This window comes from Ictidomys tridecemlineatus, unplaced genomic scaffold, assembly GCF_052094955.1.
Source record: "Ictidomys tridecemlineatus isolate mIctTri1 unplaced genomic scaffold, mIctTri1.hap1 Scaffold_70, whole genome shotgun sequence".
Classification (NCBI taxonomy): Eukaryota; Metazoa; Chordata; class Mammalia; order Rodentia; family Sciuridae; genus Ictidomys; species Ictidomys tridecemlineatus.
The window spans coordinates 1,232,062-1,304,150 of NW_027524982.1; the positions used below are offsets into that span (position 1 = coordinate 1,232,062).

Genomic DNA, 72,089 nt, shown 5'->3' on the forward strand with positions numbered 1-72,089 from the left:
AGGGTGCTGTTCATGATACATTTGCCTCTTAATGGTCAATATATCTTCTATGTGTGAACATTTAGTTGTTTTGCAATTGTTTCTGACGATTGATATTAAACTATCATTTCTTGGTCTGTGGTACCAAATGCAAACTTATCTTTCACATTGCTGACTTTAGACGTGCCTCTCTCCCTCCTGGGTCTGCCCTTAAGACACAGTAGTGTCTTACACAGCCTAGGGACAGCGTGAGAGATTCACACCATGCCCAGAGCTGACATAATGCCCTGAGTGATGGTGGCTGTCTCCTCAAACACTAGCAGGACCTCCGTGTATAGCAGCAGCAAACAATGACTCCCAACTCCACAGTACATCTTGTTCATCATCATTCATGTAAGCTGTTCTTCTACACTTGTTCTTTATTATAGGTGTTCACTGTGGACTCCCAAAGGGGATCCTGAAGGAAATTCAATTCTATGAGGAGTGTTTTTTTTCCTCCAGGGAAAGAAAAGAAAAAACTAGCAATTTTCTCCCATATAGTATATTATTGAACAAAACAAGGTTAAAAATTACTCAAAAGCGATCAGGCACTTATGAAAGAGAAAAGGAAACTATCTATCATAGCCCTATGTATGGAAGTGGCTTGCAACATACTCATTGGGAGATATCTGATTTTTGTATTCATAATGAACACACACACACACAGACACACAAATATATGTACACACATTTGTGTTTGGGCTATTGTAAACAATCTTTCATGATAATTTTTTCTAGCCTAACAGGGATTCTCAGATGGGAGTTCACTATCAAGTTTATTTAATAATAGTCTTTCACTTTCTGGTCTCACAAATGCAAAAGCTTGCTTATTTTTATTTTTTCTCTTTTTTTCCCATTTCAACTTTATTTAGGATTGAGGATAATGTGAATACCAAAGTACACAAGAGAAAAAGAGACAAGTGTGAAAACTGGTAGAATGTATGTTAGACTTTCAATCTAGTCTAATCTCTGGGGCTGATCTAACTCTCTGATGTGGAATTCTGTCCTATGAGATTATACTGACTTATTTTTAGATTATTGTAGCAAGTTATCTTCTATCTTTTATTTTGGAATTGACAACATTTGTGTATGGGAGGTATACACAATGATATTTAAATAACCAATTTATGAATACATGACCTGCAGTGTATTGTGAGGTATTCAAGATCAGAGACTATGTCTAAACCTCCATGTGTTCATCATTTCATTAGCTTGGTACCTGGAACATAGTAGAAATCTAATATCTTCTTTTACTTGAATTGTTTCTAGCTTCTAACAGTAGGGTGGAAAAGCAGCAAACAAAATACTGTACCATATATTACAAATAATTGGAAATAAAGTTTTGGATGGGGGTCAACTCATGCATTATGCTGGTTTGCAGGACAGGTAGATTTTAGAAACAATGCTATGGTGCCAGAGTTGTGGCTCAGTAGTACAACACTTGCCTAGCATGCGTGAGTCACTGGGTTAGATCCCAGGCACAACATAAAAATAAACAAATGAAATAAACATATTGTGTTCATCTACAACTTAAACAATATATATTCTTTAAGATATTATATATATAATCAATGTTTAAGTTCTGGACAGCTGAGACAAAAAGAAAGAAAGCCTCTAAATGATTCTAAGAAGCACATAATTAATTGGGAAATTATAAAGCCAGAGGTAATATACTCACCGAAGCCTGAGTGTATCAGTGGTCTGGAATCAAAGTTCAGTAGGTAAGGTCCAGACATACTCTGTTTGATTTCAAAGATTAGTTTAGGTACAACCAAATGATTTTTCTTTTCTAAGACAAGAAAAATAAAAACCTAAGAATAATCTATGTTATCTAGGGTGATGTGAAAGAGAAAATTTTTTAAGTTAATAAAAGCAAAATAAAGCACAGTATGCTTGGATTTGTTGGGATTTTTGTTTTCTCTTTTTATTCTTTTTTTTCATTTTTTAAACACACATCAAAAATTTCTTTGCAATTGTTTTAAATAAACTTTTAATTCCAGGTTTTATATATTTAAGAAATGACTAATCTTCAACCAGTTTATAGAGAAACAAAAGCTAAGTATCATACTTAATAATTGGGCTAGAAGATGATATGACAGCAAAATTCACTTGGTAAATTGTATATATGCCTGACTTTAAGAGAACCTGTATACATAAATTGAATTCGAACAGTGCTTACACAGTGTGAGGATTTCTGCTTTAAGAAAAGTAATAGACAAAATTTAAAACAACTGTTCCTTCATCAATAGTATGGCTGCTCACCTTCATGAAATCTCTTCAGACTCAAGGGGCACTTATTGCAATCCACAAAATGGTTACACATCAGTGTGAAAATCACCAGCCTTGTCTCTTAAATATGAAAGCTCAAATCTTTATCAAATGGTAAGCAGTTCTCAAGATGTGGGAATTAGCCACGTGACATATTTTAGAACATGCAAAGGTTGGAAGGATTCAGCATTCATTTGTCTATGTACTTGAAATGCTCTGTAGAATCATTACTTAATCACAGAATATCTGTTTACAACAGCAAAAGGCTATTGGAAACAACATTTAGATGAATAATGGTAATTTTTGCTAGTGTTTTATCATGGTATAATTTTTATACAGTAAAATGTCAAATCTCAAATACCACAATGACTTTTCTCCATCTGTATTCTTCCATAGAACTGTTCCCATGGAACTCTATTTAGAAACAGAACATTTTCACCCCCTTAGAAATAACTTTTATCTTACGCAGAACTGAAACTATTAAATGAAGTAGTAGGACATGTCCAAAATTGGAAAGAAAGCCAATGGGAAAACATAATTCAGCTTACAAATATTTGATTCCCACACAATTTCCACATCCTTCTAATTGCAGAATGATGCTTTCTCACATAGCTCAAAGGTACTTAACAACCATACTCACTATTATTTCATAAACTTTGCCTCAGGGATGTCTCCTTTGTTTCAAAGGAATGTTATTTGATGAAAGAACAGTTGTCCATTTTTGCTCAAAATGCCTGAATTTCTTCATCTGTTTGCTTCACTTCACATTCTTTTGGTGCAGATAATTGTAGTTGAGAGTATACTAGTGACACCGAGTGCTTAAGCACTAAAAATATCCTCATTTATGAGAACATTTATTTTCTCATGGTTGGCTACTGTTAATCAAGTTCTTGTTTATGTGTGTAAAGTGACAATGGTAATATAAGTGCTATTTCATGTTGTTAATGACTAAATGAATAACCTTCCAACATAACCTTGTAACATAATTAGAGCAAACAGATTTGACATTTACATTGTGCATTAAGAGAAAGAGCAGACAATGAGAGGATCACAGAATGAGAAGAAATATGATATTTTTAAAAAAATATTTATTTTTAGGTGTAGTTGGACACAAGACCTTTATTTTATTTATTTATTTTATGTGGCGCTGAAGATCCAGCCCAGGGCCCTGCATGTGCTAGATGAGCACTATACCACTGAGCCACAACGCCAGCCTGAGAAAGCATATGTTTGAATTGCATTTTTATTATTCATAAGCAATGTGAATGCCAAAAATTTGTGGCATTCTGCTGTATTCTAGTCATTAAAAACTAGTAGGTGACATGGGGGACAGTGGTAGTACCTCTGACCATAATGCAAACAGTCACAATCTTCATTTTTATTAATGAGTAGGTTATAACAATTTTCATGTCTTATGCCAGACTCTGAAATATAGTAGAACCCAAAAGGCAAAAAACAAGGAGAATACTGTCAGGCTTGCCACTTAAATTAATTATACAAGTCATAACACCTTTTGCCTTACCCAGTACAGGAAGGAAAAATCTCAGTGATCAGGATATAGAATAACCTTCATAGAATAATGGAAATATCTTGGTTTGTTGGCACCTCTCTACACCCAATCAAAATATCTTCCTTTCATTTCTATTATTCCTCTTAATCTTAAGAGATTCTACTTAATCTATCTAAACCTTGGTCTATATGTATAAACTACCACACCCAGGAAGAATAGGTCATTAATCACTGGCTAATGGCAATGCACCCAAAAGTGATTCTGGTAAAGGGAAGGATAATATTGAAGCAAGGAGAAGAAATGCAAAGTTAAAATAAACAAAAGATTATATTACGTGACTTTGTCAAAGATAGGTCATAAAATCATGTAGTCACATTCACTGTTAGAATTAGCATCATTAGCAGATATTATTAAACATTAAGTATGTCCAGGATACTGAGATGGGTATAAAACATTACAAATAAACTTGATTCCCTTTATTGGCAACTTCCACATCCCCAGGTTCAACCAACAACGTATTGAAAATATTTTTTAAAACAACATGCTTATTTTCTTTTGGTCATTAGTTCTAAATAATATAATTATTTATGTAAGATTTACATTGTCTTAGATAATGTAAGTAATCTAGTGCTATATCAAAGTGTACAAGAGTATGTGTGTAACTTATTATAAATACTGGGACATTTTCTATATGGTATTTGAGTATATGTTAATTTTGTTGCCTACAGAGGATACTAGAACCAATCCCTCTTGAATACTGAGGGAGAGTTGTGTGTGTGTGTTTGTGTGTGTGTGTGTGTGTGTGTGTGTGTTTATGTGTGTGTGTGAGAGAGAGAGAGAATAAAGAGAGAGAGAGAGAGAGAGAGAGAGAGAGAGAGAGAGAGAGAGAGAGAGAGTTATGACAATATATCAAAACTGAAAAGCACATATAGTATATATGCAATACAAATAGCATTTTTTTTGTACTAGGGATTGAACCCAGAAGTACGTAACCACTGAGCTTCATCCCCAGCCCTATTTATTATAACTATTTTTATTTTGAAACAGAGTCACTCTAAGTTGCTTAGGGTCTTGTTAAATTGCTGGGACTGGCTTTGAACTTGTGATCCTTCTGCGTTAGCTTTCCAAGCTGCTGGTATTACAGTTGTGTACCACCGTGCCCAGTTAAAATTACATTTGTAAAGTAAAACTCAAGGCTTCCAATAAGGGGTAGTATCCAGGCTTACTTTTGAATGTTACCTCTCATTGATCTGACTTCTTAATGAAATCTGTAGAAGTTATGCGCCCCAATCATAACCTGACGTTTTTCTTTTCCTTGAATTATTTAACAAGTATGTTTGTACAGCCCATGGTATGCTGTTTACTGTTCCACACACTGTCAAGTATCAAGTCATTTAAGGCTTACAGTATCACAGAAATGCACATGCCATCCATCATGCAGATGATGGTCTTGGGCTACAAGAAGATAGGTAGCTTCTCTAAGATTGTGTAGCTTATCAGAGCTCAGTTGTGTCTCTTGGCAGTCTCGTTTCAAATCTCTGATCTTGACCTCTACAGTATACTGGCTCTCTACCATACTGAGTTTTCTCATATCATCGACTCATGAATCCACATTCTTTGATCTATTTCACAAGCAGATTCTTTTCCAAAGACTGCCACACTCTCCTCATGCCTTGTCTTTGCATGCTCATGTAGCCTCTTCCTCCTTCTTCTCAGGATTCAACTGATACAGGTGATTTCTTGCCCCTCTGTTCTTATCTCTTTAAAGTCTCTCCCTTTGAGAGATATTTTTGCCTCTCTATCTAACACATTGATTTCATCATATGATCTTTTTTTTTCTGCTTCCTCACCATTCAATGTGCTGTGTCTTCTGGCTCCAAATTATTTTTGCCAACTCATCTTCTATCTTAGTTCTCCATTTTAAGTATTCTGCCTCAAACATGCCTTATAAACAAGGCTTCATAGTTGTTGCCCTGGTCTCTGGGTTCTGGCCTCTGTTTTGCTTGGTGTCCACTAACAAGCACTTTCACCCATGAAAATGTGAAGTACATCTCTAGGGAGAAGAAACAATCTCCAGGATGTCATTTCTGTGCCTATGGTGACCCCCTCCATCTCTTCCCTCCAGGTTTCTATAATTGCCTGCTACCTGCACTCCCTTGTTACCCTGGTAGTGTCTTGCAGTGGTTGAGGACAAGCTCAGAAATTAGGCTACTGGACGCTTAGTGCAGCCTCAAGGCATATTTGATTTGTAAACTACAACAATTTATTACATCTCAACAGTAACATAGGAATAATAATAGCTAACCCAAGAAATATATACCATGATGATTGAGTTAATTAATCTTTTGATTGATTGTCAAGTTAAGATTAGAAATGCCTATCATACTCAGTGGTTAAGTGCCCCGGGGTTCAATATCTGGTAAAAAAAATTAAATAAATTTAAAAAAAGAAAAGAAAAGAAATGCCTGTCATGTAGAATTTAGCACAGATTAACTATTATTATTACTCAGTTATGTATAGAAATGTGCAACATCTCTGGTGATGGCATTTAACTCCTATCAAGTTTCCTATCTCATTCATTTTCTATAGTCCACTCTCACCTTGTTCTTATTTATTTTATCTGAACCAGACCTGAAATTGAATCCAATGGATTGGACTGTTTTTCTGGATTTTCTGAGGTTGTCACTGTCCTATGTTCAAATCACTTCTGTTTTTCATTTTTTCCATTTGTTACAGTTTGAATCTTAAATGGTCCTAAATGACATGTGTTAGAAGCTTAGACCCCAGTCCATAATGCTACTGGGAAGTGGTTGGAGCCTTTAAGAGGTGACAATCTTTAGGTCAAAGGGGGCATGACTTCGAAAGAGATTCTGGATGCTTAGCACTTCCTTCCTCTCTCTTTTACTTTCCAGCCTTGAGGGAGGAGTTTTATTCTACCTCATACTCCTAATACAGTGTGTCACCACAGCCCTAAAGCGACAGGGTCAACTAATCATGGACTGGAATCTTCAAAACTGTAAATCCAAATAAAACTTTTTGTCTTTGTAAGTTCATTATCTCAGGTGTTTACTATAGTGAGGGGGAAGCTGACTAACATAGCATTGACTCAACAGATTCATTCTTGCTATTATACTCCAATGTTATGACCTTTGTAATCCCATCATATCATTTCCTTGAGTCTACTCAACTTGATTTTATGACTATTAAAAAAGAGAGGATGGAGTAGTGGTTCTGCAGTAGATCACTTGCCTAGTGCATGCAAGGCCCTTGTTTCCATCCTCAGCACCACATAAAAAATGAATAAATAAAACTAAGGTGCTGTGTCCAACTGCAACTAAAAAAACAAATATTTTTTTAAAGTTGAACTATTTTTTAAAAGGCTCTAAAATATTTATTCACTAAATTGATGACATAAATATAGAGATATTCATGGTTTGTTATTAGTCAGTTTCCAAGTAAAGACATTTTATATCAGTGAAATTTGATAGGCATCTGTGAAAGCTGGATTTCAGTGGGTTCAAAGAGTTATTCAGAACATTTTTTTGGTTATAAAAAATAACTGAGCATTTTTTCCTCTTACTAGCAATAACACTTAAAAGAAACCTTATTTCATTAATGGAGAGTGATCTCTTTGCTTATGGATCCTGGAAGACAGGAATTTAATATTTATTCTCAGGGAATTGGGAAATTGATTTGATCCATTTAGGAGTTTAACAATGAATTTGTAACTGTTCCCAAGGAGTCCAAAAAGAACAAGTGCATCAATTGATCAATAGTGCATTTAAGAAGAGAAGGGACTCACAATAAAGGAATGTAAAGACACTGCAGAAGAACATTTTATTCAGAGAATTAAATAATAAAATGTCACAGAAGGTTAAAAAAAAAACAAATAAGTTAGGAAGTGTTTCTTTAACTTAGTTGGAATCCTAAAGAGAGTTGTGGAGGGCTCCAAACTTTTTCCTGTCACTGGAAAATGAACATCCCCATCCCACTCAAAACATCTGGGTCATTGACAACATTTAATTTCATCCTTTGGTCAGTCCTTGATGTCAATTTGAAGCAATTTTGGCTTCCCACAAAGTATGTGCTCTTAGCCTTCTCTTGGGAACAATCAGATTCATAGATATAGAAATAAACCCGAGGGGGCCCTGATGCAAAAGGTTTGATTAGGCAGAGGCTGAGTGGCTCTTTACATTGAAGCCCACCCAGAAAAACAATGAGAAGTTTGTCATTTTTCTGATTACTTGTACAAAAAACACCAGCAACAAGGGGGGTGGGGGAATACCATCAGTTATTATCTGGAATCAGTTCTGTTAGATTCCAAGAAAATTCCAGGTTTAATGAGTTTGTTTCTGATGTTCCCAGCTCCATTGGCTTTCTACTCTTTGTCTAATTACTCTAGCTCCTGGGACACAGCCACTCTTGTGTCCTGTGACATGTATATCCATGTGCCTGGCAGTCCTACTTCTCTGAAAGTCATTGTCCCCCCACCCACAACACTTCCCCTGTGCCAATTGCTCTGATGCATAGAGCAAGATGGCTGAAACTCTAGGAGTATTTTCTGCATCAAATCACTGTGCACTTAGCAGACCAGTCCACTGCCTATGTGATCAGCTTTATACTGCCTCTCAAAACAGAGCTGGACTGGAAGAGGCATCACACTCTGCCACATCATGGTTCCAGTGGCTATGGATATCCATGCTGTACTGTAGCCCACTTTGTCATGATGCCCCGAAGTTGTATTTCAACTACTTCCTCACCAAGGGATACAAATTTTTTCCTTGGCCTTATTAAGAATAGGGTGACTTGAAGCATCAATCAGAGGGACAGATGCTTGCCTGAAAAAACAACATTCCTTACCTGTGGAATATTTCCCTCTCACAAACAAAACTAAACAATTTGGATTAAATATAGATACCAGGCCCAGAAACATGTCCCATATATTTTAATCCCATGTCCAGTACAGGGTTAAACATAGGCTTTCTGAGTATTAATTTCCTTTTTTGATCAATACCAAACTCTAAAGTTATTATGAGATTAATAAAGATCATCCTTTACACATTCCTCTTTCTCATAAATAATTAGTCAAGTGATATGTCTATATGCAGACCACAATGGGTAAGATAATCACCCTCCAAGTCAAATCTAATAACACCACAAAGAGGCATCTTTCCTGTCCAGCATGTGTGATTTTTGCAGGCAGATTTTTATAGAATGCCAACTTTTTTTAAAAAAAATCCAGAAGTAGGTCCATGTGCTCCCAATGCTTCATCATGGGGCTGGATCTTTTCCTTAGCTAGCTTACCCAGAAATACAATCACATGAAAATGATTCACACAAGTTGCTAACTTGGCCACAGTCCCTATAGTTCACATTCCCAACCAGCCAAAAAGGCCCCCTCAACTAGTTCTTCTGACATCATAGGATGATCTCCTTCTTGAGCTCCATGGTTCTGAAGCTTCAATAAATTTCCCATCCTTAAATGGGAAAAAAATCATACAGGTAATGGTATTAATACAGAGTTTCCCTATAGCATGACCACCATAGATGGTGGTAAGGAGTGGTTGATGGGGTTGTGGTGTAGCTATTGTTGCTGAAAGCCATACCTTCTTTCCAGGTGCTAGTCCAGAGAGTTAGCACACTGTTGTACATACCATGACTCTATGCCCATCATTGTGGAGATGCATCTATGACAATGTACCCTCTTGTTTCACAAAGCCTGTTTCCTAAATACATTTAGAGAAAAAGCCTCTGTATGTCCCACTAGAACATCTAATTGCCTGTTTGTGTCTCCACAGGCTCTGTAAAGTATTGTCCATGTTGTGCCCAAACACAACTAGAAACATAGTAACCACTGGAAAATAATATTTTATTTTATATATATGTGGGAAGCCAATCTTGAGCTATTTAGTGTCTTCACTCAGCCTAAGCCAAGGAGATTTTGGTTTGACGTTACAAGTCATTTTGTGGCTCCTCCTAGTTAATAGATTATGCAATGCACATGACCTCAGTCTTCACTGGGCTAGGAAGGCTGCTTTCCTAGTTCCCCTTGGCATGACCCATTGGGACTGGACAGGCAAAATCCTAGCTTATTAGCAGAAGAACATTCTGTGGAAAACTTTGAAGTTTTCTCCACATAAAATAAAGCAAACGTGGGCTCTTACTCTCTCTCATTCCAGTGTGGAAGCTTGACTCCTAAGGTTGTAGAGCCATCTTGCCTTTGCTTTTCAAAATTACTTTCTGTGTCCTGTGATTTTTTTGTCATCTTCTTCTCTTAGTTTTACTTTGCATCCAGCCTCATTTATGCAGAAGAAACACAAATTCCATCACCCATGTGGGATGTGAATGAGATTATATTATATATTACAATTATATATGCAACAATACAATTATATAATTATATACATATAATTATATACATGTATATGGAGAGAGAGAGAGAGAGAGAGAGAGAGAGAGAGAGAGAGAGGTGCTGGGTGCATTCTTGGTGTGTCTGTGAGGCTTTTCTAGGAATGATTGGCATATGAGTGAACAAACTGTATGCCACTATCTAATAGTCTGGAGTCCCATATGGAACAAAAAATGAAAGAGAGAGGAAGTGCAAATATAGGCTCAACAACCCTTCTTCTTCAAGTGCATTTTTTTTTCTGCCAGATTCTTCCACTTACATCAGTGACTCTCCAGGGACCTTTCAGGACTTCAGCCATGGACTGGGGTCACATCCCTGATCCCTCTTCTGAGGCATCCAATCCAGCCTTTTAGACTGAGCAGCTATTGATTTCCCAGCTCTCTAGCATATAAACAGCATTTGTGGGACTATCCATCTTCTTATCAGAAAGCCAAACCAATAAATACCCTCATGATATTGTGTATATTATTTATTGGTTTTGTTCTTCTGGAAGAGCTTAATAAATGTAGATAGATGACTGATTGAAAGATAAATTTATTCCAGGCCTCCTTATCCTAATTTTTATTTTTATTTGTTTGTTTGTTTGTTTATTTATTTATTTATTTATTTTTTGTGCTGGGGATCAAACCCAGGTGCTTGTGCATGCAAGGCAAGTACTCTACCAACTGAGCTTTATCCCCAGCCCAGCCCCTTCTCTTAATTAAATTGGCAACATTACCTTGTAGAAAGATATATTACATGAATATGATCATTACATAGATGCTTTTTAAAACAAAACAAAACACAACACAACAAATGAACAAACAAATCACTTTCCTCAGACATTTACAACCATATATTTTTCTTAGAAGACCAAAAGAACTGGTGTAGAATGAGACAAAAGGAAAATACATTAAATTATTGAATAGAGACTAAAGAAATTGGACAATATTAAAAAGTACACTCCCTTCCTCATACTCATTATAAAACAGAATCAGGCAACATAAATATAGGAAGGAATACAATTACAAAAACTTATTTGGAAAATACAACTTTTTAGTGAAATTATTTAGTGCTTACTCTAGAAGAATTTAACATAGGAATAGTAGCTGACATAGCTATTTTACAAGTTAATGCAAATGTAATGATAATTGTCAAGTTTTCAAAATAGATAAAAATATCTCCTCTTCTTTAAAAGAAATAATTTAGATATGAATCCATTAAAGCTATGCTTGATTAGGAACTGATTTTGGAAGATATTTTTTTGCTATAGTTATTAAGACTATAAACACTAACTCAGAACACAGAATATTATATCAAGGAAAATATTTTCATTAAGCATAAATTTTACTAAGTAAAAAACTAAAAGTGTTGGCCTGACATGGGGGCTCACGCTTGTAATCCCAAGAGCTTGGCGGCACTAAGCAACTCAGTGAGACCCTGTATCTGGACAAAATACAAAATAGAGCTGGGGATGTTGCTCAGTGGTTGAGGCCCCCTGAGTTCAATCCCTGGTACCCAGAAAAGAAAAAAAAAAAACTAAAACTAAAAGTCTCAATATAATTCCCTCAGAAAATGACTTCAATCTTCCTAAACCATCTTTCATCCTACATTGTCATTGGTTTGTTTAAGCCACAATATTTTTATTTTATTTCAATCTATTCTGGAGGAAAGGGGTAGACACTACTAGTTGTGCCTTGATTATTTTAATAGACTTCCTTTTTCAGAGCATTTTTATGTTTACTTTAAAAGTCCCTGAGATCAAAATCACATGTGACATAGCAATAGAATAATAAAGAAGAAACCTAAATTTCTGCAGACATAAAATAGCCATAAAAACAGCCCTAAATCTGTTTAAACAAAACTAAATTTAATATTTTAAAAATCACCATTACTTGGTGTATTTTGATAACCATAGCCACGACTAATACAAACTAATATAATATGTTGAAATCTCTGTATATATATATTTCTTTTTTTCCTAACATTTGTTTGCAGAATTCCTCCAGTAAACTAAGGGAACAAAGATATACAAATGAGTAAGTAGACTGTAAATATTGTAGAGCTCAGAAGAGGAAAAAAAAACATTTCTCAGGGTGAAAAGAGAAAAAATTCATGGAAAAGATAATAGAAAGCTTTGGTCAGTGGATAATATGAAAGGTGAAGAGTTTAATGTTCTGATAATAGACTGACTAACAGAAACTCTAGGGAAGGCACTTTGAGGGAAAAAAGGTGATCTTGTTTGGCCTGAGTGACATGAAAGACAAATTAAAGCTTAGCAAATAGACTGTGGCTATTTATAGATATAATGTGAGGTAAACAATTGTGACCTTTGTAGAAAATAGGACTTATTTAAATCTTATATTAGAAAAACTAACTTGCCTCTAATATCAGAGAAAATCAGGACCATGAAGAGAGCTGGAAAAAAATAGTATTTCTCTTCACAGAGTAAAGGGGAAAGAGAAGTGATAGGTGGAAAAATGTCAAAAAGGAACAATCTTTTGGAATCGGCAACTGAATATGAAATGTCAAGAGGATGAAAGATTAATAAAAAATTTTAGATTTTATCCAGATGGAGGCTGAAGCTTTATTCCACCAATTGAAGAAGGGTATTTAAAAGCTGGAAGCTGTCTGAGCGAACAGGTGTGGTAGGTATGGTTGGATACATTCTGGGTTTGAGGTTCTGGAAGGGGACTGTGTCCTTCAAATCACTTCTGTATGAGCCCTAGAAAAGGGGAGGTGCCAGCATAAACATAGGGATTTTGAACTCTTCCCCAAATAGGTAAACCTTAAAATACATCAAGAGGGTGATGTTAAATGAGAGAGAGAAGGGAGGAAGTGCAGAGAGGAGCTTAGGCATTCCTTCTATGTGGGTAGAAAAAGGAAGAAAAGGCTGATCAGGGATCCATCTAAGACCCAATAGAGACTTCAGGAAAGTGTGAAGAAAGAAGCAGATTTCTAGCCGAAGATGGTGCGATGTAACAAAATGCTTTTGAGAGGTGAAAAGGTGTGGATCCTAAGGAAAACCACTCTCCTAGGTGAAGAAAAGCTGATTCACAAGTGGTAAGAGGATATTTTTCATGATTATGAAAACAAAGCAATATTTTAGGTGGAGATAATAAGTGGCATAGGAGTAGATGTATACGTACATTCCACCTAGTGTAACCAGAAAGAAAAAAAAATTTCTGTCGAGATAGAGGTAAATTGATTCAGGTTTACTGAGATTAAGAGAAAAATAAGAAATAAGAAGCTGTTTCTCAGACTCACTTCTCTTTTGACTTGTGTAGTCAGGAATATCACCAGGGATTGCACCTAGTGACTTGTAGAGCTCATGAGAGCTCTTTTTTAGTGCTTGCCTAGGACTGGGGGAAGGAGAAGGGAGGATAACTTCTAACAAGTAGAGAGAATTCTTTCTAGAGTAATCAAAGTTGTTTTAAAACTAGTGTGCAGATTGTACAACTGAGAACTGCTGAATTGCATACTTTAAATGGGCAGATATTAGGATAAATGAATTAAACCTTAAAGAAGCAATCTTAAAATAACCTTAAATTACATGAAATACACAGTATTATTTACAGATTCAACATAAATCCTTATACCCCAATTACCTTGATAGAATATCATAGAAGTCTCTTTTAACTTCTGCCTGGCCTTTCAGAGACTTGATTCAACTTTTAGTAATTATTTTTCTCTCCTACTCCCTTGTACATTATTTTTTGCCTTTTATGTGTTTAACTATTTTGAAATATAATAGTAATAGTTAAACACATGAATAGTAATTTATCCTTGATTTAATATTTTAATCCAATGGAATTGTAACAAAAATTTCAGCAGATTCGTAAATGATGATGGGTCCCAGTTAGGGTGACTGGGGGGCCTCCATGTCTTAGGGACTTTGCTGTCTCTCACCAAGGGTACACAGCCATATTGATATGCACACAACCCTGAAGTGAACCAGGACAAGAACAGGAGCAACAACAACAACAACAAAAACAAACACAGGAAAAGGTAATGTTGGTAACAAGGAAGATCCCCATCAGATTATTAGCATCACTGAGATTTTTAGTTTCTATGAAATAAGAAAGTTCCATTCAAAAAGACTCATAACTAAAAGGAGAATAAAATTACTCCCACAGTCGATAGCAAGCACGACTCAGTGGAGAAGGTACTTGTAGTCTACATGAATAACAAAATTCTAAACTGGAAAGCTAGTTAATTAAGATTGACATTAGCAAAATATGGAGAGTCTATTCAGGCTCCCACCAGCAATCTTGAAGACTATGTTTAACATGCCTTTGTTTCTTTGAGACACATCTGCAATATCTTTTTAGCCTGAGAACTAGAGAAATGTGAGTGTGCCATTCCAGTTGTTCAGAAGGAGAGGTGTGTCTATGTGTTTGTGTGTGTGTGTGTGTGTGTGTGTGTGCAAATGTGAACACACTAACTGCTTAAAATGATATTTTTTTTCTAAAACAATCCTTCTTCTTGAATGTGTCCCTTCCAAAGATAGAATTGGACAGTATCATTGAGTTACCAAGACACTCAAGGAAAAATATATCTTGATGAATTTATCAATTATTTCCCTTCTTGAGGTTAGAATACTTCTGATTCTTCAGAATTCTCTGATAGGCCTTCTTCTTAATCTACTCTTTCTTTGTAAACAAATTCATCTACCCCCTATTAACTTCAATTATCATCCAAGTATCAACAATGCCATGTTTTTTTCTTTGTAATGCAGTCCTGAATTCTTTTCTGTGCTTGAAAAGGATATGCAGTAACGTCACACATCATCTTCACTTTGACATTTCAAAGACCCAAAAGCCCAACATGTCCAAGATAACTAAATGCACGGCTTCTGTGCTAAGCTTCTCTATGAACCATTTCCAACTCTACCACATAATCTAAGACTAGGAATTATTCTCTATTCCTCCTATCCTTGACTCCCACAATCCTCTTAGTTCTACTTCTTACACACTTCTCAAATCCATCTATTTCCTCTGTCTTCCTCCATCACCCCATAGTGCCAGCCACCATCATCTATCAATAAGAATCCTCAAAAAGTCTCATAAATACTTGACCCGCATCCATTATCACTGTCTACCATTTCATTCTCCATAATATAGCCAGAATATTCATTTTAGAGAGCAATAGCTTGTCATGTTTCCTCCTTGTTAAATGCCTTTAAGTTGTTTCCCATTACTCTTGGGACAGAAAAGACACAATCCTTGCTTAATATTTTCCTGGAGGGTCTGTGTGATCAGGCTTCCTCCCACCTCTTGTGCTTTAGCTGGCTCTTCTCTCTACAGTCGAGTACTATGGCCTTAAAAAGTCTGAAGATTCTTGTAGTCTACATGAACAACAAAAGACTTACATAATGCTGTCATATAATCTTTTCCTCTTTCCCACTTACTCAGCCTTTACTTATCTAATGCCTTCTTTATGGTCAACACAAACTTCATTTCTTTAGGCAAGTGTCTCTGGACTCCACAGTACAATTTCCTCTCAAAGGCTTCCACAGAATATTTCTCCTACACAAAATTCAATACACATTTTTAATGACTATCTTCCCTACCAGGTTGCAATCTATCTTGTTCAGAGCTGTGTATCTAGCAACCAGCACATTTTCAGCAAAGAAAAGTTGAATAGATGAATATGTTTTTGGTGTGTGTGAAACCACAGCCTTCAGTTAAAATTCCAAATCCATTTTTTTTTCTGGCAGAGTAACAATTATCAAATATGAGTTCAGCTCAAGTTTGTTTATCAGTTTAGTAGAAAGCAAGATCTGAATAATGCATAGCACAATTAACAAGTGCTTTTGTGGCAGAGCAGAAAGTAACCATTAAAAATCTAAAATGCTATGTTGTCAGGACACCAGTGTATTTTACATGCCTGAAAAAGTGAAGTAAAAGAGGAAACTAAGTAGAGAAAGAAAAAAAAACACAGAAATCAACTTGCTATCATCCTGAAAATAACTTTGACTTTGAAGGTAGTGAGACCTGCATCTGAATCCCATCTGTGCCATTTTTAGGCCAAATAATTATTCTCTGAGTCTATCACTTTACTGAACTTTGTGATAGTAAAGAGTTTGAGAATTATTTTTTAATAGAAGAAAAATTATTCACCATATTGTTAGTTTATCTCTCTATAATGCTAGGAGGGCACACCATCCTCTTAAAAATATGTATTTTTAGTACATCAAGCAGTAAAAATTATGGTGAATAAATTGAATGAAAGTTATGTATCAGTCAAAGTCCAATTAGAATAATACTAGACAGGCTGTGTAGTTGTAGAGTGAATTTTTTTTAATACAAGGGCCTACTCAAAACAGTTTTAAGAGAATTGCAAGAACAGTCTGCACACTATGTATGTAGGTTCTGCATCTGGGGAATCAAATAACCCCATATCAAATATACCCAAACATATTATTTATGTATTTAACACAGTCAGGTTTTCTTCTTGAAGTTATTCTCTAAAAAATAGAGTACAATTGTTTGTATAGCTCTTACATTGTAATTGGTATTATAAGTAATTTATAGATGGTTCAAGGACTACTGGAGAATGTGCATAGATTATATGTACATATTATGTAATATTATATAACAGATTAAATCATCATTGGTGAAGTCTGGTATTTATGAGGGGTCCTGGAACCAGTCCTCCATGGATACCTTGGGATGACTGTGTAGACAGAGAAGATGAAACAGCAAAAACATTAGCAGGAACAGGAAAGTGCTACGAATTTCAGACTGGCAAATCTAAGAGACAAGCAAAAACCCTGGATCATTCAGAATGATGTTGGCCTGGGGTTAGCATAGATAGATTTTACAATGTAGAGATATGTTCCTGTTATCCCTAGTTTTTCTAGTGTGCAATCAGATATGAAATCAGATATGAAAATTGTGCTATATACATGTATTATAAATTGAAATGCATTCTGCTATCAAATATAACAAATTAGACTAAATTTAAAAAAATCTGGAACAGTTAACTGGGGCAGGAGAGTAGAACCTGGGGCATGGAGGGAGAGGTTCCCTTAGGAGAAAGTGCTGCTATCCACTGAATATGCCTCTAATGTGGAGAGGAAGGACAAATACTACCCTGACTGCTCTCCTCCACACTTCTTCCAACCTTCAGAGAAAGTCCCCTTTGGCCACACCTATCCAAAGGCCAAGGTGAGGGTTCATTGGCTTCTGCTAAGTGTAGTGTGCAGAGTCAGCCCCTTTGAAACTCAGAATGGGGCCGAGGGAAGAAAGTATGAAGTGGGTCTGAAGATACAGGCAAATGCCTGGCACTAATGGCAATGGGTAATCAAAATGATTGAGAAGAACTCTGTTAAGGTAGAACTCCATCAAACCAACAGCCGGAAGATCACATATAATAATAATTTTGCTCTTTGTGTTTTACAAAGCATTTCCAAACAGTGACATGGGGTAATGTAAAGAATTTATGGAAGAAAATCACCTTGGAGTGCAAACAATTTAAACACTTAATAAATGTAGAAAAAGGGAAAAAGTAATGATAATATTTTTTTCTCTTCTTCCCCCAATAAATTATCACTGTTATTAAACTGGTCAAAGTCCTCTAAAAATTGTGGATGTGTGTAGTTGTCCTTGGGTGTCGAAGAAGGATATCAAAATCCACCGTTGCACTTGCCCCTCATGTAGTACTTTTACATAACCTTCACAATTCTCCCATGTACATTAAATCACCTCTAGATTACTTACAACACCTAGCACAATGTTAACACTATGCAAATAGTTGTTATACTGTATTTATTAGGGAATAATGACAAGAGGAAAAATATTTCTCTGTTTGATTCACAACACAAGCATCACAGGCCTAAATGCACAGTACACAAACAAGACACACATGGAACAAGGCTTGTGTAAGATTGCTGGTGACAGACTGAGGATCCCAAATGTCAAGAAGCTATAGGAAGGGTGTACCTGCACATCATTTTATTTGTGCATACATATTTTTTAAAAAATTTCAGGCTGTTGGAATAGAAGATGCAGATTGTGGAGGGCCAACTGTATATTGATAAATACCTTATTTTAAAAAAATATTCAAAATGCAAGCCATATTTTGTCAAAACAATTTTGAACTTCAAAATATATCTTTGTCATCTTTCCATATAACACACATATTTTATTATTTTTAATAACTATACAGTTTCATACTAAATTACTATTATATATAATATAGATATATTATATATAAATATATATCTATATATCCATAGATCAAAATTTATTTAACCAATTCCCAATTGGAAATAATTTGTAGTGTTCCTAGTTATTTTCTACAATAAATCAGTTTGGAAAAATATATTTGTATAAATACCCTTAGAGTAAAGTTCTAAATTTAGAATTTCTGGATCAGAGAGTAAGATGTCAAAATTTTAATATAGATTACCAAAAAGCATTCCAAAATTTGCTTCAATTTACATTCTCATCAAATGTCGATGTAGAACCATTTTAATAATCTATTATCTATCTGAAACACACCTTTATTAAAAAATTATCACTATCTTTTTCATATTTTTATTAGTTTTTTTAACACCTAAGAGTGCTTTAGCTGGTTGTATTTTTCTCTGAACTGCTAATTCCTATCCTATGCTAACTTTTATCTTACGTGATTTTAAAAATCTGCTTATTAGCTTATAAAATATAATAGCTTATTCCATTTTGACAGCCATTGCTGTTGTTTCTTTGTCTTTTGATTTCTGGATTTGGGGTCCTACTATACAGAAATTTGCCACTTATAAAGCACAAGTCAGTTTAGTGTACTTTGCCTCTAATTTGTTTATTTGACAATAGGGAATAATAATATGTTCTTCATGGTTTTTTTGGAAGATCTCTGAGATTACATGTAAACTTTTTCCATCTATAACATAACTTTTATTGTTTAATGTTCCTTTATTTTACAGTCTTATTTGAAATGTGTAACAACTTTCTGAAATAGACATGTCAGATCTTATGTTTATATTATAGATGAAAAAGCTGAGGCTCTGAAAATGTTCCTGTTATTTATTACCATTAGATAACTATAAAGATTTAGAGATTCAGTTATCGGTCTGTGTAAGAAATTCTGCTCTCAAATGGTTGGATGTTGAGCCCCAAAAGGGAGAGACCCTTGTCCATTCATGAAAAGGAAAGTCTGGCCCAGATCTGTCATAAGAGGTGGTTGAGATGTAAGCAACACTGTCTTTCCATGGGCCCTCTAAAAATTAGTTTCCAATTAATGTGTTTACTGAGAGAAAAAGACACGTGATCACTGTGGCTGTGAAGGTGATAAATGGGCGAAAGGATGCTTCTGAGTTCTCTTGAAATGCATGTTATAGCATTATCTTCCTTTCAAGTCCTGGATACTGCTTCAAATAGCAGCCTGGTCTTCATACATACAAAAAAAAATAGATAATTATTGTGCACAACCAAACTTTATGCATAAATATAAATAAGAGTCAGGATATGTGAATATAAAGAAAAAATACTTTCCAAAAATATGTTCAATACTCATTAGTATTTTCATAGCTTTTCATCTACTATTCTGGGAAAGATACCTGTGACATGAAAGAAAATAAAACAAGAAAAGTTGATCATTTAGAAAAAGGTAACAGTATAGATAAAAATGAAAATGCCCCAGCATTTTCAGGAAGCCAGATGAAAGTTTAGCTATTTCACATATCCTAGGGACTCCAGTTGCTCTCATAAAATGGAAATACTTCCAAATATACATGCTTAGATTATTTCCAGGTTTATATAGATGCAAAGCAAGAAGCGAAAACGAGAACCTGAATCAGATGAGATGAATAACACACTCATCAGTTATAAACTGAACATTTTCACAATAATATTAGAAGGTCGACCCTGTCCTTCTTCACTGGAGAGAAATACAGCTGTTTGGGTATTTGGAAGGTGGGGCTATGTATAGCACTTGCCATTAAGAGGGGACTCACTGTATCAGGCATGATGTGGCTCACAGAATGTCTTTGGACATAACAGCAAATCCCTATCCTGGTTCATTTTAATGATTCTTCCAGAGAAGCACAATCCTGGAAAACCATCTTGTGCTTTACATTTTTTAACTACAGCCAGAGATTATTTTTAGTGGTGGGAGGTACTAGGGATTGAACTCTGGGGGCACTCAACCACTGAGTCACATCCCTAGCCCTTTTTAGTATTTTATTTAGAGACAGGGTCTACTGAGTTGCTTATTGCCTTGGTGTTGCCAAGGCTGGTTTTAAACTTTGATCCTCCTGCCTCAGCCTTTGGAACTGCTTGGATTACAAGCATGCACTCCCACTCCCAGTTAGAGAATTGTTTTAATTCATATGAAATTGAAAATAAATTTTAAACAGTAAAAGGTATAATTCTTCAGTCAAGGAATGTGTTAGTGTATTTTAGAAACACAATTCTTGAAGCAAATATTATCCAGTTTGCCAAGAGGCAGAAATACCAGTAATCCAGGATGAGATGGGTTTCGGCTTTAATTGGATATTATTGTGAGATTTGAATAAACACTAGTCAGTCTACACAAGTACAAACCCCTTCTGTCTTTGAAGGGATTTGGGCTGGTGAAAGAAATGTTATTCACATAAAATAAGAATGAGGGTAAAATCCCAGGCCATAGATGGGAATCCCTGTTATATGGTGTCAAAATGTGAAAGAACATTGGGAGGTCATCCTTTGACACCAAAGAAAAGTCATGCTTAACTGGTCAAATTTATATAGGTTGAGAATTTTATCTAACATCTGAAACCAGAAATATTTGTATTTTGAAACATTTGAGTATTATATAATGATATATTTTGGAGATAGAAACATAGTCTAAATGAAAAAGTCATTTTTGTTTCATATAGCACCCATACACATACTTGAAGGTAATTTTGCATAATATTCTGAGTGCTCATGCATTTTGACTATGACTTACGAGGTCAGCTGTGGCATCATGTCAACACTCAAAAAGTTTTAATTTTGGAGAATTTCTGATTTTTGAATTTCAGATTAGGAATGCTCACTCTGTACAATGTTCTAGGCTGCCTTGAATGGAAATGTGATGGGTGCAGTAATTTCTTGGCATCTGGTGGTTTTCAGTGTTGATAGACGATGCTTGCTCAATGGGCATGAGACAGTGCCCAGGTGCAGATGCCCTTCCTGTCAGCTAATCACTCAGTCTGAATCTCCAGTTCTGTACCCACAGGCCTTTCCTCTCAACATGGTCTTCTGTCCTCTTCCTTCTTCTGCTGCATTCTTCATTGAAACTATGGCCAGTATCTTTGGCTCTTTTTTAATATCTCAAAGGTTCTTTCCCGTAAGGTGGTAACTATAGGATATTAAGTTTACAAAATGAAATAAAGCCTCAGGTCACAGGGAAGAGAAAAATACAAGATTCACAAACATAGTGGCTAATATCTAAAAAATATTCTTCTTCCCCAATTCACTTTAAAAATTTGGTACTGTTTGGGGGATTAAAACTTAAAAAAATGCAGACTAGAGATACAGACTCCCTTAGTTTAATTTTGAGTAACATATTCTAGTCAAAACTGACATGCAATCAACATCCTTGTGTGAATTTTCAGACAGAGTTAGATGGAACCAGTTTTATCACATGATTCTTGTTACAATACAACAATAAGAGTAGAGAGGTCTGTAGTCTGGATGCATTGTAATTTTGAAATGAAAAATGAAGGTTGCCTGTAATAGGTATGTTCACCAGAGAGCAGTCACAATGCCCATTAGGTTCTTAGGCCTTTGATAGTTCTTGACTGTATCTAACTCTTCTGCTGAGTTCCTGTTTCAGGCTCACAAATAATATTAACTCAGGCTGCAATGAGGCAGATTTCTCTTATTGAGAGGGAGCTATTTTAATCTGTGCCCTTTATCATTAAAAGATTTTCTGAAAGTCTATTTTGCAGCATTTCTATGGAAATCATGCTCCACAGAATTCTAGTATCCAGTAAGATATCTTAAAATGTGTTGCATAGATAAAAGGAATCTGTAGTCAAACTACTCAGGGATATTCTGCAAATTTTACCTCTTATTATAAAGATTCAGAATCCAATTAACATATAAAAAGTCCAGAGAAAATCTACATAAAATAAATCTGTTTAACTTTGATAATCCTCAGTATTTCTCAAATTTTGCAAATACAATCTTGGTTTTATTCATCTAGTATCAGTGAATATCACATAACCACACTTTGAAAAATGCTGCTGTATATATACAACATAATTTATTCAAATATTTGATTTTGTACACTCCTTCCAATAAAGATAGAATCCATTCCAAATTATGACCAAAACCATAAAATATTCAGAAGCCTGAAAATATTTTTTTAATTGTGCAAGCTTTTCTACATATTAAACGCAAAACTTCAAGTTGTCCTTGAACATGCTGGAGTGCTAATATTTGAAGGTTGTATTACCTTTAAAATTTATTTGTGTGGACATCACTTTATTATATCCACTCTCTTTAAGTTAAGAAGATTAAAGTAGTAGATTTGAAAAAGTCAAGGTCATTTAGAATTGGGCTGCACAGTGCCCTGTGCTCAAAGGAAGAAAGTGAGGAATGCACAGATTGAAGCTCAAGGGAAAAGCAAGCCATGGAACAAATCAAGCAGGTTTTCAAGGAAAAAGAGCACCCAGCCACTAGAAAGCAAGTTAATGCAATAGATAAAATTCCAGAATCCTGGAAAAATAGGAACCTAGAACATAAGGCAAGTTGATGGGAAATGGCAGACATAAAAAAAGCACTAATACAGGAACATGGGATGGAGTACAAGCATGTATCTTAGTAAAAAAGCATTTGCTGAAAATGTCTTCTATAATAAATAACTTTAAAAATGAAACCCTTTTTATTGGAACAGGTGATAATTGCAGGCAAATTTATTCCATAGTCTATAGTAAATTGTTCATCTGAATAGAAAGGGAAATAAAAATGTAACAATGAATTCAAAGCTCATATATAATATTAATACACAAATAAAACATTAAAACATTAAGGAAAATCACAAAGGAAAAAAGGAAGAAAGAAAAGATGAATTTTTAGACAAATACAATAATCATCTGAAAGTTTGGGGAAAGAATTTGATTGCTTTGTATGGTGGGATCATCCTTTAAATCACTATTTATAGTCATAATCCAAATCTTACCATTTTATTTGTAAAATATGATAGAGTATATGATAGAAATAGACATATCATCACGATGGCTATCCATGCACATCATATATATGTGCTTTATGAGAGATGACAAGTCAAATATTAACATAATAACAAATGCCTAATGTCAACAAATATAAATTCCAGTAAATGTGAAGAACCAAAATTTGAATTGACAATTCTTGTGCACAAGAATTGAATATGAATATTAAGAATTTATTATATTTCTAAATGTAGCACAATTGACTTCAATGAATTGAATGGTAACATTTTTTTAAAAAAATCTTGTTTTTACTTCAGTAAAGCTTTTTTAAAATTTTATAAATCATTTGATTGTAACCCACAGATGATTGCCACACAAACTAAGAAAGTGGTTATTTTTTCAGGGGATTTAAAAGCAGGTTATTGCAATGTTTTTGCATTCACCTGGAAGACTATATTGAATAGTATTTGGCAGGTATTGATCATAAGGTCCCTCCTAATAAACCACTTCACATATAGATGGTATGGAAGTAGTAACTAATAATATGTACGGAAAGATGACTGAAGTCAACATAATACCAGATGTAATAATATGATAACATGAAAATAATGTCTTAGTCTCTTGGAATGAAGAAAATATGGTCAAATGTTGGATCCATGTAGAAATGACAAAGGGATAGAGATTAAAATCAACCAGAAAGCACCATTTATACTGATTGGCAGGTAGTATGTTCTCAATTAATGTCTTTTGACATTGTTTCTGTCTATTGTCAAGAAGATACTTTATTTCATGCATTCCATAGCTTTACACAAGGAAGGTAGCTTTAAAACTATTGGAAGAGTTTGGGGAAGGACAGATTGGGAAGCCACTCTGAAAAATTTAGGCTAAGATACTGAAAAGAATGACACTTATAACTGGATGGAAGATGCAAAGTATCTCTCCTCTGCCCACTTCCTTATTTGCAGCTGTCTTCACAGATTAAAGACTCTTCCTTCTCTTCTGCCTTCAAAATTGTATTGCAGTACCACTCATTTTCATATTCTGACCCAAAGACTTGTGATGAAAGAGATTCTGAGGAAGACAATCTTTGCTCTTTAAAAAAGATGGCAGTGATCAGAACTGACAGCAATCTAGCATCATTATATAAATGAAGATCCTATGGAAAAGGATGAAATATTGTGTATGTTAGCACAGAAAAGACAACAAGAAATTGTCAGAAAATTTTTGGCTTCTCATGAAATCAGGTTAAAATTTTAAGCTGAGTTTGTCTGTAGATGATTTAGTTAACAGTTGCCAAAGAAGATCAAACAACTTGAACATTTCAGTGATAATAGATATTATCTTTTTCCAAGTTCATGAAGGTTGCTTGGGGCCACTCTGTTGATCTCTGATGCACTTGGCTCCAGGTCAGGGATTAGATTCAGGTTGGATTAACAATGCTCTTTTATTTCCTTCCACTTTGGGTACTGGTGATTGAACTTGGGGCCACTCAAACACTGAGCCCCATCGCCAGTCCTATTTTGTATATAATTTTTACAGAAATGGTCTCACTGAGTTGCTTAGCACCTTGCTTTTGCTAAGGCTGGCTTTGAACTTGCAATGCTCCTGCCCCACCTCCCAAACCTGTGTTGGTATTAATGGTCCCACAGAGATGTACATGTTCTAGACTCTTCAGAACCCATAAAAGTTAGGTTTTATAGCACAGAAGAAGTAAGGCTGCTGATTAAAATAAGGTGTTGAACTAAATAACTTTGAGACAAGATTAAACTCTCCTGAAGTAATTGGCTGAGCCCATTGTAATCACAGAGTCCTTAAAAGTAGAAGATGGAAGGCAAGACAGACAACAGAATGAAAAGTAAGAGAAACAGCAGCATAAGGAAAATTCAGTCTGATGTGGCAGATTTTTAAGATATAAAAAGGATCCAAAAACCAAGAAATGTAGAATCAAGAAAGGGCAAAGAAAGTGATACTCCTAGAGCTTCCAGAAGGAACACAGTCCTGCTGACACCTTGATTTTAGCCCAGCGTGATCCATTTTGGAACTGCAGAACAGTAAAGAGTAAATTGGTATTGCTTTAAGTCATGAGGTTTGTGGTTTGCTAAGGTAACTCAGTTCAATAGAAAGTCCAATATACTACCCAGGTTGTATTTTTCTCCTGCCATTTGCAGAAGTGCAAAACAGTGGACAGAAACTCTTGGTGTTCTTAAAACCTCACCCTAGAACTGGCATTATATCATTTCTGCTCAGCTTATAATCAGAGGAGTGAGGAAATCACATTACTTTTTGTGTAAGGAATTTCAGAGTGATGTTGTGGTTAAAGGTGTAAATACAGGAAGGGGTACAGTCTGAGCAGAGTAATGCCACTTACTTTTCTGGATATATTACAGCAAAAACATAAACTCAGAAAAAATTCTTATGAAAAGGATTAACTACCTAATGTTCCCAATCTTCAGTTAGAATTCAGTCATTACATTTTGCATAGATATGTGGGGAAATCTGAATTCTGGATAATTTTACATGCTACAAGAAAGGGTATAAATGAATAGCTTAGGTGTACCTACACCATTAGAGCCATTCCACAGAGCAATCCAGTGGACTTTACTGAAATTAAGAATGTATATACCCTACCTCCTAGCAAGATCAGTCTGTCCTTCCATATGGGAACCCAAAACAAGTGCACAACAAAACAGAACCAGGTGACAGGTTTTTTATTGCAGCACAGCTAAATATTGCAGAGTATTTGTCCATGTGTGGAAGAATGAAACATAAACATAAAATGTAACACAAGCTTATTATAGTCTATGTCATACACTATGAGTAATCGAAGACAGTGAGTTAAATTTGCATACCAACACAAGGATAGACTGCAGAAACACATTGGGCAGGAAAAAGAGGAAAGAACAGGAGATCCCAAAACCCAGCACCATCTATGCAAAATTAAATGCCCACAGAACACTGTGTATTTTTCAGACATTTGTAATTATCTAAGTAAATATGTTCCAGTTAGTTCACCACCTTGTTTGCTTAGATAAGTAAACATGTAATTATCTAAGTAAACATGCCAGAAGATGCATTAAAACACTAATGGGTATCAAAGGGTGGGAAGGTTAATAAATGGGATTAAGGAAATCAGACAAAGGAGAAAATTATGACATTTTTAAAAAGAGAGGCTTTGACAGACAGATAATGACAATAGTAATTTAAAAACTAAGAAGTGCTGGCTAAAGTGAATTACACACACCCAGTCCTTAGAAAGCAAGGAAGGGAAGGACAGAGGGGAAAAGGAAGGAGAAAAAAACTAATGGGAAACAAGAAATTCCTGGAAAGAGGTAGAGAAGGCACTTGGCTGGAGGGTTAACATCACAGAGAGCAGCTCAGTTTCCACATCATAGTCTTTCCTGTTAAGTTTTGTATTTGCTAGGAGAGAGAAAGGCTTTCTAGCCTTCCTTAATAGCATGCCAGATAGGTAGGTAGATAGATAGATAGATAGATAGATAGATAGATAGATAGATAGATAGATAGATAGAAAGATGGATAAAACCAACCTATCTATAGATATATAAATATATCTACATATACATCTATATATGAATGAGAGAGAACAGGAGTGACATTTTGCAATAGCTATTTCATTTCTCTTCGTAATTATTCTTAGTTAGTAAGATTTCTAAGAGCTATTTGACCTCAAGGGTTAAGTTTTAAAGCCACATTTTAAGCCTTCCCTTTTAAAAATGTACCTTCCTCCTGAATAAATATTGCAGAATGAGGCAGCTGATATATTCCGTTACCTTTGGTGGGCCATCAAACATGCGATGTTCCCTCTGCAAGATGAAAATTGTTTCCATCTTTCAAAGCAGATCAGTGGAGAAGTCTGAACTAGCCTGTTGAGATCTAAGGGGGAAACTGGACCTTTCAGTGATGGGGGGACTGGTGAAATAGTTTCTTTGGCCACAGAAACTGTGACACCATGATGTCAGCTGCAGAGGTAAGCTGAACCATGTATAGGCTTTGTCCCCTGGGCAGGTTGAAGTCTTATATGCCCTTTGCTAGCACTAATTACTTATTGCATTTAGTTTCATTTTTTTTTAGTTAGACTTTTCATTGCAGTGACTAAAAGACCAAACAAGAACAATTTTAGAGGAGAAAAAGTTTATTAAGGACTCACAGTTTCAGAAGTCTTAATCCATAGATGGCTAATTCCAATCTTTTGGGGTCAAGGTAATGCAGAATATCATAGTGAAAAAGTATGACTGAGGAAGCAGCTCATATGAGGATCAGAATCAGAGAAAGACTGCATTCACAGATATAAACTATATATTCCATAGGCACACCCTTAATGACCCACCTCCTCCAGCCATACTCTACCCACATTCAGTGATGGCTTAGTTAATCCTATCTGGGGATTAATTCACTGATTGGGTTAAGAATCTCATAACCCAATCATAGCCCTTCTAAACTATCTTGTTTGTCTCACACCATGAACTTTAAGTGGATAACTCACATACATATGAAGGCTTTTTCCAGAGACAGAGGGTTTGTGGAGATTGAGGAACATGTTAGACACACAGGAGTTTCATAACATATAAATCAATAATAAAAGAACAAACAATGATACTCCACTCATACCATGTGTGAAAACACACACACACACACACACACACACACACACACACACACACACACATCATACCTACTTTTCCCCTGGAGAACATTCAGACCTTTCTCCCACTGCAGCTCAAATCCTCAATCACAATCTCCTCCCTCTTTCTTGCCACAGTTGTCCTTCCTGGGTCTCCATCAGCTTCTCTCCCTAGCTTGCCCAAAACCAAGATTCAGGAGCTGCGGTCTTTAGATAAATCACAGGGGAGGATAGGGTAAATGGAAAATAAAAGCAGATGTTATTTTCTCATAGGCTATCCTGCCCTGCATTGGCAGCACCCTTGGGTACATAGGCAAGGGCTGGCCTGGGTGGCAGGGCCCAGTGTGGAATTTGATTGCTTTACTTTCTTTACCATTTTGTTTAGCAGCTCTCAGGGGAAACACAAATTTATTCCATGAAAGATGCAAGAAAAAGACAATTGCTTAAAAGAGGTGTCTGTATTGTTAAGATTTCAGGATTTAAGAGACAAAATTGTTTAAAAATAAGTGCATCCCAACACATGAAAAATCAGACAATCATGCTGCCTCTAAGTCAACCCATTTCAAAACTCAATCAATATTAGTTTTCTTCACATTTTAAATAAATAATATAGTAATCAAGGTGTTTGTAAACAATATATAGGAATTTAAGGAAGGGTTTTATCTCATCCAGTGCACATTTTACACCAAAAGTTCACTTCTAATGTCCATCCTCAATTTTCCACGAATACACTTCCATCCTTTCTCCAAACCTCCAGTCTTGCCCAGGTGCAGACCTCTGTGGCCTGATAACAAAACTTTCTAAATACACAAGATGCACCTGACTCAGAGAGTTATGAGACTTACTGCCAGTCATAAAATAGATCCAGCTCTAGGTAACACCTGGAAAACTGGGCTTTTTCCTTGAATATGCAAAATTCCCATTTGGATATGCATATGACATTTTAAAAAAATCTTTATCAGTTCATATATTTTCCCAGATATTTTTCAGAATTAAAAAAACATAAGAACCAGTCTTAAAATTTCAATTAAAAAACAATTTTTAAAAAGTAAATGTAAAAAAGCTGTAGATTACTGAGATTATTTAATTATGACAACCTTACAATGTGTCTCTATGTGTGACAATAGTGTTCTCATCTGTTAAAAGGTTAAACTGTAAGCAGCTCAAATGGGTCACTCTGTATGCTTAGCTCAGAGTGGGAAATTCATTATACAGTCATGATCTCTTTTAGTATGCAGGGTAAATAGCCTCATTAAGAATATAAAGTGAAGGAGATTCACGACTTTTCCAGCAGGGTCAGAGAGGTCAGCTCAGGAACAGGGGGAGGCCAGGTGATGGGAATGGGACTCTGACACCCTGTAGCTGTCATCTTGCCTTTGTTTGGTGCCTATAGGCTGAGTCATTTTAAGAATAGTATCAGTCAATGAAAGAGAAAACAGGCATTATTGAGAAGGATAAGATCTTGAAAACCCTAAAGGATTTTTTGCAGAGGTCATGAGAGTGTAGATGAACTCTAGTGACAGACACCAGTTGAGGAAGTCTGACAGGCAAGTGTGAGAGATCCAGGCAGAAGTAACATCTGTCAGATAAACAGTAATGCTTCTTTAACCCTGAGATGGCCCTCAGCCCAGTTGGGAAGCCAGCTCTTTATCTTCTATAAAATCTCTTCCTTTACTCAACACCTCTACCCCTTCCATGCCATGAACTACTACTCTGAATCCCCCAAACACAAATTTTCAGCACAGGACTCTTTATGAAACTCACCTGATGGCCTATGTACCCTTCAAGTACGAACTTTATCTTTCCATTCCCGTGACTATGGTGTGGTACTTCTAGGTCTCATCCTTTCTACTACCCTTCCACCTCTCCTCCTACTGAAATTTATTCAAAGATTGATAAGGTAACACTGCCTAACAGAGAGGCTGGCCTCTGTAAATGGTACAAGGGAGAAACCCAAGGGACCACTACCCCAGGTTCACCAGTTCCTGCAGCAGGAGTCTTCTGAAGGTGGTTCTCTCTGTTGCGTTCTCCTCAAAATGAATTTGGTTTGTGTTTGTGTTTGTTGTAGTGCTCAGGATAAAACCTAGGACATTACCCATACTCTTCCAGTGAGATACATTCCCAACAGGAATGAAAAACAATAGAATCAGAGAGATAAATCCACCTAGATACAGTCATCTGATCTTTGACAAAGATGCCAAAAATATTAAGTGGGTGAAAAGAGAGCCTTTTTAACAAATTGTGCTGGGAAAACCCATAGGAGAAGGAAACTAGATCTCTAACTTTCACCTTACACAAAAGTCATTTCAAAGATGATTAAATATCTAGGATTTAGCACTCTAATTGCTAGGAAGAAAAACAAAAACAAACAAAAACAAAACAAAACAAAAAAAAATCTTAAGAGTCAATTCTCCAATATGTTAGTGCAAGTACTGATTTCATTAACAAGACTTCTAAAGTTCAAGAAATAAAACCAAGAATCAATCAGTGGGATGGCCTCTAATTAAAAAGCTGCTTTATATCAAAAGAAACAAGAGTGTTCAGAGAATATACAAATGAGAGAAAATCTTTGGCAACTCCTCCTCTAATGAGGTATTTATATGGAGAATATATAAAGGATTCAAAACCTTAACACCAGAAAAACAAATAACCTAGTAAATAAACAGCCAAATGAACTATATGGATAATTATCAAGAAAGAAAATAAAGGAAAAGAGAGAAAGAAAAAGAAATACAAGTGGCTAGAAAATGTATGAAAAAAATGTTCAACATTCCTAGCAAACTAGGAAATGCAAATCGAAACTATACTGAGAGTTTACCTCACTCCAATTGGAATGTCAATCCAGAATATAAATAATAATAAATGCTGTCAAGGATATGTGGGAAAAGGTACACTCTTGGTAGACTGTAAATTAGTAATACTAATTTGGAAAGCAGTATCGAGATTCCTCAAAAGACCACATATGAAAAAAACATACAACCTATCTATCCCCCTCCTTATGAATTTATAGAAAAGAACTAAAAGCAACATACTACAGTGATACATACATACTAATGTAAACAGCAAGACAATTCACAATAATTGAGCTATGAAAGCAGTTCAGGTGTCCATCAACAGAAATGAATAAAGAAAATGTCCTGTCTATACACAAAGGAGTTTCAATCAGCCAGAAAGAAAAATAAAATTATATCAGTTTCTGGTAAGTGGATGAAACTGAAGAACATTATGCTAAGGGACTCAGGAAATCAAGTATCAAATGTTTTCTCTCTCATATGGAAGATAAAAAGAGAAGATAAAAAGAGGATCTCATAAAAGCAATAAGGAGATCAACAGAATAAAGCATAGAGTATAAAAAGTTCTTGAGAGTATAATTATGCAAAACACCAAAACAGGAATAAAAAAATGATTATTTGTAAATTTATTATTATTATTTATAAATTATGTATAAATTATTATTTATAAAATTATGTATAAATTTTTTGATAGATCATCAGAAATAAATTTTCTAAAATGGGAATTAAATAAATTTAAATTAATTAACACATCTCAATGTCTAAAGGTCAAATATGTCTTGTTCTGCATAGAGTATATTAAAGAAGAAAAATTATTGAAAATTACTGTAATTAGCCAACTGTGATTCACAGTGTTTCTACAATTTTTGAAGTTATCCCTCTAGTTACTTGAGGTTAATTAAATTGCAAGAAATTTTCTATTAAAGATAGAATGAAATAGACTTTTTAAAAGAAGGGTCACCATTGTATTTTGCCAAAACTTAAATTTTCCAACTAACACAGGAAAGAAAATATTTTTAAAAAATGAAAGCATTTTAAACATTAAAACACCTCTATCATTGAAAGGAAAATAATAGATGTCCCTCTACATGTTTCAATTTTTGTGCATGATGCATTTTATAAAATAATTTTTCACTTTTTCTGCTAATAATTGATACTCACAGGCTAAACTGATAATCTTTCCAGTAGTAAATATTGTACTCATTGTATTAAGCAAATATTGAGAATGTCTTTAATTTTTTTTATTTAGAGTCTGCACAGGAATCCCACTGGTAACTTTTCTTATTAAAACACTTTAATCTTTTACTTACATACCCAGGCATCCCTTTACAAAATGTGATAAAAATATTCCAATAATCTTTGCAAATATATTCTTTGATCATGGGTATCTTTACTGGAAGAAGCTTATCTACATTATTAATTATTCAATGTAATTAAATTAAAACCATATACACTTTCAATTTCAAATTGTATTGCTTCATAATTAACCCATATGGAGGATAAGGTAATTAAGTTTTCAGGAAACAATTTCAGTGCAAAAAGTTAAATATCAATTAATATGCATATTAAATTGCCAGTAGTGTTTTAAAAACATAATTTGTTCTCAATCTTTCAGAGCAGTAGAAATTTCATCAATGTTGCCTCAATTCACAAGTAAAACACAGAATGAATTTAATTACAACAATCATTAAGAGTATAATTATGATTCTATGTAACACTTCTTAATTGAGTCTTCCATCTTAATTTTTAAGTTATAACCACAAACATCCTGAAATATATTGATTTTTCTAAATATAAAATAATGCTTTTAAATCTATTATTTAGGGGGATATGTAGGATGTACATCTCATTCGTCAGAAAAAAATCAGTCTGTGGTGTCTGAATAGTATAGACAGTTTATAGTATAACCAGTGATATTAATAAAAACCCAGAATAGTCTGTCTCCTAAAGGACAGACTGCTAACAAATTTACTCATGTTCCCCTTAAATATAATATAATATAAAATATGCTTTCTAAAGTCAATAGCAATGTAGACAAAACTAACAACTGCAATATCTCCCCTCTTTAAAGTTCCTATGAAAACTTATATTGGCATTAGCTATCTTGACAAACATGCTTTCCATATATTATAAAGTCCATTATTGACTTATATATGGATTAAGAGTAGTGTTTACTTTTAGTCTAAGGTAAAATTGATTGCATTTCAAACCATTTTTAGTTTCTATGTAGTTGATAAAGTTATTTTTATATGTTTTTAATGTAGCATGACAAATGAAAAACAAAAGAAAAAAGTGGTTATTCTAATAGTTGGTTATTAGAATTGTTGAGAAATATTTATTATGATGATTTTAACATGTTTTAATATAAATAGTTCACTGTGAAAACAACATTTTCTGGATTGAGAATATAAATATAACTTTCAATTTTAAAGATATATAGAGGATAAAAATCACTGAATACTAACAGAGAAAAATTCAATACACATTCATTGCTGGATATTCGAAGTTTCCATGTGGTTCTATACTAAAATAATTTATCAAATTTTGGTGTAGAGTGGTTTATAACATCTAGGAAAAAACTGGTAATTGCTCAATGTAGAGTTTCCAAAGCAATTTTTCTATTTTATATTATTTTTTTCCATCTTCGCTATTAATTTTAATCACATTTTCAACATGCAGCCAAGAATGAAGTTTGACAGTAAGCCATAAGTTTACACAGTTGAGCACTGTCAATTTTCTGCAGTGACAATAGTGAGATAAGATGAGAGAGTTAGATATTCTCTTTCTTGTACCTTTCTTGACTGAAAAGCAATGAAAACTACTACAAAGATTTGGCCATACTTCAAATTCAATTTTTCATAAATCTCTTGAAATTATTGCATTTACTTTTGCTTGGTGTATGGCAAACAAAATCAACTTAGTTCTTCAATTCAATTGTTAAATGCAGAATTTTAAGAATTACAGTGATGACAAATTGGTACACGTTTTATCATAATACACCTGCTTATGAGAGCAGATGTGAACATTAAAAAGGATTTACATTTAACACAGATCATTTGCCATGTGGAAAAACACTTCTGGTTCATTTAGGGCCAGGATGCTTATATGGTTCCAGAGGGACTCCTTGGCAGAACTTGCTGATTACTCTTTAAACAGTTGAACATGTATAGATGTTATTTATGTTATAAAGCTTATCCACAGAAAAACAGACACAAAAATGAGTTAAATTCTATGGGCAAGATTGTGGTTCATGGAAAAGGGCTAAAAGCCAAAATATATTTTTGGTAAGCTTTTCCTTCTAAGCATGTTTCAAAACATGAAAATACTAAGAGCTGGAAGGCCACAAAGCGTAACACACAATTTTTGTCTCCATGGAAATGCAGGGCACTCTGCTGCACTGCAAAATCTAATCTTTCCCAACAGGCAGTGCCAGCACCACCATGGCCATCATTGTCATAGTGGAGACAATGCTTTGATCATTCTCTCTTTTAAATGTGATCTTTGTTCCAAGGACAGCTGTTTGTTTACGTTACTCATGGAATGATACTTTATGCATCCTTATGTCTCTCACAGCCAGGGAAGCTTTGGGAGGCAGCTGTGCTACCTGCCTTTTAAGCTACAGTAATTAACATCAACCCTGTATGAGAATGAGTTGAATGATACTTATAAGAAATCTGTAGTCATAGTTCTCTCAGCTAATGATCAGAAAACAAATCAACTTCTGACAAAGAGTAAATTCATCCCATTTTCCCCTTCTTCTTCCCCATTCAAATGATCATATTTAGGCACTTGAAACAGGAATGGCATAGCATTCTTCTTCTATTGGCCATTCAGTCAGGTTCCAGCTACAGTTTCTCTGTGTGCCACTGGAGAGTGCCACTGAAGGTATTGCTAAGCTTGAAGCAGAGGCTTAATTTTGGTGGGAGTATTTTGTGGAGGAATCAATGTCTTTTTCTTCATTTGTCAATGTTGTGATTCAATTTCTGAAAAAGTTGAGAATTTTGCTAGTCCCTTCTCCATGTCAGCATATTGCTCTTTAAGTCTCTCCATGGCTCTTCTGTATTCTTCATCCACCTCAGCCTGAAAGCAGATTTTTTTTCATGAAATCCTCCCACTGAAGTTGATGCTGTTTCTCAGTAGCTATTAAGTGGTCATGATATATCTTTATTCATTCCTATTCCCTCTGCTGAAGTCTACAAATGGAGTCATAAGCTTCTTGCAATCTCTGGAGAACTTCGTTCAAGTTTTCCTGCATCATTTCTCTGCATTTGGGAAGAGTATGTTCATTTGTTTTATGGATCATATTCTTCCAATTTTCAAGAACTCACATTTCTCAAAGACCACGTTTTTCTTCAAATTATTTTACAAAATAACGAGTTTCACCTTGAATAACTGGTCTGTGATTCAAAAGCTTTGAATGAATTTCTCCAAGATCCTTGATAATGAGGTGTGCTGAGCCCGCAGTCCCCAGTGAGTCCCTTTTCTTGCCCCTGCCGCTGGGGACAACCTCACAACAACCAACAGGGTCTCTGTTCCTCCTTCACTCATCCCGACTGGCCACTATTTTAGATTCTTAAGAAAAAAATGCTTTTTCATGGTCAGATTGTAGAGTGACATCAATTACTTGGAGCACAGAATTTGTTTTCTGAATATTAGTTAGGTGACCAAAACTTTCCAGAGCAAAGAATATTAGAAAAGTTTAGGAGATTCACAGAGAAAACAGTTTTGTGGCCTGGTTTGGGTGGTAACTTTAGAAATACAAAAAAAAAGTGGTAGGGAACACATATTTGAAACCATCTTTGAGTGCTACTTAGTAATCATTGAAGAAATTATATAATATAATGGTTCCTAGGTTGCCCTTACCAGCATGCTGTGTCCCCCCATAAACATGTAAGAAAAAAGTCCTGGCTTTCTGTGCCCTCAGGGAGTAGGAAGATAGGTAAGCAATGTGCACCAAGTGGAAGGCCTCTGGGAGCTTCTGTCTACCCAGGAAGAAAGAATCCTAAGGAAACCTCAAATTGACTAAGAAAAAACACCAAATAATTATGTATCAGTCCCTAAATGACTAAATTATTTCTGGACTATCAAGGCTGGATTTTCTGTCAAGAGTAGCAATGGGTGTTCCTTAGCAGAAACAAACAAAGAGAAAAAAGAAATAGTTTTATTTTTTCCTACTCTGCTTTTCATTAGCCAAACATCCAGGCTCATTGCAAAAATAATCAATACTGTGGGATTCTGGATAAATGATTGCACAGAAGAAGTGAGGAGGCTGAGTAGCATAGGCTTTCAGGTACCACAGTTCAGCGACAGTGCCTTCTGTATAGAGGAAGAGCTGCTGGAAAGGCCTGGGAGACAGAGAGGACTAAAGCACTCTTATAGGACAGCTACCTATATTTTAATTTTAAACTTTCTTTGTCATTTGCTGATGACATGTCCTCTATTCTTAGTTACATCCTCATATTTTAGTCTCACACCCTTGCCTTTTTATAATTTAAAAAATGGGAAAGAATCAAAGCAGTGCCAGTTAGCACAACACATTGCAAAAATATAACACTATGCTTAGAGTGAAATATCAAAATAGCAATTGAAATTCTAGGGGAGTTTAGGGCAAGAGATATCCTAAAGTTAATCCAACTTAAAAAATGTCCACCAAGACACAGGGATAGATATGGACATATCACTAATTTGAGTAAAAATCTATAATGAGCTATGGAGATTGTTTTTGGAAATATCAATTTTGGGCTTCACCCAAGTAGAAAAAAATCTATATTGTCATAAAACAATGAGAACCATTCAAGGGAGCATGGGTAGCCCTGGGAGGAAATTCAGAGAAGAGAAAAGACCAATATCTTCAGCTGATGCTTACCTAGACAGTCCCTTAGCTTTTTTTCAATTCACTTTCATCACATGGAAAATAAAATAATTATACTATCAACAAACTAATATTATTATATATCTAACAATTTATTTTAAATATTAAATGATAAGACAGTTGATTTATGGGTGTCAATTTTGTATCTTGATACTTTCCTGAATTGATTTGTGAGTTTGTCAGAGAGTGAAGCTTAAACACAGCAGCCTGGCCTACACATCCCTTTTTTGTTGGACCTGGGGGACAAGGATTATGACTCATACTTCTACCTAAGTTTATGGAGCACCAGAGCAATGTGTGCAAGGACCCCAGAATAGGGCACAAAAGGTGGAATATCAGAATTGTACACAACTCTTAAGAATTTGTGTCCCCAGAGGGCCAATGTTCTCATGTTTTGAACATATTTTCTATTCTCAGTATATTTATATTTTTTTGGGTGCCTGTGTGGTTTTTCAGTTTATGTTGGTAATTTTGCTGCTTAAAGGCCCCCCAGGCATAGTGTTGAAGTGCTATGTACTGTGCAAAAGCACAATCAAGCTTCCATGTCCCTCCAAAAGGAAACATATATGTTAGAGAAGCCTCATTTGCACACAAGTTGCAGGATGTTGTCCTTGATTTCAGTATGAATGAGTCAACAATCTGTATTAAGTAAGGAATATTTAAACAGAAACAAGTGTAAAATTAGTTTTGTATCAATTGATTGACAAAAATGTGACCAGAGAATCTCAGGAACCTGACCCTATGTTTCCCCAGCAGCAACAGTTCCTACTACCTAACTCGGGATTCAGTGCAACATTGTGCAAAGTAATGTAATTAATTCCAAAACCTGGAATCCACTGTATGTGTATATGTGACCAAAAATGGAAATCTTCCCTTACAAGTAGTTCAAGTAGGAGCCCCCAGGGGCACTTTCTTCCACCTTTCACTGATGTTTGCTTTTTAATAATCCCTGTGCTTGGCAGGTTACTTTCTAAATTTTCTAGAGACAGTCAACAAAATCACCATTGTCCAGGACCAGACAGCAAATCTTTCCTGCAAGGTGGCAGGAAACCCACCTCCCAACATGTGGTGGCTGAAGAATGATGCCCCCGTCATGGAAAAGCCAAGGCAGATCATCATCTGAAAGATGGAATATGGCTCTCAACTGCAAATCCAAGACCTGGACACAAGAGAAACTGGCTACTACCAGTGTGTGGCCACCGATGGGTTAAAGATAATTACCACCATTGAAGTCCTCATTGAAGTCTTCAGTGAGTCAATGAATCATGAATCAACATGTTGGACAGCAAAACATGTTGATTCATGGATAGGAATGCTCACAGCCACCAAACAAAAGATTGGTTCGATATTTGAAAATGAAATACACAAATCAACATGAAAGGAATCCAATAAAACCATTCCCCAACGCTTTTCCCATTGAGCACAGCCCTGGCTTAACATATTACACATTTACTAGTAATAACAGAAAATAGATACAGATGGAGTGGTGTGTAAACATGGAGCCTAGAAAAGAATCCCAGAAACACAAAGTGAACTGTATCATTCAGTGGAAAGGCCACATTTCAGCAGGTCAGGTGTCCATGGGGTGGCTGGCTACACTGCAGATGGCCAGGTGAGTGTTGGACTGTGTCACACGGGTCTCAGCTCACTTGCTGGAGTCTGTGCCAAGATTTTGTAAAAGTGCGTGCACCTCCCTTCCTCATGCACACCTGGCCTAATTGGGGCAAGAGAGCAGAGTGCTTGTCACATGAGGTAATGGAATTGAATGGCAAGAAAGAATGCATTCCTTTAGTCCCAGTTGGGAGAAGTTCCCAGGCTATGGATGCCCTAGGCCTGCCTTCCAGGTCTACACCATTGCCAGCTACAATTAGTAAAACAGACTTTGTGTGTGAAGTTTAGATGAGGAGAGAGAAGGGACTGCAGCAACTCCTGAAATAGCCTTCAAAATATTCACATAAACAGATACATCCCTTATTTTTTGTTCATGTTTTTGTTGTTTTAATGATTTTTGAAATCATTGGCGTGTCCTCATGAGCTGAACAGAATCCAAGGCCTGAAGACAACTGGCCACAAAAGAACTGCATGACTAGAAAGCAGTTGTATTCTGGATCATGCAGTATTAATAACCTTGTTTTTTGCTTTATCCTTTTAGGTCCAAATCACAGCCTAAATCATAATTTTCAGTAAGTATCTGTTTTCCTCAAACCATTTTCTGATACTCTGTTTCAATTATGTAAAAATCTAGGTTTTAAATCAAACAGACTCCTGTCTTTGCTGAAATTGGTAAAATTTGGCTGGGCATTACACAAGGATGGCAATGTGCTTGTTTAAGTTTGTGAAACTTTCACATTTTCCATGTTTCCATGTAAAGGAAAAATGTCACAAAAAAAAATGTTAATTGCTTTCAGGGATATTGACCTTTCAGGACAACTGAATGGAGTATAAACATACACACCAGATTGTCAGGACCTGCAGGAGCAGCCTGGTATACAAGTATGTTTGCAAACATGGAGGTAGTTCTTCACTGTGAAATTCCAGCCCCACCCATCTGCAGTTTGTAATTCTAATTTTATTTATTTTTTGCAGTGGTGGGGATACATCGCAGGGCCTTTCACATAGCAGGCATCTCTATTACTAAGCTACATGCCCAGCCACTGCACATGGAGTATATAAAGATTAGGGCACTCCCTACTGTCAGGGTCTCAAGCCACCTTATAAATGAAAAGGATGAGACACACAGCCAGGCACTCATCCCCCTAGCCAGCTGCTGGCTTAATTTGGCTTGGGAACTTGGGCCTCTTTTATTCCAGCACAATGGCTGACCCAGTGCCACTGGATTAGGAGGTTCTCATCTGAACTGAAAATGCTGTCATTAGGCACAGGGAGAATTACTAATTTCATTGTCAGTGTTTGAGACAAGGAAGGACTAATTTCCCTTTGTTTCCCACACAGCCACCTTGGATAGCTATGGCTTCACATTCAGCTTTTCTGAGCAGTGTCATGAACACTGTGTTGTCAATGAACTGCTCAGTCTTTGCTGGTTTCTGTTTCCCTGAGGCCTCCACAGGGTGGTGTGCTGTGGGGCCATGTTGAGAGTGTGGGTAGCCTACTTGAGAAGGTCTCTGTTGAAATATAGTGCTGAAGCAAATCCTTAGTGATCAATCCTACCTAGGATGACTAGGCAGAGAAGTTGCATCAATCACATACTGATGGGCTTTGGGGAAAGCATAGGTCCTTCAGAAGTTATTATTTTTTCTCTAATTTATGTCTTTACACTAATATATTTTATAATGACTATATTTTATTTATTATTATATTATAAACATATAGTAGGGAGTGGGGATGTAGCTCAGTGGTACAGCACTTACCTAGCACATGTGAGGCTGTAGGTGCAATCCCTAGCATTGCAAAAACAAATAAAAATAACAAATCCTATTATAAATATATACTCTTACAATATATATGTAATTGTAACAATATATAATTTAAAAATATGTAAATATTTTACTTAGAATTATAAAGCTAATTTATTATATAAATGTGAAATATTTTAATATATATGCTACATTATACATTTATATAATTAAATATTTGTATGAAATACTTCATACCATTTTTATGATAATTTCCTTCTCATTTTAAATTTTGGGTTAAATCAGCACATTCATGTAAATAATTTGGGCACTTGTAGTATGGCAAAAGCTTCTTCCCTTGTCAAATTGAACCAGACCAATGTTTGTGTGTTGGGGGGATATTGTATGTAAGTGTACCTGGAGAAATATATCTTCTCATTTATTTATGATTTAGTAAATAAATGATATACTTAGTTAGCAGTTTGTATTTAGATATCTTTCCATGTCTGTGTATTTTAAATTTCCCTGGTAATCTCTTTTCTTCTTTCTGAACTTGTGCATACAGCATGTGACTATTCCCGTAGTGATTGGCATTTCTAATGGGCCCATTGATAGTGCTACACTGATTTCCCTGGCCATGTGCCTTGGGACCTAAGGATAAATTTCTCTAGGACAGATTCTGAAGAGTAAAACATACTAAGGCACACTGTACATCTTTTTTTTTAAAAAAATTTATTCTTTTAGGACACAATATCTTTAATTAATTAATTAATTAATTATGTGTTCCTGAGGATTGAACCCAGGGCCTTAATTATGCTAGGCAAGTGCTCTACCACTAAGCCACAAACCGAGCCCACACTGTTCATCTTTTTATGTGGTAGTCTTTATCCACAGATTTGCTTTTGAAGGTTTCATTGCACTCAGTCAGCTACAGTCTGAAAATATGAAATTAAAGATACCAGAAATAATTTATAAGTTTTAAGATATGTGCCATTATGTATAGCATGGTAAAATCTCATAATGTTCTGCTCCATCACCTAGAGTATGAATAATCCCTCTGTCCAGTATACCCATACTATATATGCTACACACCCATTAGTCACTTTAGTTAGCCATTTTGATTATTGGATTGAGTGTCATGGTGTCACAGTGCTTATGTTCAAGTAACACTTATTTTACTTAGTAAGAGCCCCATGGCACAAGAGAAATGTTATTGGCAATTCAGATTTTCCAAAGAGACGTGTGTCTTTTTAAAGTCAGTTTTGAAATATAAACAATGCAAGAAACCACATTCACATAAATGTAATTATAGTATGTTGTTATGTTTGTTCTTTTTATTATTAGTTATTATTGTTAAACTTTTCCTGTGCCCATTTATAAATAAACTTTATTATAGTATGTGTATAAAGGAAAAAACAGAATATATAGTTTATGGTGCTATTGGTGGTTTCATGTATCAAATGAGGATGTGTACATAGTATATGTATGTCCATGATTTTAAAATAAATTCCTAGACCTTTTCCTAAAGCCCTTGCACCACTGTGTAATATACCACCTATAACATCAGGGTTCTGGTCACTGCACGTATTCGCCAATATTTGAGGTGGTCTGTCCTTATAAGTTTAACTATTCTCTGGATGTATTTCTCACAGATAAGGGGAGACTACTTTAATTAATACAGACAACAACTGTTCACAGGTTACTTTCCTGCCATGTCCTAAGAACACATGGCTCTCTTTATCTTCCATAAGTTGATTTCCAAATTCATTAATTTTGCCACTTTGAAGGATGAAATAATGTTATCAAACCTGCTTTATTCTCCATTCCTTCATTACTGGTGAGACTGAGCCTGTGAATGAGAAATTCCTATCACTGGTAGCTTCCATTTATCATTTACCTCCTTGTATTCTCTGTCCATTTTCCCTTAATGTTTTTTCTTAATGATTTTAAATAATTATCCCTGTCTTATTTCTAAGTCATATAGAAATTAAATTATTTTGTTATTTATAAATATTTTTTCTTATTCTACCTCATTAAAAGAATGCCTCAATTTCCTTGAAATATTCTGATGGTGGTTTGGTTGGAATTATAATGAATATTATTTAATTTGGTGAAAACTGAAATTTAAATTGAATTTTCCTATAAAGAACCACTTCATGGTTTAAGGCATTGTGATTTTCCTAACAATATTTTATGAGACATTTTAAATATATGAAAACAGAAGGAATTTTATAGAGAACATCCATGCACCTGCCAGACATGTTCTAAGATTTACATTTTCCTCTGCTATCTTTTTCATTTCTCTTTCTCACCTATTCCTCCATTCTTTCCATCAGTCCATCTTATTTCTCATTCATTTCACAATATGTTACAATTATTTTACAGTTACCCTGAAATAGTTCAGGATATATATTATTAAGGAGTTTTATATTTGTTTCCTATTCCCATTTCTTGTTGTTTAGTTCAAGTTTACATACAATGTAATGTACAGTTTTCAATACCACCAATGAGAGCTAACAGGAAAACAATCCTCTGAAGTAAACAACTATCCCAGCAGAGCATTGGCATGCTAGAAAGTTCAGCCAGAGGACTTCCTAGTCACTTCTCTCTCCATGCACCCACCGTACTGTTTATTTTTTTCTTCATGGATGAGTTTTACCTGTTCTAGAACTTCACAGAAATGAACTCTTGCAGCCTGTAGCTGTGTAAGCCTGCTTCCTTCACTTAGCATGATGTTTTTGAGATTCATCTACATTGTAAGTGTGCAACAGGTTATTGCTGTTCATTTCCAAGTAGTTTCCATCTTCTAAACTTACCAGTGGGTTTATTCAACCTCCCATGGATGAACACCTAAGCACATTACAGTCTTTGGCTATGTAAATACAACTGGTATGGATATTCTCATACAAGATTTTTGTGAGCATGTGTTTTCATTTTTGCTAATGTTACCTAGGCATAGAATTATTGGGATATGTGCATGATTTTTAAAGAAATTCTTAGACCTTTATCTAAAGTCCTCATGCCACATTCTGTGGTTTTACCAATAGCATTGAAAGCTCTAGTCACTGCATATATTTGGTGACATTTGGGGTGGTCAGTCTCTTTAAGTTTAGCTACTCTTTTGTATAGTGGTCCAACTGATATTTTATATTGTTCTAGCATCTTGTAAAAGTAATATTTATTAGTAATTTTTGATGTTCAAATTCAGGTCAGACATCCCTAATGTGAAAATCCAAAATCTGAAATAAGATCCAAAACTCCTCGAGCCTCATGTTAGTACTCAAATAGTTTCAGAATTTGGAGCATTTTTGACTTTCAAATTAGATAAGCTCAACCTATGAAGTCTAGGTAAACATTCCAAAATACAAAAAAATCTCTCAAAGTATGGAATACTTCAGTGGTAAGCACTTTGAATAAAGGATCTCAACATGTAAGTGTATTTAAGACAATATAGTTACTTCTGAACACCATTCTGGCTGCATCTCTCTGCCCCAAATCTGTCATTGGGCTTTTTAAAGGTTTTATTGCTTTCTGAGTTTTGTTGTATTATTTTTTTTTAAATTGTTCTAATTAGTTATACATGACAGTAAAATATATTTTGACACATTATACATAAATGGAGTACAATTTCTCATTCCTCTGGCTATACATGGTACAATTCCTTTTAATACTTTTTGCTTTGAATTCATTTTTGAATAAATAACTATACCTACTTTCCTTTCATTTGCATTTGCCAGGAATTCATTTTACTATCTTGTCCTACTTAAAAAATAGCTAAAAAAATCATATTTTACATCCTGTTATATGTAGGTCTCTGTTTAGTAGCATGTAACTAGATAATTTTTGGGTGTTGGAGAGGAGTAATTTTCAAGGTAAAATTCCACATAAGATGTGCTCATTTTATCTAATACTCAGTGTTCAAATCTGTACACCAGTGCTGCTTTTAAGTACACATTCACTACCTGTAGACACAGGTTAGCTCTTATCACTAATACAGACCACCTCACAGTGGACCTCTGCCCCGTGTCCTCCTGTTCCTGAGGGTAAGCATCAACTCAGGACAGATTTCTGGGGTGGAATTGCAGGTGGCCACCTCCCTTCTCCCCAGGAAGAGCCAGATTGCCCTCCATAGAGGCTGAGGGACTCAAGAGTCCTGCAGCAATGAGTGAGTTATCATTTCCCATTACCCTTTATAGAGCATGATTTTATCAGAACTTAAAATTTTTGCCAGTGTCCTAGGCCAAATGATAATTTTATGTTAGATTTCCCTAGTTAATCATGAGGTTGAACCTCATCTATTTGGTTTAATAGGCACTGAATTGTCTGTTCACACAACACATGTTCTCATGATTTGTAGATTCTCTGTTTGCAAAGTCACTTACTCACTATGGTTTATTTAGAAACTCAAAATCAACAATTAGGGTGTTTTTCTAGTTATTCATTGATATGCACAGAGTGGTGAAAATTTGAGTCAAAACAACAGACTTTCCAAGCTCAGGTTACAGAGCAACACTTCTTGTTTTAGTTCTCAGATTATAAATGAGTTTTACTTTTGTGGACTATTTAGTGTCATATTTTTTATATATTTTTATGCTTTTTTGTTGGTGATTTCCCAGGCTAAAGTAGCTCTCAGTCATGGAGCAAAACTGCTGTCTAGCCTTCCAAAGCCTGAGAAGGCTGGGATGTATCTTTGAAGAAATATGTGTGTTCTACAATCTTTGTTCAGACATGAACTATAATGCTGTTGGCTGTGACTTCAATGCTAACAAATCAATTATATATATATATATATATATATATATATATAAAATATTATATATCATATAATATATGTATTGACAGGTGGAGGAAAATGTTGTGACAGAGACTTGTAAAAAACTAACTCTGTACACCCACTATGAATGGTGGCTCCATTTCTGCTAATTCAATGTTTGTAATGACTTTATAGAAAGTTACTACCAGAAATAACCAAAATAGACTGTCATGCCCATTTTTTCCTTTAGGATATTTGTTTTCTTGTTATTTCTTTGTAAGAATTTTAGAATGTTATCCAGATATAATCCTTTACATAGTTTTGCTTCATCTATAATTGAAATTTTATGCTGATAAATGCTAGTATCTTTTTGTAATATTTCTCTATATAAATAACCTAATACCTTGGCACCATTTAATGATGATTTCATCTATATTATTAAATTTAACATCACTTTTGTTAAAGGTGAAATTTCTATAGTGAGGGTCTGCCTATAGGTTCTCTGTTTTGTTTTGTTCTGTTTTTAACTATAGCTTATGATCTTGGACTGATATTTCAACATTCTGATATTTAATATGTGTTGCAACTGGTAGGAGAAAATACCTCACCTACTGCTAAGGGCTATATTGTTCCCTATGCCAAGTTTATTATGTTGAAGTCCTATCCAAATGTGTCTTTCCTATTATAAACAGCATTAGAGCCCCGATGGTATAGAATCTCCTTACAAAAGAGAAAGGGTCATCAAATCTCCCCTGCCAACACCTGTCATGTGAGGACTTGGCAAGAAGGCAGCCATTCCTAAGGCAGAAAGAGAGCCTCTACCAGAATCAAATGGACAGCACCTTGGACTTTCACCATCCAGAAGTATGAGAAATAAATTTGCATTGTTTCAGCCCTCCCGTCTGTGGTATTTGTTATGTCAGTGAGATTATAAAAAATACACCTGCCTTATTACTCTACCATTTTTCTAAAATTTATGGACTGTTATTTGCCTTTCACTTTTCTGGCTAAATTGCAGGCTTTTCAATTCTTTCTCCTCTGCTATTTGATCCTGATTAGGCTAAAGGGAACATCCGGCCATATCCAAGCCACCACCTCTGTTTTAGTCAGCTTTTGCCTTTCAAGAACAATGCAGAGAAGAAGGATATGTTGGCTCTCAGTTTCAGAGGTTCAGTCCACAGCTCTGGGCCCAAGGAGAGGCAAAACATCATGGCAGAAAGGCGTGGCGACCAGGAAGCAGGGAGATCAAATTTAAACCCAAAAGCACACCCCAGTGACATACACCCTCTAGCAGGACCCCCGTTCACAGTTGCTGCACAGCTAGTCCCCTTCAGTGGTTTTCAAGCTGTCTTGGTCTCTGCCCTCGGCACATCACGTGTGTTGAACGACAGTCATGAGGACTTTTCATGGTCTATGTCTTTTCCTCTCCTTTTGAATTTCATATTAACTAAGAAGAAGAGCATGGTGTTAAGAAATTGCTTCATACCCCAAAGAAGACCTTCTGAGCTCTGCTTTCTTTTCCTGTACAGCACACAGAAGCATGTGCTTGACCTACACTCAGGACCAACATCGCCAAGTGGAAACTTAGTATTATAATCTTCCCAAAACAAAATCCAGAGGCGACCTTTTCCAGCGGCATGCTTGTATCATGAAGAAACCTGTCAAAGTACTTGCTCACAGGGCAGCCGCGCCAGGCTGGGCCACCCCTGTCCTCCAGGAAGTGACACAGTGGAGAGGCAGACCCCAAGCAAGTATACAGAAAGGCAGTGCGATTCTGAATAGGAAGAGCAGCCTGAGGAAACCCTCAGAGAAACGGGTCCCCGGTGGAAGGCCACTCACAGGATGGCTCGGGAATCAGTCTTTGAGGAGATAGTACCAAGCAGAACCTCAGCAAATCTCAGGATGCACAGGTGAGCTCCACAGCTCTCTGTGTGAGAAGCAGCTCAGCCTGGCAGAGGCTAGGGAACATCACGGCCTGGAAACAGGCAGCATCATAAACAAGAAAAACATAATAATACCCAGTAAGGCATGATTCTAGGATATGACACAGCAAAACAATAGAAACCAGATTTAAAATGAAAACTCAGGACATGACTTCTCCTGTTGGCTTTAGTGGTAGAATGCCAGGTCTCCAACCAATTGACTGAGCTAATGCAGAGACTGATGCAAATCAATAATTTTGTATTCAAATCATTTCCGTCTAGTTCACAGGACTTGAAGCATTGGTTGGCAAAAGCAAGAAGAGTGTGATGTATTTCTGCCAAAAGACATGTTTGGTTCTCACAGCCCAACACCGCAGCAGCAATATCATCATCATCATCATCATGAACAGCATCATCATCACATCAAGAAATATCATTATCATCATTATCAACAATGTCATCATTAACACCACCATCATCAAAACATCATCCTCATCCTTAACATCACCCATTGCCACCATCACCATCAATGTCACCATCATCAACACCACCATCACCATTATCATCACCATCAACACCACCACCATCATCATCACCATCATCAACACTACCACCATCATCACCATCATCAAAACCATCAACACTATCACCATCACCATCACAACATCATCCTTATCAATAAGATTACTCACCACCACCATTATCACCATCACCATCAACTTCACCACCACCAACACCACCAACACCATCATCACCACCATCACCATCAACATCATCATCAACATCAAAACATCATCAGTGACATCACCCACCACTATCATCACCATCAACACCACCATCATCCTCACTATCATCATCAGTCTCATCAACATCAGCAGCATCAGAGACAAAAAAAAATAGTATGAATCCACCAAAACAACAAAAAGATATACACATAACTAGAATTGACTTTGCCATTTTTAAAAGTTATGTACACATTCATCTATTTCTAATCTTGTCAAAATAAACCTAAATTAAGATAATAACTCCTTTTAAGCCAAATTACTTGAGATATATTTAAAAATGCAATTATGACACCAACCACATGATCCATGAAAGAAAAAAAAAGAAGGTGCAATTCACTAAGGTTAAAACTGTTCTGTAAAAATAATCTTAAGAACAGGAAAAGGTAAGCTAACACTAGGGAAAAATCTTTGCAAGGCACTTATACTATCAGTATCCAAAATATACAAAGAATATTCAAAAGTTAGCAATAAGAAACATAACAACTAGTTAAAAAGTGGCCAAAAAGACTGAACAGACACCTCACTTGAACAAATGGCAAATGGGCATAAAAATAGATGCTAATCAGCGTATTCCAACAGAGAATGCAAATCAGAAGAGCAATGAGCGACTGCTGCAGCCTCCAGAACGGAGGCTGAGGACTCTCACAGTGGGAGGCTGGAAGCAGCATCTGACCAACAGCACCGTAACTCATGCTGAGGGGATGCAGAAGGGGCAGCCACCTCGGAGAAGCCTGGCATCGTGTCGACCTCAGTCACACTTACGAGTGGTTCAGAACTCCTGTCCCTGGTGTTTGCCTAGTGAAAAACTTATCTGCACGGAAACACACGTGAAGGCGTTCAGCAGCTCCATCCGTGACTGGAGGTTTGCGGCCAGGGAGTCACTGTGTTTCGAGTCCCAATGGCGGACGCACAGCATTTGCCAACCCACAGGGCTCCCCCCCCCCCCCCCCCCCCCGCACAGAGCCCTCCAGTAAGCTACTCTCCAGTAGAACACTGTCCCACCCGATTCAGCACATTCAGGGGGTAGAAACCGTGGCAGGCATGAGTGGGGATACCCAGCAGCCACGTTGTCCACTTGACTTTTCTTTAAACCTAAAAAATCAAGCTTATTGTCTAAAACTAAACAGTACAATTGTGAGGCCAAAAACCCTATGAATTTACATTAAACATCAGAATGTTGACATCAGAGCCAGCACTTCAAAGTACCCCCGCTTTTCAGCACTTTGATAGCCTGCCTCAGGATCCACAGAGGACCCAGCCTGGTCGACGCTGGGCTCACAGGCCAGTCCAAGGATGTTGCTGTCCGCTGGCACAGCTTCCCCTGGCTGACTTCTGGCATGCTTCGCACTCTGTGCACATGGCCCTTTCTGCCCCTAAGGCTGTGGGAAGTGGACAAGCTGCAGCTTCAGGTGAAACCCGCTGTCCTTCACAGCCTGCAGGGCTGGGCCATGAGGGGCCCCTTCCTCCACCTGGAAAGAAGTCTCAGTGGCTGAGCCCGGCTGGGCAGTGGGTTGGCCGGCCAACCACACTGCCCCTCTCCACAGAAAAGGGAAGGAGCCTTTGGGATGACTCCTCTGGACACCTGCCCTGCCCTCTCCCACTGCCCCTTACACCCGTCCCCAGCTGAGTTCGAGTCCCACCACATGGCGCTCCATGCCCTTCCTGCACAAGAGCTCCCTCCTTCCCCAAAGGCCAACTGCAATCCGAACCCCACTGCTATGGGAACTGACCCTCACCTCTCCTCCCTCCTGGGGTGAGGACCCGGGTGAGCCCTGGGTACTGGCACTGTTCTTATTCTCCTTTCTCACTGTCCCTCTTGCAGGGAGGGTGACACAGGCTCCTGCCTGATATGACCCTCCTCCCTAACTCCATCACCAGCTCGTGTGCTTGAGAACCTGGCTGTGGCCCCAGCCCCTGTGCCAGGGTCTCTTCCAGCCCCCATGGGCTCAAGCAAAGCACCCTCAGCCAGGCCAAGTGTGTGACCTTGCTGGGAGTGACGCATGTTCCTCGCAGGTGCCTGGGGCTCAGGGCTCCTCTCCTTCCAAGCGCTCCTCACACTCAAAGTGCTATCAGAAGTTTGCAGGTCCAGCTCCTCCTGACTCCATGCTCTAACTTACAATCTGGGGTTTAAGATGCTGTGACAGCCACACACCTTCCGTTCACCCATCTTTCATCTCGTACTGCTACTGCTGCCAGCGCTGGGATCACCAGGCTACACGGCTGGCACTTTAGGGGGCTGCCACACCTGATGCTCAGCAGATCAAGTGTACCAGAAGAGGTGCCACTCAGGATGTCCTCAACTTTTGGGTGTGCCAGGCCCCAGGACAGGTTGTCCTGGATGGCAGGGGAGGCGAGATGCTTCCTGACCTGCACAGGGAGCTCCTGTGTCCACGTTGGTCTTGTGGGACTCACTGAATGGGCTCGGGGAGAAAGACACTGCCCCAAGCCCAGGGCCCTAATTCAACAGGCAAGTGCTTTGTCAGAAAGGAGAAATGGCCCGATGAGGACGCTCATGGATTCACGGGCAGCAGTGAGCCCTGTGCACAGGTGGTGCACTTAGGTCCAAGGTCGGGTGACACGGTCTGGGGAAGCATGTACATGTACGGTTTATAGGACAGATAGTGAGGCACCACATCTCCTGCCTTCTCACTGAAGGGCTCAGGGCAGGGGGCAGAGTAAGGTGACAGAGTGAGACGCGTGTCCCCTAGCTCCTCACAGAAGGACAGTATTGCAAAGGTGTCCAGCACCTTGGGAGCAAGACATCTGCTCTTCAGTCTGCTCTTTCCTCTCCTTCCCTGTACACATGCACACACACACACACACGTGCACACATGCACAGACATGCATGCACCTGCCTTTCCATGGTGGCACTTGTTGGTAAAGGCTAAGGAAGACGAGCCCACTTCACCCACAGATCCAACATGGACCTCGTCCACCTCACATCTGACTGTTGGTCCCGTGGCTCCCTCTGAACATTCTCCTCTCCCCATTTGGTAGCTGCAAAGCATCCTCCAGCTCCTTAGGAACGGCTCAGCTCTAACTTCTGTGAGAAGCTTGGTTCTGGACTTCTCTTTGGCTGCACTTGCTCACTCATCATTTTTCTATTTAATACACAAATAGTCCCTGAGCAGGAGTAGAGGTCTAGACTTGCCACCAGGCCCTAGGGACATAAGGGTGAGCAAGAGCGGGTCTTCCCCCCACCCCTTGCAGCAGAGAGCCCCCAGCGGGAGGGCAGCTGCTGCCTCCCAGCTCCCCCAGCCATGGGCAGCGGCTCGGATGGGATCCAGACTAGCCAGCTGTGCTGTAGGCTCTCAAGGAGGTCAACACAACAGGGCTTCAAGCTTCGGCTGGACCTGGGAGTCTGGGGGCAAGAGCTGCCCTGTCACAAGCTGCAGGCCCGATGGCACAACTTGCCTGTGGGTCAGGACAGCGCTGGCCTCGGGCTGCTGGGAGAGCCTCCTGTGCTAGTGCCTCTAGGAAGAGAACTTCATCACGACTGTTCCACACAGAGAGAACGCCGTGGTATGAAAATGCCTCTCTGTGCTTGCCTCTCCTACAAGTAGGGTCTCCAGGGTGGAGACCAGGCCTCTTAGAGCATCACTGATGACCACAGCAGCCATTTCCTGTATTCCTTGTGCAGTTCCAACACGCTGCCCTCACGTTGCCTCCTCAGCTCAGGAGACAGACAGGTGTGGGAGGGCGGAAGTGCCGTAGGTTCCTTTCCCACATGGAGCAGAGACCTCAGTGACTGTGGGCTCTGCCCACGGGGAGGGGCAGAAGGAGTGCCAGCTCCTTCCCTGGCTGGGTCGGCTCCTCTGCTCCCCCCACCTCCTGCCTGGCATTGGGGCTGGCAGGAGCGTAGGGAGCTCTCACCATGTCCCTGGCATGACTGAGCTGCCAGGGAACCCTGAGCACAGCGTTCCTAAGTGAGTTCCTTCCCCCAGGGGAGGCAGAACATTGTCCTCAATGCCCTGCCTCCCCGGGGGGACAAAGTCCTTAGGACACTGTGGAAGTGAGCACAGAGCACTGCCCAGCACAGAGACCACCTGGAGGCCAGTTCTCCCTGTGCTTCCCCATCTGTGCCAAGGGCACCGATGCTGGCCACGGCCAGTGCTCTCTGCCTTGCCCTTGGAGGCCGCAGCACTCCCAGGCCAGCCATGACAGCAGTGTGGCTCCCCCAGGCCAGCCCTGCGAGTGCTGCAGAGGCTCCCTGGGCCTCTGCCCTCTGGTGACAGGCTCTCTGTGCACAGCCAGCCCATGGCGAGGTGCTGAGGCTGCAGTTTGAAGGCCATTCCCATAACTTTTGAGAGAACTGGCAGGTCGGAAATGAGCCGATAGTTCAGATAGATTGTCAGGCAATAAGGAAAGTCGTTAGACAGGGAATGTCTGCAGCTGCCTTAAACTGAGTAGGACCTGCCAGGTGTCCAGGGGAGTTAGCCACTGCTGCAGCAGGTCTGTCTTCCTCACGTCCTGAAGGCCACGCGGGCCAGGAGAGCAACCAGAGGTCAGCAGCCCCAGCCCCGTGGTTGCTACTCTCTCCTGCGCGGGGCGCCCAAGTCAAGCTGGGAAGGCAGCGGCCCTCCTATTCTGAGAGCCAGCATTGACAGGGACCAGCAGCTGGCTCTGCAGATCCAGCTACAGACCAACTGGGGAAGCGGCAAGTCAGAAAGCAGGGACAAGAGCAGGCTCCAGGCTGTTTAGAAACCATGAGTCCACAAAGCACAGCTGCAGTCAGGTTCGTCCACAAGGGCAGCAGCAGTCCCCAGTGCCCAGGAGGGAAGGAGGAGCTGCCCCAGGAAGCTGGGATTTGGCCGCCTCCCACACCCAGACCTGCCTCCAGCTCCTGGGTCCTAGGAGAGCCTCACAGGCAGGGCACGGCCACATGCTCACACACCCCACCAACACTGCAAGCAATAGGGTGCCCCCCCCATGCTGTGGGAGCCATGAGACACTGTCCAGGACTCAGAAACCACCACAAACACTGACCGGTGACACAGACTTTTGTGCTGACAGATGATGTGGCCCCTTAGAGGACACACATGGCTGACAAAGGCAGACCCAGCAGCTAAGGTCTTGCTCCCACACTGGGTTCGTCCACTCCTCAAGGCTAGTCAGAGGCCCCTTCTGCATAAAGCTTCACCTGCCCACCAGGCCACCTTCATGCAATTTATGGAGCTACACTGAGCGTAGTGCCCTCACCACATGTTTCCTAGTGGCTGGCTGCCCAGGTGGCCTCCCGGTGACCATGAGCTGGCACGACATCTCACTCACAGCACCCCTGTGCCTGGCACCGTGTGCCCATCGTCTGAGGCTGCAGGGGAGTGCTGACCTGGCCTCTGCATTCCAGGGAGGCCGAGGGTGCCCAGGGGTTGCCATGTCCACTGGGCTCAGCAGTGGGTGGGAGGGTGGGAGCATCAGGAGGGTCTTCACAGCTGCCACACAGCAGGAGCCACGCAGGGTCCATGGGACAGGGTGCCTCTTCGATGGCCACAGCAACAAAGCTGAAACTGCAGAGCAGCGTCCACACTGGGAACAGAGGATCATGGGGATGGGCCAGGCCCCCCTACGTGCTCAGCAGCCTTGCAGGTGTCAAGAGAGTGGAGGGACAGACCTCTGCCATTCTTGAGGTCAGTGTGACCCATGTCTTGATCCTCAGGAATGATGGTGAGCTGCACGGTGTCCACGCTGAGGTCCTACCTCCCATGACGACCTGTCCTTGTGTGTCCCACCGCCATTTGTGTGGCTCTTGGATCCTCCCAGTCATCTGCGGCTAAGTCCTGTAGTGCCCAATTTTTGTCCTCTCCAGTTTCCTACTCAATTCGACATGCTGCGGAGGGAATTGTCCTCCCTTCTTCTGCCCTCGCTCCTGGCCATCTGTCTGGCCAACCCACTGGCCTGCACCCAAGTCTACCCTTGTCCCTCAGCCCCACTTGGGCTAATGGGAAAGGCCAATGCCTCTGTCCTTGGTCCACTTGTGCCTTCAGCCTTGAGACCCATAGGTCTCCTGAGGTGTCTACCTAAAGCCCTGCTGTCCCTCTACTCCAGAACACCCTCAGGGCTGCCAGTGCCCACCCTCCACACTATGCAATCTGGCTTCGGGTTCTCGCCTTTCCACCTGCTTGCCAGGACACCCCATCCTCAAGTCTGATCAGTTCGCCCGGTGCCCACCCCAACTCTGAGCAGCAGCTCAAGCCACACTGGAAGTGCCTGGCCTCTGGAGTGGACTCTGCCTGTCCTTGAATTTTCACTCACTTTCCACCTTCACAAGGATGTCCTCTGGCCATTCCAACCCATGGGCAGCTCTTCCTCCCAGCTCTGAGCTTAGCACAGACCCAGGAGGGGCACGGTGATCACTGAGGCCCTGTGGGGCCCTCCTCATCATTGTCACCTTTAGTGTTCTGTTAGGGCCTAGGAGACAGATCCCAACCTCGACTGGGCAGGTGGCCTTCATACTACTCCAAGCCAGTGCTCTGAGGGTGTCAGGGTGGCTTCAGAGTGCAGCACGGACCTCCCTCCTGCTCTGGGTGCCACAGCAGGTGGGACTTCACCTCCCAAGGAGACTCATAGGCTCCCCACCTGCTCCTGACAGTGAATAGAGAAGGGGTCTTGCCACAGGCAGTCAGCCCCCACCTCCACCCAGAGTTCCTCACTGTCCCTCAGTAGTCAGCCCCCACCTCCTCCCAGAGTTCCCTGCTGTCCCTTGGTGCTCAGCCCCACCTCCTCCCAGAGTTCCCTGCTGTACATCAGTGGTCAGCCTCCATCTCTACCCTGGCTCCACACAGAGGCCGAGGGGCATCCTGTAGTCACACTGACTTCCTTAGAACCCTGGACAGTGGAACTCTATCTACAGAGATTTTGCCCCAAGTTCGCTGACTTTACAATCTACCCAGGTACTTGTCAGGGTGGGCAGTCGGTGACATTCAGGTGAGAGGTGGCATTTCCTTGGGGGGTGGAGTGCCAACATTCACTAGTCTCTGCTGGCACTTTGCTTGTTTCCTACTCATGACCTTTGTGAATGTCTGCATCCAGATCTTGGTGGGGACATGTTTCCTTGCTAGTGGATAAGGCCCAGGAGCGAGGTCTGGGGCCCCGTGGCATGTGTATTCCAAGCCTAGAAGACATAGCTGAGCTGTCTCTCCCACCCCCACCCACCCAGCTGCCCATACACCTGCTCCCATTTGGGACCCTGTACCTCTATGGCCTCCAACATGTGCCTCAGAGGCCAAGGTGTGGAGGTCCACCCCCATCTTTTTTCTGACACAGTGCTCCACCCAGTTCCTCCTACAGTTGCTCTCTGCCTCTTGACAGAGGGGTCATTTGTGTCCAGAGTCTGAGGCACTTCCTTCGTCTGTGGCTAGCGCTTTTGTTTCTTAATGGTGTCCTTTGAAGAAAGGCCAACTCAGCCGCCTTCTCTCCTCTATGATTCATATTTTTCATGACTTATTTAAGAAACTTTGCCTAATCCAAGACCACAAAAGTTGATTTTCTCCTATTTCCCCCTAATATTCGTAGTTATAAAGTTTAGACCTCTGACTCGTTTGAATAATACCCGTGTGTAGTGTGAGGAAAGGGTCAAAGTTCTTTTTATCCACACAGATACCCACATATTTTAGCACCATTTATTTAAAAAGCAATTCTTTTCTCTAAAAATAACCAAGGCACATTTTTCAAAATTCAGCTGAGCTCATAAGCTGATTTGTTTCTGGACCCTTAATTCTGTTCTGCTGACAAAATGTGTGTCTGTCCTTCTGTAATACCTGCTGTCTCGAACATGCAGTATTTAGAGAAGGCTTAAATCAGACAAACTCCTCAGGCTTTGGTCATTTAAAAAACTGACTATCCTTGGTGTCTTGAATTTCCATATACATTTTAGGATGAGCTCATGAATTTCCACAAAATTCTACATGTATTTTCAAGGATATTGATTAAGTTTATAGGTCAGCCTGGAGAAGAGTTCCATCTTCATGATAATGAGTCTTCCAGTTGGTGGATTCAGGATCTTTCTTCACGTATTTTGACACTGTGACATTTCTTTGTTTATTAGCATCCAGGGCACATGTGCTTTACATAGTTAAATTTATTTCTTAGTACCTTATTTTTAATATCATTGTAAATGGGTGTTTTGAATGGTTTTAAGATTAGCATAAAAAAGTAAAATGGGTTTTGTGTGTTTCCATAATGTCCTGAAACCTTGTAAAATGCACGTAGTAATTATAGCTTATTTTGTAATTTCCTCAGGATTTCTGTGTAAACATTCATATCACCTATGAAAAAATAAAATATTTCATTTTCAGGCCCAAATTACTTTAGATTTTTCTTGTCATATTTGTACGATGACTTCCAGTGAAACTTTAGATAAAACAATGAAAGGAGACATTTTGCCTTCCTCCTGACTATAAGCAGAAACCTGCAGGTGTTTTTTCCACTAAATACAGACTTAGCTGTGTTCACAGACTCCTTGCATCAAGGTGAAGGGTCTCTTACTCCTGTACATGAAGAGCGCCACCTCGAATATGGGCTTCCTGTGGTCCAGTGTTTCTCTGCATCTCTTGAGAGGATCTGAATCTGATTACAGTAGTGAAGCTTCCCGTCAGTCTACCCTCGGGTGGTCACTGAACCTTGCCTTCCTGGATGCGTCCACTTCCTGTGTGTCTGGCACCCTTTTTATATGCGGTCTCCTTGGTTTGCACATACTTTGATAAGAATTTTCACAGCCATGTTTTTTGAGAATACCAGTATTTACATTTCTTGGGATTTTTTCCCCTTTGGGGGGACTGAGAGAAAACTGAAGTCCTAGATGTGGGAGTGCTTTCCTTCTCTCGCTTCTTAGAGAGCCTTCACTAGTGGAAGCATCTGGGCCTGGAGGTGCTTACACGGGCACGCGTGGGTCTAGTTTTAACTCTTATTTAAATGTCCATAGTAGACATAGGTGGCTGAGATTTCTCCGCCTCCTCCAGTCTATTTTATAATTCCTAGTTTTTGAAGAATTTGTTGACTTCATCTAAAGTATCAAAGTTGCAAACATGAATTTTTTCATATAATTTCTTTATTACCATTTTTAAAATGTCCACCAGGTCCATATTGATGTCGAGCAAATCTAATGTGATTTCCTCTTTTAACCAGTCTGAAAATGGCTGATTTTTCCCAGTCCAAGTGACAGCAGTCCAAGTGTCACAGGGGGCTGGTAGTCCTACTGTGGCCACAGGGTGGTTGTCTCCTATTCAGTTGCTGTTTCTTTCGTGTCGAATGTCTTACTGTGTCTTTCTAATTTCTCTGTTGACTATTTAGCTGATTTTCTTTGTTGCTGTAGGTGATGTTTCACCTCCAGTTAATACTGACATTCATCTACAACCAAGTGAGAACTTCATGTCAGTGCGTTCTCATTTGTCCACTCCTTAGTGACAAATATATCATATCAATTTGTCCACTCCTTATTGCCATATATATCATATCAATATACATCATAAACCTTAAAATGTACTTTATAAACTTTGTTTTAAGTGGTCATGTGTGTTTAATAAAGTCAAGAGAACCAAAGAAATACACAACATGTATTAAGCCACTACTGTATTTCAAAATAAGGTCAAATCAATAAATTCTGATTTCTACTGCGTATTTACCAGTCCCAGTGTTCGTCACTTCTTTTGTGGATCTGAGGGTTCATCTTGAAGCCTTCACTCTGAAGACCTCTCTGGATGTTTTTATACTGCAGGTCTGCTGCAAGAATTCCATCAGCATTTGTTTATCCAAGATCCCTTTCTGTCTTTGTGTGTAAGAGACAGATTTGTGGGCTATATGATTTTTCTTTCAGTACTTTGAATATTTTATCCTAGCCTCCATGCTTCCCACTCTTCTGGATGAAATCACCCATAAGTCACATTGTTCCTTTTAGAGCACGAATTGTCCTGACGGCTTTCAAGGTGTGCTCTCTGAGGTTTGCGTGGCAGGAGCGTAAGGCGTCCAGACGCATTTCTTTTTCTAGGGCACTTACTTAGAGCATTATAGATTTGCAAATCGATGGAAAATTCTAGGCACTGGTGCTCTGATTGTTCTATGATTCCCCACTTGTAGGTGTGTTGGAAAGCCTCATGCTGTTCCCAAGACCTGAGGGTCTCTTCAGCTTTACTCCATCTTTTCCTTGCTCCTAACATTGGATTTTTATGGATCTGTCCTTTTTAAGTGGACTCCTTCGTCCATGTCCATGTGCTGACACACCTATTCAGCTGATTTTTATTCCACAATGTGCTTTTCAGCTCTGGAATTTGTGGCTTTTTAATATAGTTATGTAGTTTTATACAGTTTTCATGTCTTCATTGGTTTATTCTATCACTCACTAATCATGTATTTTTATTGAGTTATGGATCATCTTTGATTATTTAAACGTATGTGTGAGAGCTGCTCTTCAGTTACTGACCACTAGCTCCAAGTCAAGGACTACAGGAAGGACCTGGTTTTGGGTGGCCTTTCCTCTCTGCGCCCAGGGTTAATCATTCTTGGTTGCAATGGGACACTGTAGATGACACATATGGCAACTTTGGATTTTGTGTTCTTCTGAGGGCTGTCTGCCCTGTCTTGCTAGAGCACTAATGTGCCTGCACCAGAGTGGAATGTGGTAATCCATGGCCTGCTGGGCTCCTGAGTATTCAGGTTGTCAGCCAGGGGTTTAGTCAGAGGCCATGCTGTGGCTTCTGAAACCGCTCGTCCTCTGCCCTCGGGCCAGCTGTCTCCAGACCAGGGAGCCTGCAGGGCGCCCAGGCTCTCCAGGGTCTTGCACACCAACACATGCCGCCTTCAGCAGAGGAGGTATGGAGAGCTCTCACTTAGTCCCTCTCCAGCGGCCAGTCCTGCCCAGTTTCTCTCCCCATGTCCTTCTGTCTTGCCACCCTAACCAAATGCACTACCCCTACTATTTAAATTTTCAAGATTTTTTAAAAGAATAACAAATATTTTCTTTCAGGTGCCTTCAGATTATTCTTTCACAAACATCTTATATAAATTGACTAATACTATGCAGTGAAAATGGGTTCCACAGGACATCTCAGTACATTTAAGAATACTAATGACATTTTTCTCCATGGGGCACTAGTATGAGTTTCTGAAAGTGTCAGAAGAGCTTTAGACACACTGTGAGGGACGAGCAGCCAGCTTTTGGGACGGCCTTTTTATCCCTTTGTTTCCACCTTTTCTGACTTTCTCTCTGATAATGTGAAGAGATGGTCCACTCACCTCATGGGATGGTTAGTGCAGACTCCTCGGCCTGGTCACACTGACCTCTGTCCTCACATCTTCAGGTAAACTCAACAGGTTCCCGGGGATTTTCATCTGTGTTGGAATCTGCCAACGGGGGCCCCGAGTTCAACGGATCGTTAGGAACTGTGTTCCTAGGCATCTGCTTTTCTTATTCCTCAACACATTTTATTTAAGGAAATGAAGAACTGTAGCTCCTAGGGCGTGCGTTGCACCCTTACCTAGGAAACAGGCCCGGAGAATCAGGCCCCATGAAGGACAGAGCTGGGAGGCCGGTGAGGGAACCAGGGTGCAGCCGAGAGGGCCCTCGCGCAGGAGAGGGACGTGGCTTCGCAAAGTGGCAGACCGCGGAGCCGGGGTGAGCACCCTTGTCCCACCTATGTGGACAGCGGGGCCGCAGGCCAGGAGGAGCGGCTCAGGGCTCCAGGCCAAGGCAGTGTGGACCGTGAGCAGCTCTCCTTCACCTTCAGCAGCTTGATTCGTGTTTCAGAGAGAAGCTCAGGAAAACTTGTGAGTAGCAGTTGAACTAGGAAACACTGGTCCGATGACCTCTGGCTCAAGTCTTCTCTCTGGAGAGCTTCCTGGGAGCACGCCTTCTCTCAGCTCCGTGGACTGACTACATGTGACATTCACCCAGATCTCCTGGAACGGAAGTCCAGGATTGCCCCCCAGGGAGAGAGGGTGCTGGAGGGTGCTAGAGGCTCCGAGAGGACGGAAGGGCCCGAGCCTGGGTGGGGCCCGGGAGCCAGGTGGGAAAGCAGGCAGGGCCTCAGGGCCACCAGGTGAGTGTGTCTTCTCCAATGGGTGGATATTTGCACTAGTTGGAGGCAGAGGCACCTGGGAGGCAAAGGCTGTGGGAGGTTAAGAGGAGGCAGTGGGTATCCCTGGGCTCTGCCTGACCGTGAGGCCATCCCTTCCTACCAGGCACACACGAGCAGCGTTTGCCACAGGATGGCTGCTGGAGGGTTAGGGTGCTGCTTTCTACATATCACTTGTGCCAAGAAGGTTGCTGCGTCTGTGCCAATTTGGACTTCCTTTCAGATTAGAAATTTCTTTGAAGAAATCACATTTGGGAAGTGACTTGGTTATAAATGGAGTAAGAAACCAAACATCAGCTGTGGGTCATGAAATGGTACTTCTTTATCACTGCATGGAAAGAATCTAGCATTTCTAGAATTTCCAGAATTAGACCTGGCAAGTGTCCTGAATTCGTGGATATAATTTTGAAATGTATGCCTGGATCAAACCCTTTCCAGGTGTAGCTCAGTTATCCTGACACAGTACCTGGTTGTCTGTAGAATTAAGCCCTGAAGGTCTTGACCACACATTCCTAAAACCAAACACCCCGAACCTCAGAACTTGAAATACATCTTTATTCCCTTTTGTGCTCAAAAAGGGAGAATGCTGAACTCTGTGCTCAGGCCTTCTGTAAATATTTACTGAGCACTTATTCTATTTGTAAGTACTTACCAAGCACTTATGACATCTACAAAGACTCACTGAGTACTTACTACATCTATAAGTACTTACTGAGCACTTACTACATTCAAGTCCTGGCTAAATCACTGTGGGAAACAAAGGTGGCCCTGTGGTTCTACAACTGAGGAGGACCTGAATTCAGTCAGCTACCTGGAAATCTGATTGCTTCTTAGTCATACAGTGTCCTATAAATACTGCTAGGAAGGACAGCACCATTCCTACCCAGTTAGCATCCACACAGATTAAGTAGTTTTTAAAAATCTACCCGTGGTCTGCACAGGATTTGCCAGGACTGAGCCAGACTTGGCACAAGTGGGAGCGACAGCATGTGGTGTGGGTCCCTCCTTCTCCTCTAGATCTCCTTCCTTGTGGCTCTTCCCTTTCCTCTCTAAAGCCCAAGTCCGCTTCCCTCTGCAGGCCCCACCCCAGGGATCCTGCTACTTGGCCGATTTGGAGGGCAAAGCTCTTGCCAACCCCCTCACTATGCTCCTGTGCCCTACACTCTTGCTAAGCAAGGCCTGAGCTGGGTCACTTAAGCATCTAAAATTTAAGCCCCCTTCCGGGGCCAGAAAGGTGTCCTTTATTCAGCAGGATTTCGTCTTTGTCCTGCGCAGTACACATTCACTGAGCAAGTAGAACACAAGTGATCACAGCCCATGTCCTCAAGGCAATGCACAGGCCAGTGGCCTGCTCCCAGGTGCCTGCCACCAGCAGGAGCTTTGACAATGGCTTGTCACCTCCACAAGGAGGGTAGCATTTAACCCACCTATTTTTTCCATTATGTGAAGTCATTTAAGAAGGCTTATTTCTTTTTAATAGCAAAATGAGACAACTGAATATTTATCCTTTTAAGCATCTTTTGAAAATCAAAATTACTCTTTAATCCCAATTGTGGTTATTAACCAATTATTTCTTTCACATCTCACTTAAATAATTTATTGTAGAACACACTCAAGGACAATTCTCAGACCCAAGCACTGCTTCAAGTTCATATAATCACGGCAGCCTTGGAACAGCATGCATTCCCAGCCCGAGGGCTCCCGCAAGGCTGCATGGCTTCTCGGGGGCAGCTGCCTACCTGCCCAGGGAGGGGACAAGAACCCAGCAGCAAGCCAGGCTGCACCGTGCCAAGTGTAAGTGCCACGTGGTAGGAGCACTCCCAAAACCACCCGTGGGCCTGAGCCGGAGTTTTTGCTCCTGCGCAGGTGTGTGGGCTGGGCTGGTAGCGCTGTGCAGAGGGCACAGGTCGCAGGGTAAAGAGGCGGACAAGCAGAAGCCGAAGGCTCTGAAGGACAGTTTGGTACTGGCTCCCGACCAGGTTCTGTGGTGGGCAGGCAGCAGAGACCACCTCTGTGGTTGCCCTCCTTTTCTTGACACATGATCAGAGTAAGATATCCATAGATACTACGGCCACTGTGAACCAAGACCATGGATCTCTTGATATGTCGGAGAGAGGAATTTGCATATTCCCGAAACCCTTAGAATCACTATTTTGTTTTTTTGGTTTTTTTTTGTTTGTTTTTAAGGGAGAGAGAGAGATTGAGGAGGAAAGGTTTTGGAGGAAGCTGATATGACCCAGCCTACCCTCACTGCCCTGTGGACCTGTGGCCAGGAAGAAAACAGGTCTGGCTGGAAGCAGGGCGCCCACCCCTGGCAGGCTCCAAAGACAGAGGACAGCCTGGGCCACCCGTCCACCTCCTGCAGGCCATTCCCCTTCCCTGGATGGGGCCCTGGAGGGGCCAGCGGCAGGCGCAGGGAAAGGAAGCCTGCCCTTGTGCCAGGCAACCCAGCGGGCTCACAGCTCCCGGGGAAGTGGGAGGAGGTGCTTGGGATCTAGAGTGCAGGATTGCTTGGCCCCACAGGCTCCTCTTTTCCAAAGTGTGTTGCTGCCCTTCCTCTGCATTGGACCTGCACCATGAGCCTGAGAGGACCCAGGAGAAGTCCACAGTGGGCATTTCATGCTGAAAGACACTGTTGATAGATGACTTCACATGAAAACACTTCTCAACACAAAAATGCCAAAATTTATTGAGACCTTGAAGGTAGAGTGTAAAAAAAAAGTTTTATGAATGTGTAAATTTTATATTGAAGACTCTCTGGGAGTCAGAATTAATACGGCAGAGCTGACTGATGAATGTGAGCAAGATTATCAAGCAGGTCAAGAATTCTGAACTCCAGTAAGCCATAAAAATCACATTTACAAAATAAATGTTTGGAAGAATCATTACGTGATCAAGGTGTGTGGTTTTATATGAAGAGACATAGTTTGGAAGACTTCTTATTGAAGAAGGGCATCCTTGAGCTATAGAATGAAGTCACAGGTGTCCAGCACACGTACAGTGGACTTTCATGAGCAGAACATGCCTGCCTTTCCCGGAATTCTCTTCTAGCCCCTTGAGCCCACCACTGCTGCCTGCTCCAGCGGCAGCCACTGCTCTGACCATGACGCCACCTTGGTTTTTCCTCTTGGAATTCTCACAGTAGAGTCTTGTAGGAGGCAGTCGCTGGGCCTTGCTCTTCATCCTAAGATCTGTCACATTGCTGCAAGAAGTCACAGCTCAGTGGTCCTTGCTGCCTTAGAGCTTCACGTGTAACACCGGCTCAACCACAAGTCCCTGCATGGTCTGCAGCTCCCAGCTGCTGAGACATTGCTGTTCAATATTCAGTCCACCAATTCCCTGTTTTCCAGAGTGTTACCATTTACAAGATGATGGGCGTCGCCATTCCACAACCCCCATAGCTGACGGTGAATCTCTGTTGCATGTTATCTTTCCAGATGGGGAATTCAGTTTCCCTCTGAAATCTGATGTGCATGTTGCTGATGGTAAAATCTGGTGCCTTTCACTGTGTTCATTGGCCATCTTGGCCTGTGTTTTTTCCCAATGATGTTGTTACTTTTTTTTAATTTGGTCAGATGTGTTACATTTTCGGGTGTGAATCTTTTGTTGGATGGGCATGTGGCAAGTATTTTTTCCCTTGCTCTGGGTTTTATCCTTTGGCTCTTTCAATAGTGTCTTTTGATAATCACAAGTACTTAACCTTATTGTGTCCAAATTCTTCAATTTTTTTCTCCTTTTTAAGAAATCTCTGCTTACTCCAATCATAAAGATGGTCTATTGTTTCTTCTAAAAACTTTGGCTTTATTTTTCACATTGAGATCTGCAATGTACCTGCACTTACCTGTGAATTGATAGGGATAATCGGCTTTCCCTGTGGACCGCACATGGCCCCAGACCCTCGCCCTGTGCTGTGCACATGGGGAGCAGACCGGCCCCACACAGATCCCACCTGGGGACACACTGGTGCTGGTAGCCTTCAGGGATGTGGTTGTTTTCAGTGTCAGGTCTTGCACACTTGCGTTTGATTTATTTTTGTATGTTTTATATGTGTAGTTATAAATTTTTCCCACTATGCATTTTTTATTATATGGGAATTTGATTGATTTGTGCAGAGAGTAACCTTGCTAACTTGACTTTTAATTCTAGTAGCTTGCAGATACTTCTGAACTTTCTAAACTCATAATCATGTCATCTGCAGAGTAATTTAGTTTAAAGACAATAAATACATCAGCCGGATTCTAGGCAAAGAGTGCTGAAAAGTGTGAGATGGAAAGAGTTCACTCTTATCCCTCTACCTGTGTTTCTTTTATAAACTCTTCTTCATTCGGGAAATACAGAGAGCACACAGACACACATGCACTAAAATCTGCAGGTGTGCCTGGAGTGGAAGAGGACACAGAGTAAAGCTGAAGAGGGGACTTGGGCATTTCCATTGGCAACTTCTGTGAGCTGTTTGATTGGCAATGCAGTGAGATGCCGCAGGGGAGATGAAGGGGCTCCTGTGCCTGAGACGGCAAGTGGTCCACTTTGCATCTGAATTCCTTCCCATCGTCATGAAAAATGCGTATTCAAGAGATTGATCTGCATGAGAATATTATGGCTCTCCTTTCTCAAAGAGGAAATAAAATCATAAACTTTATAGCCATTCTTTTTTTCTGATTATCGTTACTTTTAATTAAAACATCTTTGGGTTTTTTTCCTGATAAGGCGATATGAAGAAAACCTAGGACTAAGGCCTGGGACAGGGAGCACTTTTCTCAGATATTGACCTTAGGGTCTTGCATCTGGAGCCTGGAATTGCTTGGGGCCAGAGGCACAGTGAGCTGGAGATGAAAGTGGACCAGGGACCACCATGTCCAAGTGCACGTGGACTCGGCTTCTCTCGGGAGATGGAGTGTGCCGCTCGGCTGGCAGCTTCAGGTGGTCCTGGTAACATATGTATCGAGATCTCCACGAGGCCCAGCACTTCAACACAGAGTGCTTGGTGCTGAGACTCCGAGCAGTGGAGCAGGGCCCAATCCTGGGCTGGCAGCTCGGCAGACAACTTGGAGGGCCGCTTGCCCCATACTGTTCTCCTGGAGCCTGGCGGCTTTCTCCATGATAAGTTGATAGAAAAGGAAAGGAGAGGAGGGTAAGGGATGCTGGGGGCACTACAGGAGGACGGTGAGGAAAGGGCAGACATTAAACTTGCTGTTAACTAAGAAATAGGACCGGAGCAGCTCAATGAAGAGCACTTTCCTGGCACACGCAGCCCGGGCCCACCCCAGCCCTGCAGGTGCACACATGCACACACGTGCACACAGAGAGATGGGCACACATGCACACATACACATGCTCAGGTGCACAGAGACATGCACACACATGCACACGCACAGGTGTACACAGACACACACATGCACACACGCATTCACAGGTGCACACAGAAAGATGCGTACACATGTGTACGCGCACACATACATGTACACACAGAGACACATTCACACACACATGCACTTACACATGCACAGGTGCACATAGAAATGCACACACATGCACATGCACACAGTTACACGCACATGTACACAGAGACATGCACACATGCACACGCATGTGCATGCACACATGTACATGCATGTGCACACAGAGACATTCACACACATATGCACATATACATGCACAGGTGCACATAGAGGTGCACACCCATGCACATGCACACAGAGAGACATGCACACACGTGCACACAGGCATGTGTGTACATACATACAGGCATGCATACTCATGCACACATGTGCTTGCACAAGCACACATATGTACACACGTGCACAAGGAGGCAAAAAGAGCCATAATTCCTTCAAAAGACTAAAGAGCATTCATCTCTCTCCTGTTTTGCCAAAGGGAACCATAATTTGGACAAACATAAACAGAAATCCTAGAAAGAAGTTGACTCTGCCCGGCACATAAGGCCCCCCAGGCTACCGCACCTGCTTGGTGAGTTCCTGTTATTGTTTTCTTCTGTTTCATCTTATTGGTTGTTTGTTTGTTTATTTGTTTTTTGGCATTTTCCAGAAGATGCCTCTGTAGGACTGTCAAACAATTAATTATAGTGTAGAAAAATGTAAAATGTCATTTCTATGTCCTTAAAAATAACTGGACATATAAGGAATAGGAGAAAAGTCTCGACTTCAAAATAGAAGTGGGAAAAAGACCCTATATTGGATGAGAGCAGTGAGTGATGGCCCTTCTTTCTGCAGCAGGCTTGTGGGGCTGCTCTCTGGGGTTCATTTCATCTGGTTAGACATCAAGAGGGACCAACAAGCGTGGCCTTTGAGGGTTGCAAGAAAAAGCTTAGGGCAGATCCTGGAGGGCAGTCTCAGAGTGGGGGTTCACTCAGGACAGGGAGCATGGTTAGTAGTCCTGGAGGGACGGCCAGGGTGCATAGCACAGCCTGGTGACTGGCACCTTGGGAAGGGACATGTGACACTGAGTCCTCACAGAGCTGCGGTGGGCAGTCTTAGAGGGAAGAGCGTGGAGGTGCAGGGAGCAGAAATGTCAACCCAGGAATCCTATGGGCAGGGACAGTATCAGGATCAGCCCCAGTGAGTCAGGGAGTGGGGAGGACGTCCCTCTCCACCCCAGAAATGCCCCAGCCACTGGGGCCACTGTCCTGCTTCTCCAGGGTTTCTTCTGGCCTGATTCATAGTCAGCTGGTTTGTCCAAGCCATCCCTGAGAAAACCGCACGCATTTCCCCATCAGAGACCAAATCGCCCTGAAGGCCTCCATGATTAGAGCTTCTGTCACTTTGGGTACATTGTCTTAAAATTTGGTGAGTCCTGTCTATTTTTACTCCCCAAATTGTGAACACACACCCAGGTACCCACTCATGCCCACCCCACCACCATGCGCTGTGCTAGGTCCAGAGACCCTGGAAGACCTGTGGGGTTGAGGGTCTCGGTCACAGCTGAGTGTTTTATATGTTGCCTATAATTCAGGGCACGGCGACTGTGGGCCGAAGCACTGCCCACTCTACTGGTGGCTGGTGCCCAAGTGAAGGACCCACAACGCACTCCACCAGGTGTGACCACACATGACTTCTGGGTTGACATTCGAATTTGTTCTTCCCTTGTGTGGTCAAAATGCTTGTTTTTACTTCATAAATAAGTAAAAAATACAACAACGACAAAAACATTGCATTTCAAAAGCCTTTGCATTTTGCCCTGTGACATCACACCCTCACCCACCATTGACTTCTCCATGCTAGGCTTTGGATCCTGTCCCTACAGCATGCCATTGGGAGGTGCCAGCCTTTGGTCCTGGGGCCTGCCTCTGAAGGGACACAGACCCCAGACCCTTCTCACTCTCTCGCTTCCTCGCCAGGAGGGTGTGGCTCTCTGCCACCTGCTGCAGCCTTGGTGTGTCATGCCGCCCGGGCCTCGAGGCCAGTGGCCACCTGATAACAGACTGGACCCACCACAGTTTTCCTCATAGGCCGATGTGGCGGGTGCTTATTGTGGTTCCAGCACAGTGAAAGTGACCATGGGGCAGTGAAGAGTGCTGGATAGCCTGACCCATGCATCTGCTGAGCGGGGGCAGGTCCCCTCCCTGTGCAGAGATGCTCCTGGAGAAAGTGGCCTATGACACCCCTTGGACACGGGGTCCAGCCTTCCACGGGAGCTCAAACTGAGAAGGTGGTGCAGAGAGCCGATCACAGGGTTCAGTACATGCCAAGTCTGAGCAGGTGCAGATCAAGACTGGAGATCTTTCTTAAGAGAAGGGAGTTCAGAAAGAAAAGGCTGACCAGGAACAGCCTTCCCTGAGCATAGCAGAGCCCTGTCTGTGCTCGGGTGGTGAGGTTTCTTCGTATGCACCCAATTCCTGTCCAACAATGCAGTGCTGTGGCTCAGAACGATTGACCCTGCATGTGCAGAGCCATCGCATCACCACCTAGTGCACATCTTGTCTTCCTGTTGGGTGCAATCCTGCAGGATGTACATGCCCTACAACTTGGTGATCCAGATACGTGACTGGGCATTAGGCTCATGAGGGGCTACGACGTTGACTTTGACACTGGACCTTCCTACCATGACACTGATGAGTCACTGTTAACTGGTTAATGTCAACAAATGTTCCCATCACTTCTGAATTCTTGCCAAGCCTAGAAGTTTCCTGGGGACTAATGTTCAACAACACAAATTTCCAAGAATTTCTTCAAGTTTTAGAAGGACTCCTGGTACTTACTGAATCTGTGAAACCAAATGACTTCATTTGTGTACTTTTTCTTTGGGTTTCAGATGTGAGGAAATAACACAAAAGCAACAATTGTGACTGAGGTGGGTGTGACGGTCCTGGACAGGAGACAGGCACAGACAGGAGCCCAGAGGGACTGCATTTACTGATATTTCATCACTCAGCAAATGCCCTGAGCCAGCTCCACCATAAGGCACCAGAGAATAGAAATTCTGGGAACTGCAGGACCCACCTAGTGTCCTTCCCTCCCCAAACCATTTCAACCAAGAGCTGGCTCTGGGGGAGGAGTCTCTGGCTTTGTCACTAAGTGAAGTTGGGCAGGGACATCCCCTGTACCTTCGCAACCCCTAGAGAGGCATTCAGACCACAATTGACATTTCACCTCCCTGAGGGACAGCCCATGTGGCCTGGGGATGTTGCTCTGGGTGGCTGACTTTGAAGGACACACAGGGACATTGTTTCAGGAAGTGGATGGGTTCTGCACCCTGTCAGGAGGTGGCTGCATATACACACAGGAAAATCCACCACCTAGATTCGCAGGTTCATTTTCCACCACAGGTCAATGGTGTCTCAGGGAAGTGGTCGAATGGCTGCAGGTAGATGTCGCAGGTTTCCTGTGGTGTGTGCAGCCAGAGACTGTCTGTGGCCCAGTCTGGGAGACTGGTCCCATAGTCACGCTTAGCAGTGACCTCTTGGGGTTAATTACATTCATACACACGAGTTAATGGTTTACAGCAATGTTTGTCTTCCCATGAATTATTTATATAGGAATTTTATTAACTTCATTTGTCCATTATTTTATTCATTATATGAAAGTTTACTGTGGCCCAGATAATGCAGCAATCGCTGTGGAGGCAAAAGTGGCTCAGACCTGGGCCCTGTCCTTGAAGCACTTTGCAGTCAGTAGGCAGATAAGGACAGGTATTGTGCAGTTGCCCTCTCTGTGGTCCAGCAGGCACCAGAGGAGGGGTCAGAGAGGGTCATTCTAAGGCACTTGCAGAGGAGATGATACTTATGTGAGGTGTGGAGTAACAGAATTTTAATGACAGATGCAGAGGTCAGGCAAGTGGGTGAATAATGCGAGATGATAATGAGACAAGGTTATGTGTGTGCATGTCTCTGTGCGTGAACACAGAAGCACACACACGTGAATGTACACATGAACACACATCCACGTCCTCAAGAGTGTGGCACGTTTGCAAGCACCAGTGAGTACACTGGCAGAGATGTCCCCACTAGGTCCTGAGGTCAGGTTCCTGGCTGGCCTGGTCAGCAGCAGGGCCTGGCTGTGCTGGGGTGGAGAGAAGAATGGGGCTGTGGGCTGAGTGGTGGGAATATCCTGAGTGGTGGGAATATTCTGAGTGGCAGGAGCTGGGGCATGGTACACGACCGCCCTGAGCCCTGGCCTTTGGGGCCAGGAGGGGTAATGGGGCCCAGGACCCTTGGTGCTGCACTCTGACCTGAGCCTCTCATCATTTCCCCAGAAGGCAGAGAGGAGAGGTCTACTTTTCCCCTAGGGTGTGTGGGGCTGCATCTGGCTCCCAGGATGCTATTCTGGGGGGCAGGTCTTCAGGCTGGATCAGAGATGTGGGTTTTCAGGTTTTGATGATAAAAGGTATTCCTTAGTAATCCAATGCTTCTCGGCGTCAAGCTCCTGCACAGGTATTGTCTCTAGTTTTCAAAAACCGCTTGTGAGATTGACTTAAAATTTTAATGATACAGTGGAAGAAATGTAGGCACAGAGATCTTTCTTTGCCCAGAGTGACCAAGTGACAAGGGCTTGCCTAGGAACACAGCCCTTGTCACACTGCTACGTTTCCAAACTCAAATCCCAGGCTTCTCAAGACCCTCTTGTGTGAGTTGGCCTGTTCCACTCCTGGTCCTTGCCGGGCACAGCACAGAAGGCCCAGTGACACAGGAGGTCAGTGACACAGGAGGCCAGTGAGGTGCACCCTGCCTGGTGGCCCTGGCCCTGTTGCTCTTCAGCCCTCTTGAGGCTCAGTCAGGAGGCAGGTTGTGCAGTCTCTATGACAAGATTTCACACTCTGTCCAGCGGCTCTCAGAGCGGCCCCTTGGACGGGAAGCTGCCCTGCCTTGCTAGGGGAAAGGGGCCATTCACTCCCTTCCACTCCATGTTGTGGCACACTCTGGACTGTGGCCATCATCCCTGGTCACACTCTGGACTGTGGCCCTCACCTCCCACTCACTGAGAACCGCTGAGAGCCTTCTCCTGAGTCTGCCGCTGGGGGTCATTTCCACAGCCTTTCCTTGGCCTGGAGGCTGAACCCAAACCCCCACTCAGAGGGTCAGGGTTCCCTCTCCACCCTGCACATGAGGCCTCAGGGCACGCACATAGTGGCCTTGACACAACCCAGGGAGAAGGAAGCATTGCCCACTTCACAGGTGCCCAGCGGTGGCGGGGGGCACATCTCACCTTCCTGGAGGAGCTGGAGGCAGGCCTCAGACTTGGCAGGTGCAGACCACCACTCTAGGTGGGTTCCTCTCAGAAAGAAAACAGTTTATTCCAGGTCAGCTTCAGCTTTAATCTGTGTCCATTGATTAACTTTAATGTGTGGGAAAATGATCAGATCTCTCAAAAGATTGAAAATCCAATCAGAGACTAGACTACGGGTCTGGAATTGGGACCAAGGAACCTCATCTGCAGTGGACTAAATCCTGGAAAGACTAATGAGGTCTCCCTGGAATCCGATGCCATCTCGGCCTCTGGTCTGGAAAGCCACCGGCCCGCTCTGCCCCTTTAGCAGCACACAGCTGGGAGCTCGGGGGGCACGCAGACCTCCTCGGTCCTCAGCATCTCGGTTTCAGCAGAAAGGTCAGGCAGCACACTGACCTCAGGGTGAAGGGCAGGGATCCCAGGGCAGGGCTCCCAGGGCAGGGCTGGGGCAGACTTCGGAGACCAGAGGGGACTCTGGCCTTGCAGGGCCCACCAGCCCCTTACCAGGCCTGGGGTCTCCTCTTGGCCTGCACCTGCGAGTTCAGCACCCTCCTCCTCCAGTTCTGGTGCACAGTCAGTGTGGACCAAGAAAGGACTAAAACTGAAGGGACCTGAAGAGACCCCCTGGGCCCAGTATCTCCCCGTACTGCCGCCAGAGAGAGCACGGCCTGAGGGTCCCAGAGGAGAGCCCTGGGGTTCTTCAACCAAACCTGGCCAGACCTGAACTACCTGGCATTGGTGAGGTCAGGTTGAAAGGCAAATGCACTAACCTAAACAAAAGAGTGTCCACCTTGAGAGGGCCCCACACCTGGTGACCGGCACTTGCTGCAAGAACGGGGTCTTTTTATTCTTCTTTCCTCTCTTTCTTACTTTCTGCATTCTTTGGGAAACCATATCTGGTTTTAATTCAAATTTCAAGGAAAATACCAAAATTTTGCTTTAATTGTCTTTGTCCAACTTCCTGGGAGTCTGCGAGTGTGTGCTACCCTACTTTCATATCCCCTGCATCGCCTGTGTGGAGTCCTTCCATGGGGACTTCCCAATTGTCAGAGCTGAGCAGCTACAGGCCCACTGCTCAGATGACCAGCATCTTACCAAAGTGTCTGCATGTAGCTGTGGGGACAAGAGCCCCCACCCCTGTCAGGGCCACCCTACTCTCAGCCCAACACTCTTAACTCAACAAACAACCATGTTCCATGAAATAAAATGTGAAGCTCTTGTGTGACTTAAAGTGCTCATAGGGAGTTGAGTTTGCATTGGAAGCACTGGACCACGGCCACCTGGGGGGAGGGGGGGCAAGGCCTCTTTCCTCTTTTCCTCTGAGCCCTGCTGAGACCCCTGGACTCACCTGGTAGCCCAACCAGCAAGCAAGGGTCTCGGGGAGGAGCCTGCCTCTCGGGATCAGGGCCTGCGCTCACCCTTGCCCTCCTCCTGGCCACACTTGGCTTGTTTGGATGCTGCCCCCCACTGTCTGACCAGCCACCACCCAGGGCTGTAGCTGGAGAGATGCTGGTGTTGGTGCCCTGGGAAGCAGCCCACAAGTGACTAGGTGTTCAGGCAGCCCTGGCGCTGCCCACATCCAGGGCTCCTGCAGAGAAAAGTGGTAGGGCCATGAGAGAGGCCATGGCTTTGCCAGGCCCAGTGGAATCAAGGGCCAAGGCTGAGACAGGGCAGAGACCTGACCTAATAACCTGGCAATGCCCCAAGGGCCTCACATCCTAAATACAGGGAAGTCGAAGAAATCCCACTTCCTATGGCCCACACAGGCCAGGGGTGAGGTGGGACCCTGTGCTTCTAGCGAGGGAGACTCTGGGTAAATCTGCTGAGAGGCAGCGCTGTGTGCTCCAGGTCCTAACTGGCCTCCAGCTCAGTCTCTGCAGTGCCCCTGAGAGGAGCCCTGC

General features: G+C 40.8%; 2 pseudogenes; one reads left to right on the forward strand and one right to left on the reverse strand.

Moving 5' to 3' along the window:
* The window catches only part of LOC144374448 (ubiquitin carboxyl-terminal hydrolase 31 pseudogene), an 8,280-nt pseudogene extending 7,840 nt beyond the window's left edge, over positions 1-440 (forward strand).
* Positions 441-34,722: 34,282 nt separating this feature from the next.
* On the reverse strand, positions 34,723-47,198 carry LOC144374449 (biogenesis of lysosome-related organelles complex 1 subunit 5 pseudogene; annotated as a pseudogene).
* Positions 47,199-72,089: the final 24,891 nt, after the last annotated feature.